General features: G+C 34.4%; 1 protein-coding gene across 1 annotated transcript; it reads right to left on the reverse strand.

The window, feature by feature from the left end:
- Positions 1-24,559: 24,559 nt before the first annotated feature.
- On the reverse strand, positions 24,560-37,837 carry LOC106668370 (leucine-rich repeat-containing protein 58). Its single transcript, XM_014397054.2, has 4 exons — positions 37,114-37,837; positions 33,336-33,552; positions 29,315-29,504; positions 24,560-25,438 (listed from the first exon to the last, which is right to left on the reverse strand). The coding sequence occupies exons 1-4, from the start codon at positions 37,608-37,610 to the stop codon at positions 25,272-25,274; spliced, it is 1,071 nt and encodes a 356-aa protein (XP_014252540.1). The 5' UTR covers positions 37,611-37,837; the 3' UTR covers positions 24,560-25,271.
- Between the last annotated feature and the right edge of the window lie 24,946 nt (positions 37,838-62,783).

The raw sequence follows: 62,783 nt of genomic DNA on the forward strand, positions 1-62,783 counted from the left end.
GCTAATGTAAAAAAGTTAAAAAAATACTGGAATGATTATACAGCATGATCTACCGTATAACGTTGGCAAAGGGAGAGTTAAACTTTTACTTCTACGAAAAGAAATCAATCGTAGAAATGAACAATATATAATCATAATTAATATTAAATGAAATTTCATAAAAAATATATATAATATAAAAGTCAATAATGTAAATGTATCTAAATTGTAGTGGTTCGTGTAGAAAATGAATGAATAAATTCACTAGTTTTCGTGGTCCACTTGACCAATTAATATCTTTCAATTAATTAAGGTTTTTTTAGTTGAGATAAAAAGTCAGTGTCATGAGCGAGATTCGAACCCACGACCCTCGGCTAGATACGCCGCTGCTCTACCACCTGAGCTATCATGACTTCGATCCACTCGGGCACTAACTTCCCAACTCAACCCCATCAAATCCCGCTCGTGACACTGACTTTTTTATCTCAACTAAAAAAACCTTAATTAATGAAATGAATAAATAAATTTTAAAAAAACCAACGTGTTCTTAACTTTTTTTTAATAGTTTAAAACTGTTTAAATATAAAATATACGATTAAATCATATTAAACACCATAAGATTAATGCCCAAAATTAGCATAGTTTTTAGTAAAACAACAAATTATAATTATCTTCACAGTACCTCATCCTTTTTTTTAATTAATCTAAATTTAGTAAATGTTTATTTTATAAAATGGGTTGGTCTATTGTGAGTCCGTTGTGCCCTGGATTTAAGCTATTTAAGCTTATCTCTCCTTTAGATCCTCCTGGGTCAGGGTTCTCTTAAGACCTTTTCACAAAGCCTAGATAGTCACTAATTGGTATTTCTAAGCAGTAGATTATGTTGGATAACAATCGGCCAGGTTGGGTCTTCACAATCAGAGATTGAATCGTGAATTGAAATATGTGAAACACATTTTGTTAAATTCAAGAAAAGAAAAAATTAACCTTGATAGCAAATCGGGACCCACACTTTCTGTTTAGATTATGAAACACCCCACAGCTCCAATGGAACGTGTTCTCAAGCTGCTACATTTACCCACATATTTTTATTAAAAAGAGGCAGCAATTGAGGAACTGACTATCTGTTCGGTCAGTGGAAAGAAAACATCAAACAAATGCTGGACATACCAACTTATATTACTAGTTCCGACTCATCAGAAGAAATACAAGACTGAAACAATATTTATCATCAAAATTGAAAAGAGACCACATAGGACAAAAACCGGCCTAACTAATTACAAAAACGAGTTTTGAACGTTTCTTTGATTATATTGTTTTGTCAATGGCAAGAATGCTGCGTTTTAGCCAGGTAAAATAATGGCTGTCTATCTGTTAGACTACCTTCAAATTAGTCCATTTTATTTTAGATGTCTTCTCAACTAATGCACCAACCTTTTTTAAATTAAATTCTCGAAAATTCCAATTAATTAAGATTTTTAGTTGAGATAAAAAGTCAATGGTACGAGCGGGATTCGAACCCACGATCTTCGGCTAGATACGCCGCTGCTCTACCACTTCAGCTATCGTGACTTCGATCTCCTCGGACACCAACTTCCCATCTCAACCCCACCCTTTGAATTTTACATCCTTTTTGCCATTTTTCAACTTTTTTTTATCTCAACTAAAAACCTGAATTAATTGTAATATATTAATTGGTCAAGCGGACCACGAAATTAGTGAATTTAGTTAATTAAAATGAAGTATACTTCACTAAAGCTCTCCGTGGCCATTTCATTTGTCGCCGAGAAGCCAATCCGATTTCACGACATTTGAAAAATGGCAAAAAGGTGGGGTTGAGATGGGAAGTTAATGTGTCCAAGTGGATCGAGGTCACGATAGCTCAAGTGGTAGAGCAGGGGCGTATCTAGCCGAAGATCGTGGGTTCGAATCCCGCTCTTGCCATTGACTTTTATCTCAACTAAAAACCTTAATTAATTGTAATATATTAATTGATCAAGCGGATCACGAAATTAGTGAATTTTCGAAAATATTGAACTATAGGAAAACCAAAACTGTTTTTCATATATAGTTAGGAAAAACATAACATTTTAAACAATAAAAAAGGGCGATGTTTTAAATGAATTGTTCATAACTGAAATTGCCAAAGCAGACGGCAACATTTATCTAGTCTTAGGAAAGGGTTTCAACCCTCTCCAATGTTTTACCACCCCATTTACTCCGTTTTATTGTATAGCATAAAGAGATCGTTTAAAGGAAACAATACTATACCTAGAAAACACGACGAAAGTATTTTATCGTCAAACAAAACGCTTATAAACTTTTTTTAATGTTTAGTTGTAAAAAAAATGGATAAATTGGAAAATAATGTGAGTGTTAATGGAGTCGGCCAATGAAGCGTAAAGAGTAAAACCAGCTTTTATAGCTGAGATGAAAACTTATGTCCACACAATTTGTTCTATAATAGCCTGTTTTATGGCGCTAATAAACATCTTAATTGGCCTCAACTGCGCTCTTGGCCAACTCGGCATTTTTACTTTGATTCAAACAAGATGAGTCAGTTTTATAAAGGATGGAACAAGATCGAATAAACAAAACTGACTCGGGCAAGCAATTCTTTCCATTCTAAACAATAATACAGCATCTTTAATTATTGTGAAATCAACTACTTACTCTTTTAATTTATTAATGTCAAGTATTCGAGTACTCGATAATCTCCATCACCCTGTACCCTTTACTAACTTAATTGAGGGTCACCGGTAATCAATATTCTCACCAATATCCACACATACACGCCAATAAATATATTCACTTTGAACACGCGCTAGGGCCACATATCATTATCAAGAATCGGAAGATGGGATTCTCGTTTCCATCCTCGACTTCTTATATCAGGTGGCATTGCTACGCGCTCCCTGTAAGGAGCCACGATGCAATCAAAAATTAGGTGGGACATATCGAGCAAATTTTCTCTGCATGCCGGAAATATTCGCCGGTTTTGGCCCAAAAGTACGTGTACGCAAGACATATTCTTAATCGACACGATAATGACCCTTGTTCTATGAATCAGGTCCCCCGAGGGGCATCTATCGACACTTCTCTTTATAGTAATAGCTTTTTTTCCTATCCAGTCCGACGATGGTTTTATTACATGTTTACCGTCAGAGGACAGGATCGAGGTGGTTAAATCCGGATGATGATAGGCCCGGCCTTCTCCGTCCCGCACGCCTGTACTTTACTCTCCAGACCTGTGTCCTGGTACCCAAACAACAATCTTCGTTTTGCGGAGACGCTTCAGTTCATGGTATTTATCCAACGATATGATCATGAACAGCAGTAACCGCGCTAAGGGATTCGGTGCGCATTAAGCATGCAGAGCCACCATCGTCTCGAAGAACTTCAAACGCATGCAAGTTCATTACCGTCAAGACTTATGTGTCCTGGTACACAAACTTCAACCTCCGTTTTTCGGAGACGCTTCAGTTCATGGTATTTATCCAACGATATGATCATGAACAGCATTAACCGCGCTAAGGGAGTCGGTGCGCATTAAGCGTGCAGAGCCACCATCGTCTCGAATAACTTCAAACGCATGCAAGTTCATTACCGTCAAGACTATGTGTCCTGGTACCCAAACATCAATCTCCGTTTTTCGGAGACGCTTCAGTTCATGGTATTTATTCAACGATATGATCATGAACAGCATTAACCGAGCTAAGGGAATCGGTGCGCATTAAGCAAGCAGAACCACCATAGTCTTGAAGAACCCCAAACGCATGCCGAATCGCATACATTTCCGCCATGAAAATAACTCTGTAAAGGTATGGTCGAGTAAAGGACATGGCCAAAAAGGCGAGATATTCCAGGACGAGTACGGCCAAGAGGACCAAGGGCGGATTCGGCCGGTTGCCCTACTCGAGTACCATTCCCAGTATCATCCCTTCCTTCAATAAGGCTTCGCCTAGCATATGCAAATTATAAAATAATATGATACAAAATCATGTTTAATCGTTCTTATTTGATCCAATTTCGAAAAAATATAATTATTTTATTGACAATAACGTTATAATAATGTTATAAAAGCTTTGGTTATAATTAAAATTTAAAGCTTGATGTTTTATCTATTGATATTGTTCTCCGAGCTATATAATTTATAGGCCTTTAAAAAGTAATTCCGATTAAACGTTTCTTAAATCTTACTAAACGAGGAAAGTTGCTGTTTATTGTAAGAAATGTTGTTGGTTAGTTGGTATGAATGTTTATAATAATATAAATTTTTTCAATTCAAAAGTTTTCAAACTTGGTAATGAATTTAGAACAAGGTAAATTGACATAGAACCTTAGGCCTAATGTTGTTTAATTTTATAAATATAACATGGCTGAAGAATTCTGCAATAATAAAAGCCTGTAGATCTTTACAAATAATTGTCTTTAGTCTTAAACCAATACTGTCTTTCTTTGGAACGTTCGACCATGAATTAGCCTTTGTAAATTAATAAAAAGCCCCCCCCGGATTTGCAGATTAAACGGTTTAAATTCGAGGAAAGATAATCAAACCGAGCCTTCCTATATGAGAACTCTGCCCCCTTTTGTTTCAGAAATTTAATCAATTCTAAACTGAATTTGCATTTAAATAATTTCTATCACTATCAACGTAAGCCCTAATTACATAGGTGGCGTCATTAATGATATTTTAATTAAATCCGAATTTCAACCCTTGCCGTTCACCGAGTACGTGAGATGAAATAATTGGATAAGCGAGCTGCCCATACTGAAATAACTGGATATTTTAATAACCGACAAATTAAAATGCAATGAATTTAGATATTTCATATGTACAAGTTTTCTTAACAAGTATCTAATCTGATCATGATATATCATAAATTTTATTTAAGTTTAAATTAAACAGAAGATTTAAATTTCCATTTACACTAAATTGCTAAAAATGGAACAATTATAAAATGATATGTTACTTTTGATCGTCGTTAATTTACTTATGAAAATGTGCAAAAATATTATTGTAGCCGAAGGTCGTGGGTTCGAATGTGACACTGACTTTTTTATTTCAACCAAAACTTTAACTAAATGAAAATTATTGTATAGATTGAACGAATATTATTGAATCAATTTTTTGTTATTCTTGGTCAATCAACAATCATTGCCGTAACATCGCATCTCATTTTTTTTTGTTTCAGAGCGGAGCTGATTGGCCATATATTTTTCTGAGCGCCGAGTAATGGGTTTGCGACCAAATAGCTCCAGAACCCCAAACACCCCAGCCGGTCAGCGGGCATGCCGATCCTTCTCCCAACTTATTTGGATTAGGCCTGTAAGGTGAAGTAACATTTCACGAAGTCAGAAAGCTTATCCCAGAGTGTGATAGTGTGTCATGCCGTCCACACTCTGTAACGCCTGAGGCTCATGTTAGCCAGAGAGACCATGGACGCCCCCAACGGGCTAGGAACGCCAAGACCTTCAAGGCATGCCCATTACCGCAACCACTCCTCAATAGCCCTTATTCATTTTGCTTTAAGTAAAGAATTGTTAATTTATTTCTTTATGTTCATTTTTTGTTTATTTAAAATTAAGTTTAATACTTTTTTTTATTTGGATGTCGTGAGATGCGGTCTGGTGTGACGTAGCTTTCAGAAAAACATTTTCTTTATCGTGCCAACGTTTCGATCTTTATTGAGTCATCTTCAGGGCTAAAAGTTTTTGTTTTCCGTCTAGATGTGTCAGTCTTGTCTGTCGTGTTGAGAGTGCCTTTTTTTATATTCTTCGTTTTTCTCGTGTAGAAATGTGTGGTGTTTAGTGACCGTAACTTGATGATTATTTGGAGGTCGTGAGATGCGGTCTGGTGTGATGTAGGTTTCAGAAAAACATTTTTTTTATCGTGCCAACGTTTCTATCTTTATTGAGATCATCTTCAGGGCTAAAAGTTTTTGTTTTCCGTGTAGATATGTCATTCTTGACTGTCGTGTGGAGAGTGCCAATGAGATATTACTGTTTTATGTTTATATACATTGAATTTTGCAGGGGTGGGGAAGGATTTTGGGATAGAAAGACATTTTTATATGAGCCGGCTTCTTTGAGGTAAAAGGAGCCGACAATGGGAAAAAATGGGTAATGGTTCGGCCAGATTATCCTTTCAGGAATATATAGACGGGGATAAATAGGAAAAGGAAAGCCGAATTGTTGAAGAATTAGACTATGCAGAAATGTTCGGTGTGTGGAATGTGATGATTATATTATATGTTATATAGCAGGTTTTGTGTGAACTATTTTTTTACGTTTTTACCCAGTGTCGGCAAATACTTTGAGTGAGTAAAAATACTTTGATTGAATATTTAAAATATTTTTTTGCATTGTATAAATTCACCTTTTTCCACATCTTACATGTATTTGTATAATTTAAACAAACTTTATAAATCCCAGACTCTGAAGATGATCTCAATAAAGATCGAAACGTTGGCAGGATGAAGAAAATGTTTTTCAAAAACCTACGTCACACCACACCGCATCTCACGTTTTCCGAATAATCATTCATTTAATGTTTAATTACGCACTAAAAAACCCTGATTAATATCCATCATAACATGGATTTGGATTGAGAAATGTGGTTTGACTTTTTCTAACCCATTCAATCTTAAAAATCCCAATCATCTTCGACCTTGACAAATCACATTTCAAAAATTTATATTCTAAATTATCAGATAATACCTCACTAAATTGTCATTCACAACATTACCACGTCGGTGAATGAAGAGACGATATTAGTCGTTCGTAAGCATTTCTCATAAATACTAAGAGCTCTTTTCTAACATTGGCAACAATGGCAGGCTTAATAGAACAATTAATTACTTTTTGTTTATAATAAGATAAATCTAATCAGGAGAGGCCGACTTATAACACAAAGTTACTAGGGGATTTCTAATTATTTCAAACTTAATATGCAGAAAGCACGCCTATTTTTAAAATCTCAATAAGCAGACATAATACAGGCATCCTTCGATCGTTTGTTTTAAGTGGCCATTTAAAAAAATAAGTTTATATTTATTTTGTGAAAGGCGTGGCGTTCATAATCGCCAATTGTCATACTGGGCAGATAAAGCTTTTCTCCGGCTGTCATCCTCCAAAAACAGATCTCATTTCAAAAATGAGAGAAGGCCATTAAAAAACTCCCAGGGCGAAAAGAGCGCAGCGGGTTTAAAAGCAATTACTCGTCAAACCAATCAAAGGTTATATGACTTGTCATAAACCGAAAAATACATACAAATCCAATTTGGCCTAAGTCCTTGAACCGGTTATTCCGTCTTTACAAAAAGGTATTGGCAGTTGAATTGAAATTTTGTCTATGATGCGCGTAGGGAAAACTACAAAAAGCATGGCTAAAAAAACCGTCTTCACCACCTGACCATATTGCATGCAGAATTGTTACTACGCGCGGGATCCAATTGTTTCACAATGAAATAGTTGAAATGGGGGCCGTTCAAATTTTGCAGTATAAAGTTTATAATTTTGCTTACGTCCTAAAATTTTAACATCGAGTTTATTGACATTTCCAATTTACAACCTTAAAGAAAAAAAGATTCTAAGTTTAAAAGTTTAACAGAAAGTCAGTTCTCTGAAACATTTAATTAACGTTCTACGTACAAATTTGATTTTTTTTTTTATTTAGAATATTACGATTTCAGAAACTTAGACATCTGGACGTTCGTACTCATTACTTTTTGGTTGTGTACGGTTTATGAAAAGGGTAATTCAAGATAAATTTATATTTTTATCTTTCTATACTGCGGATTGTCAAGGGGAAAATATTTCAAATAATAAAAACTGAAAATGTCTGAAAAAGTATCTCTCTCACCGATGAAAATTATTAGCAATGACTTTTACCGTTGTTTTTGTTCTTTAATATCTTCATGGGTAACCTCTTATTTATTGTTACAATACTAGAGCTTAGCCTATTTCCCTCTTCTTAGTTATACGTTTATCCATTTTCTAATCCATAATTAACAGGTGTAATCCATGCAGCATTTTATTTGATGCAATTCAAATTTAACTTTTAATGTTCTGCACACCATAATCCTTTATGCTGATTTTTCGTGATTGGAAGCTAGTTTTCGTATAATTCGCAACGATCGGTAGTTCAAATGACACTTTAATAAGACATCTTGGGGGCGTCGGTGGCCGCAACGGTTTAGGCTTGGCACGGCGCTCATTACTATAAGGTAAAGGACCTGGGTTCGAATACAGCGGCACTGCATTCGAACCCGACATGCTTACAAATGGGCTTTTTTTTCAAAAACACTGGCACCCTGAGGGTTTATATGACATCTGCTGTTGCGAACCCTCGTGAAAAAAATAAGACATCTTACCAAATTTTGTATCCGCAATAGTTCATGTTTTGTGGAAGACACGTGTCAAAACGGCAAAGCCAACTGATTTTGGAAAATAAGCTTAAATAAAATTACTAAGTAAAAAAATAGTAGTAGTATGTACTGGCAGAACCCACGCCGGCAATTAAGTAGATATTTTATTATAAGGATATATAAAGATAATATAAAGAAATGTACTCTGTCTTCTGCTTTTTGAAGGTTTAGACATACCGCCTGTCATATACGCCTGACATACTCCCTGGTGGTAACCTAACCCGATTAAATGAATGAATTAAAAAGGAGAATACATTACATTTCAATAATCAGCTGGAGGAGGTAACAGGTCTTCTTTAGGGATTAGTCTTAAGGCGCGTACTCACTGAGCAAATCTCGACCAACGAAAGACAACCAATATATCGTGCCAATCGTTGGTCGCCAATACATTGGCCATCCTTGGCTGATCAGACCAACTCTTAACAATCAAGTCAACTCTTTTGATGATACTGCCAGAAGACCGAACCTTCGTTGGTTCGGATACGCCTCCCGTGCACAATAAACAAATTACGGCCAACTAAACGGTTGGTTGTCATTCATTGGCCGTGATTTGCTTATTGTGTATGCGCCATTAGGCCTTGGACAATTTGCCACTATCTTTCAGCAGAGCATAGAAAAGAAATTTTATTTTGTGAGAACGACTACTATCGGCTTAATGGCGATTTAGTATGCAGACTCCCAGACCAAGAAACGAAGAGCTGGGGGCTATGAAAATAAACCAAAGACTAGAATTCATATGCCACAGTTTTACAAGCAGATACTGTTACTATTGATATCGCAGATACTGCGCCAAGGAGATCGAAAGGCTGGGTATTACCAAAAGAATAGCCATCTACAAGACCGTGGCCTTAAAGTCAGCTTTCTTATCGGAAGTAAATTCCAGAATTGCTTGGGATCGCATCAAGAACCTGTCAGGCATTGAGGTACAACAATGAAATTACCCTTGATGCCATACCAAGGAACACAGGTCATATGAGCCACGAGAAGGCTGATAGATTGGATTAGAAAGTTCGATGATGGATGCTCTCAACCCTTTTCCGGCATACCAAATTGTCAAAAACGCAGATGATCAAACAAGGGTTAAAAATAAGTACTTGATTCTATAGGAATGTAGCTCAGGACTATAGCAAGAAAAGTTCATCAAAGAACCATCGCAGGAACTAAAGATACTAACCCTAGAACTTGTTAGTTCTAAAATTAGAAGAAACTGTCAAGACATTGCCGGAGCAGCAAAAACAAACCCGTGCAAATATTGCCAGGGAAAAGAAGAAACAGCGGAATATGTCTTCCGTTAATGCAATGGCGTATGCTGACTGAGATTCCTACTCTTGAGAGAGGAAAAGCGAATGCTTGAAATATGCACACAGGTGCCCTAAAAAGTTTTTGGATCTGATACAAAACCTTGAGCTTAACGTAGAGCTCTGGATAAAAGTGGAGGTTGCGCAATGGACCATTAATAGTCGCGCTAAGTCTTAAAGAGGGCGACTTGTTTTAATCTTAAAACAAACTTAAGCCTAAACTAGATGTCTCAATAACGGACCTAGTAATGGACAATTCCAGAATATTTTTGCATTATACGGTGCGAAAAATAGTAGTGAAATGGAAATATTTGTGATAAAACGTACCATCCAAAAGGAACGGTTGTCCAAAAGCATAATTGCACTCATTGACGAAAAAAGCATAATAGGGTTTGTTGACGTATAATTTTAAAATATATATTCCCACTTTGGCCTTTTGCTAAAATTTAACCAAAATTTAACCCTATTGATTTAGTCCTCTACACAACTACTCTCAACTTTCTTTTTTTCTACCATAGATTTTGAAGTAAATTATTTTGTTCCCTCGAAATAAAACTATGCTGTCAAGAAAGAATGCAGGAAATTTTGTTTTAAAATACAAAAAGAACCAAATACTCAGAACCCATGGGAAAATACACCAGTATCTTCCAAGCTGAGATTCATGTAATCGAAAGATGTACCCAGCTCAACCTAAGTAAAGGGTACAAAAACAAGAATATAGCTATCATGTCTGATAGCCAAGCATCCATCAAAGCACTAAGCTCAAATATCATTAGTTCAAGGATGGTGCTGAACTGCAAAACCAAACTAAATATATTAGATACGCAGAATACAGGCAGCCTCTGCTGGGTCCCAAGACACATGGGAATAGAAGGCAACGAGAAAGCAGACACCCTTGCAAGGAAAGGGGCTGCCTACACTGCTGATAGGACCTGAACCCTTCTACGGCATAGGAATCCACACTATTAACGAATATCTCAGACAGAAGGATAAAAATAAAATGAGGGAACTTTGGAATTCACTCATTGAACATAAACAATCCAAGAATCTTCTAACCAATTTTGGTAGGAAAGAAATTATTAAAGAAATTAGAATGTGTCAAGGGAAGCAAGAACAGACTGCGAATCCTAATAGGATTCCTAACAGGACACTGCAATTTAAATGGACACTTAAGGAAAATTGGAACAATTTAAGATGGCACATGCAGATTCTGCAAGGAGATAGAAGAGACATCAACACATTTACTAACAAACTGCGGAGCCACACTACCCACAGAAGTAAATGTTTTGGGATGTATAATGTGACGATAGAAGAACTTCAACCACTGAAACCGGGCCTAAGCTCTCGCAGCTTTAGTGTGGTGGAAAGGTCTAGAAAATAAAGGGAATAGTTAGAAATTAAGGTCATTTCAAAGACTAGGTTGTTTGATGATGACAAGAGCATTTTCAACTACACCCACCCTAGCACTTGAAATCATAACCAAAACCACACCACTTTACATTGAGGTGAAGGTCAGAGCACTAATCAGCTGCTACAGACTAATCATAGTGGAGATAGTGGAGAGCAGCTGGAATCATAAGTGCAATAACATAGGTCACTCGAAAATCTCTCAACTATTGAGTAAGGTTAACGGTCAATTATTAAGCGTAAGTGATAAAAAGATTAAAACCCCTTAGGGGAAAAAGCACTTTCAGTTAGTCACCCCTTGTGATTATAATTATAGTCTGGATGATGACAATCGTAACATAGACTGCTACACAGATGGATCACTTATCAAAGGTAGAGGGAGTGGTGCAGGAATTAGGAATCAGTATCTCCTCCCCTCTTGGCAATAACACCTCCGTTTTTCAGGCGGAAATCTGGGCCATTAATGTGTGTTGTAGAACACTGATGGAAAATAAAATTATTGGAAAAGATATTAAAATCTTTTCTGACAGTCAGCCTAGTCTTAGGGCATTACAAAAAGATTTGTCAACCTTACGACTGATGGAGGAAACTATAGATCTTATCAATAGGATCTCTTTCATGTTTGAGAACAAGGTAACCCTTATTTGGATACCTGCACATAAAGGACACCAGGGCAATGAAAAGGCGGATGGCCTGGCCAAAGAAGGTTCTAATACTGCGTTTGTCGGGCCACAACCGTTATTACCCCACTCTCTGAGCACAGCGAAAGAAAGTATCAATAACTGGGGCATGAAACAATTCCTTAGGAAGTGGAATTTATCCCCCGGACACAGGCAATCGAAAGAGTTTGTTAAGGCGATCAAACCAGCTGAATCGAAATGGCTATTCTCTATCTCAAGGAAGGGAATTAGGAGGCTGATAGGTATTCTGATGGGCCACTGCCCACTGAGAAGACACCTCTTCGTAATGGGTATGCTACCAGATCCCTCTTGCCGCTTCTGCGAAATAAAAGAAGAAACGGCAAAGCTCTACCTCGCAGAATATGATAGGTATGCTAGGTCTAGATTTGAAATCTTTGAAGGAGAGGATATCACCAAATCACTCCCCGAGATAAAATGGTCCAAAATCTTGGGGTTTGTGAACAAGTCCAAGAGGTTTATGCAGGACACGTGAGCCAACCATGTCCCGGACCTTTTAGGAATGGGGTACAAGTCTACCCAGGCATTTAACCCCTCGGGTCTTGGTCGCCCACCCTGCATAATATACTATATATATATATACTATACCCTGAAATTACATCTACATCTACTGTCTCAATTTACTTATAACCTTATAATCCCTCTGCCTATAGTTTTCATAATCACTTTGTAATAAAATTAAAACTGCTGATTTACGATAAACAGAGGTAGCCCAAAGTCTGGGGTTAGAACGTAGGAAAAGTCAGGTTTTGGTATTAGTACTGTGTATCTAAATATTTTAGGTATTTGTAATTTTAATATGCCACAGGTAGCAGGACAATGATTGGTTTCTTCTACTTTATCAACTTTATTCACAAATCTATCCTATTTGGTGTGAAATAAACAGAAAAGGAGTAAAAATTACGTTTATCCTCACTCTACTTATACCCCATATGTTGTTATCAAATTCAAATTAAATTTGAAAGCTTGATAAAGGTGTAGACTATTTTTCATTTAATTTGCAAGTTCAAAATGTAAGTGTGTCCGTCGTAGGGGTGAGACAAATAAACAAGAAACAAATACAAGGTCTACTCTTTTTTTTAATCATCTTTAAACAAATGTAAATGTTAACTAATTATATTAAAATTAATAAATTTGAATATTAGTTGAGCTAGAACTACCAGTAAGGTCCCAAACTGGCGGAATCGTTGAATAACAAATCCTGTAATAACTTTCTCTTTGACCGTCCAAGATGCTGAAATGTTTATGGCACTATTAGCAAATTAGAGTAGCTTGTAATCTTCAACTATTGCTGGAGAATTATTGTTTATTTGTTTAGCCCAACAGTCGTACCAGCATGTTGTCTAAAAATACTCCAAGTCAATAATTTATTTTGTACTTGAGCTTAAAAAACCAACATTTAATAAGCCCTTTTTGATATACGTACGAGGAGGGTTTCTTATTTTTCATTCTACTCGTCTTTTCCCTCATAAGATTTCAAGTCTAAAAAAATAATACATCTTGCAAACCCAGTTTGGCTCTGTTTATATAAACACACATTTCTGAGATGTTGAATCGATCGAGCTTTCCCCGAGTTGGCATTATTAAACTGCGACAGGTGCTGTTCGCCTTCATTTAACATGAATAAACATATATAACGTGGGTATTAAGGGTTTCATGACGGCCTCGTTTGATTAAAGCCCTTTACACGAAACAATATCCAGTTTGCAATATTCGAGTTGATAATAAGATTTTTTTAACATTCTTATACAGTTTGTATACCTTCTTTATTAGTTATCACACAAAAAATATTGTGTGAGTTCACTTGAGGTCAGGTTCTGTAACAAAATAAAATGGTATTAAAAATTTAAAAATGTTACTTTGTAAGTACAAATACAGGGGGCGTCGATGGCCGCAACGGTTTAGGCGCTCATCACTGTAAGGTAAAGGTCCCGGGTTCGAACCCGACATACTTACAAATAGTCTTTTTTTCAAAAACACCGGCACCCCGAGGGTTGATATAACCTCTGTTGTTGCGAACCCTCGTTTAAAAAATTTAAAAAAATATAAAAAAAGACTATGTTCGAGCATTATGGAAAATGGAATTTCATCAAGGCCAAATAGGACATTTTTGTACATTAGTCAACGAAATGTGACGTTTTGATTTGTTATGTAAATGGTAAACAAGTTAAGAAGTTAGTTAAAACAAATCTTGTATTTGATGCCAATAAAGTTGATTTATTTACTATAACCGGCTTGTTTAATTGAGTATAAATACAGGGTTCCAGTTCCTTCTGGCGAAACTCAGGAAATCGATTCTACTCTTCGTTTGGAGCAAAAAATGCTCAGGAGAAAATTTTCGGAAAGTTCTCTATTTTGAAGATATTCGTCAATTTAGGTTTTTTCAACTTTTCACTACTTTACTACCTAAAAACGCTTACAACTTCCAAAATGTACTCTCATCGTACATCCAAATAGGTTTGAGTAGGTATGTCGAAAGTTTTGATTTTAATGAAGGTTTTTAGTTGAGATAGACAAAGTCAGCGTCACGAGCGGGATTCGAACCCACGACCTTCCGCTAGATACGCCGTTGCTCTACCACTTGAGCTATCGTGACCTCGTGACTTTTTATCTCAACTAAAAACCTTAATTATTTAAAAGATATTAATTGGTCAAGCGGACCACGAAAACTAGTGAGTTTTGATTTTAATTGGTAATTTTGATTGTCGGTTGAGTAGGTAATAAAGCATTTTAAATCGTTGGTTGAGTGTCTGTTTTTTTAATCGTGTGTGTGGATTCTATCAAATGTTAGTCCTCAATAGTTAACTTTGTGGGATTGAGAAACAGGTTCATTGTATGTATATGCTAAGACAAGTCTCACCAGGTAGTGTGAAGGTGATATGTTGTGATTTTGAGGAGTTAAACTTTATTTTCCAAAGATTTCTCCATTTTTCAATTGTTAATATGTGGTTTTGTAACATAAGTGAAGCGTGTAGAAGAGGGATGACTTGTTAATATAGTGGTAATTCTGCATTCTCATTTGTGGACATATCAGAAGTAAGAATTGTATACAACGGCAGAGCGAGTGGCACTCTCAAATAAATGCATAAAAATGGTATATTTGATGCCTTTGGAGCTGTTTTATTTACTATAATCAGCCTTGAGGAAGACAAAAGGATCAAATAATCGAGTTCAAATATCATATGCAAATAATAGGTAAACCGATGCAACGAATAATAATAATAAGGAATAAGGTTTATAGTGGGCGTTGGTGGCCGCAACGGTAGGCGTTGACACGGCGCTCATCACTGTAAGGTGAAGGCCCCGGGTTCGAATCCAGCGCACCTGCATTCGAACCCGACATACTTACAAATGGACTTTTTTTCAAACACCGGCACCCTGAGAGTTTATATGACCTCTGCTGTTGCGAACCCTCGTAAAAAAAATAATAATCATCATAAAAAAAATAAGGTTTATAAAACCTTTCTTTGGCCTTATGTAAAAGTTCTTACTATGTAGTCGACGAAAAATTCTATTCCGTCTTGAGTTGTCAAGATAAAAAATGTGAAGGTGACCTTTATTATATATTTATTTATATATGAAGGCAAACCTCTGTGAAAACGGCGTTGCGCTATATTAAACTGCCCGACCAAACGGTCATGTTGGTTAAAGCAAAGGAGAAATTTTAAGTTTGGGACTTCCTTCCTTCAAGAAGAGTCAAACAAAAACCGCGCTTCTCACTCACATATTACCTACGCTAAACGTAAAATCATTACATCATGAATAACCTTTCGGACTGTGATTTTTTATTTTGAGAATGGCAGCATGCGCCCTTCTCCGAAGATTTTGTTTTTATCTCGCAAAATTACTTGATTTTTTCTTCTGCAGCTCTGAAACACATCCATGGAAAGAATAAAAGGTTTGTTTACTATAGATTGCTTTGTGGAGGTCAAACGAGTCATTTGACTTTCCGTGGGGGCATGTATTCAACAAGATCATAAGCTATTTGCAAATAAAGCTTCGATATATAGAACAATATATTACTGATGTGAACGTTCCCCATCTCTTTCTACCGGATTCATTATAAGGCACAGATTACTATTTTAGCCTGATAATAAAATGTATAATTATTTTGAACCTAAAATATTTTATAAAGGATAATTATCTCGATTTAACTGATATCAGCCGTCAATAAAGGTCAAAGCCAAAGCCCGCGCAGGTGCCCCTTATGCAGAAAAAGGTTGCTCGATGTGTCCCACATAATAGAGGCGTGTCATGCCTTGGCTCCATACAGAGAGCGTGTAGGCATGCCGCCGGACTTAAGAAGAGTTCTCGAACACGGTAGCGAGTTTCAGAGTCCCCTGTTCCGCTTTTTAGGGGAAATTGGGGTTTTGTACTGTATATAATATGTCTTATGTGTTGTGTCTATATGTTTTGTCTGAGTGCATGTATTTATTAGCGTGAATGGCGAGGGGTGAGGGTGAAATATAACGTTATCATCACCCCTCTCACGATGAAAGCGAGTGAGTGTGTATTCGGGGTCGATGGCGGAATATTTATAAAAGTACTCCATCGACCCCAATCTAGATTAGTTTGAGTATTCCGTTTGGTCGGTGGAGTACTTGATATTCCTCCACCGACCAAACGGAATGAGTGTACTGTATGGATGTATTTATGTGTATGAATGTATTTATTTGTATGAATGTAGTGTTTGAAAGGGTAAATAGAATATAGACATAGTTGGGGGCTGAAATGACCTAGATGTCGGAAGCCCCAGTCAAAAAATAAATAAATAAATAAATAAATAAAAAAATAATGAAAATAAAAAATAAAGGTCAAAACATAAAGGCTAAATGTACACTGACAGGCAAAAAATTCCACCAACTTGTAATATAGCTTAATTTGTATATATTTTGATATATTAATCAAAGTTTCACATTTTTTTACGTTTAATAAATGAGTCTTTTTCTAAGAAATTAAAAAAATGTAAATTGCTAAAGAAAATGAAAAATAAAAAAATAAAATTTGAAAAAGACCGACAGGTAAAATTTATTTTAATTTTCTTTTAGATTTTAAATTAACATTTCAATATCCCGTATTTCCTCCTCTAGCCTTAACTATATCACGAAGACGTCTCGGGATGCCTACCAGTCTGGAAATGTCCCTTTGCTGGAGGTTAGTCCATTCTTCACGAAGAAACTTTTCAAGATGTGGAGTGTATCAGGAAGTGATGGACGTGTTCTATTGAGGCTTTTGAGACCTCGTCGTCTTTTGAGGTTATCCCGTAAATGTTCGATGGGGGTTCAAGTCTGGAGAACGGGCTGGCCAGGCTAAGACCCCGGTGTTATGCTTCTGAAGGTACGTTTGTACTATGCGAACGACATGTGGACGGACATTATCGTGCGTTAGAGTAGAATTGTCGCTGATTTAATCGAAGATAGGCAACGCATGATGTTCCAAAATTTCATCCACATAGCGAGTGGCCGTCAAAGATCCTCCAAGAACAACAACCAACTCTGTACGACTCTCCATTGAAATTCCCGCCACACCATCATTGAGCTACGTTGAAAAAGCCGGCTTTGGGAAAAATTACAAGCTTGGTACCTTCTCCACATTCTTTCACGCACATCTGGAGATCACAGAGCAATTCTTCACTCATCTGTAAAAATTACAGAAGGCCAATCGTCCAAAGATCAAAGGCTGTGTTCTCGAGCAAATGGGAGCCGTGCAACTCCGTGTGTTCTGGTCAATTCTGGTCCTCTTAAGGGGCGAAAAGCCATCAGTCCACACTGTCATCTTCTTCGCGCAGTGCGTTCAGATGTTTGGAAATCTCGAGCTGATGAATCGCTTGAACGACAGTAAGGTGCCGGATTTGCAAATTCTCAGTCAAAAAACTGTCATCCTGCGGTTCTGTTACCCTAGGGCGTCCAGAACCGGGGCTCCGATAGGACCCAGTTTCTCGGTAAAGTCTAACGGCGTATCGCACAGTTTCGTAGGGAACTCCGATGGCAGTAGCTGCATACTTGATGCAACGTCCATCATCGTTGAGTGCCAAACCATGCGCAACATCTTCAGCACTGAGTGGCATTTTTAAGTTTAAAGATTGAAATTAAGAAAACAAAGATGAAAACTAAACATTTTACGATTAATTAAGGTTTTTAGTTGAGATGAAAGAAACCAATGGCACGAGAGGGATTCGAACCCACGACCTTCGGCTAGATACGCCGCTGCTCTACTTCCTGAGAGAAAAGAAAACTCATAAGGTGGGGTTGAGATGGGGAGTTGATGTCCGAGTGGATCGAGAGGTAGAGCAGCGGCGTATCTAGCCGAAGGTCGTGGGTTCGAATCCATCTCGTGCCATTGGCTTTTTTTCATCTCAACTAAAAACCTTAATTAATTGTAAAGTATTAATTGGTCAAGCGGACCACGAAATTAGTGAATTTAAGGAACTAAACATTTTATTGCTTCAGAATTCAAATAATTCTGAATTCAATAAACATTTTCAATTCCGTAAAAAGTAAACATTGAAAAATTCTTTATCCTTGTTTTGGATTAAGGATTAAGTATGTTTACGTCTAATTGATATTCCCAATTTAAAACTTAGCATAAACAAATATTTATTGATAAAAACAATAAGACAAATTAAGGGTAGAATTTTCTTTTATCGAGAAAATGAACAAAAAATCAATTGGGCGGAATTTTTGCCTGACAGTGTATAATTGTATCCCTGTAAGAATTGCTTGTCATTTACTATGATCAGCATTGTCAAATAGATATGTGCAACGTTAAAGAATTAATATGAAAAGGATAATCTGGCCGAACCATTACCAACGTTTTTTTCCCATTGTCGGCTCCTTTCGCCTCAAAGAAGCCGCCTCCTCATATAAAAATGTCTTTCTACCCGACTTCCTTCCCCACCCCTTCAAAATCCAACGTAAATAAACACAAAACAGCAAAATCTCACTGGCACTCTCAACACGACACGCAAGAATGGCACGAATACGCAGAAAACAAACACTGAGTGAGTAGAAATACTTTGAATATAAAAAAATATATTTTGCATTGTATAAATTCACTTTCTTCCACATCCTACATGGATTTGTTAAATTTAAACAATGTTTGCAAATCCCAGGCCCTGAAGATGATCTCAATAAAGATCGAAACGTTGGCACGATAAAGAAAATGTTTTTCTGAAACCTACGTTACACCAGATTGCATCTCACGATTTCCGAATAATCATTGACTAACGGAGACTAATCACCACACATTAATTTTTATATAAACGTTAGGATTTTGTAGTATTAGTATACAAGTAAAGTTTAGTATAAACTGTTTTGAGGAGGATGTGAGGAACAACTTAATTATCTGGAAAGTTTAAAACCATGAGCAACCATTATTGTTATAAAATGGGAGTCGAGAGAGGTAAAAAAATCTTGAATTTCGTAAGGGAAGAAAGAATAATTTGACTTAAAAAATGGTTTGATCAAAGGATCATCTTAATTTGGGTGAATGCTTTATAGCCAAATGTATAATTTCTACTAAGTTGTCCTTTAGTTGTCATGAAAGGAAAATGACACCGGAAATGAAATAAAAATTGTATTAATTACTTTTAAAGGTGAACTTCTGTAAAAGAAAATATGATAAGAGCAATGATAATCTGTTTATTGTATATTTATGAGGACCAATGGTCAAATTCATGCAGTGACAAATTCTTGAAGTCAACAAAATTCGACTCCTTAAGTTTTCATGAAGAAAAAGAAATCCGGAAGTCAGATGAAACCATTATTAACCACATCTACGACCAACACAGTCAGAAATCGTGAAATTGATTATTGAAAAGATGCCTTATTTATTATAAATTTTTGATTTGAGGGGGACGTGTGGATCAAATTTATTGCCAAGAGCAACTATTTTTGTACCGTAGTCAACGAAATGGGAGTCAAGAGCAAAAACATTTGAAAACATCTTGAATTTAATAATGTAAATATAATTTTTTTATCGTAAAATGCTTGGGGGTCGAAGGATCAACATAAATGGGTGGACGATTTATGCTTTTAACTTGCCAAGTGTAAAACGTTTTATCACGAAGTCAACGAAATGCTAGTACTTGAGTTGTCATGAAGGAAATGACACAAGAAATTAAATATAAAACTGTTTAACGAGATAAGCATCAAATTAATCGTGTAGAAATTGATTGTCAAATGCAAACATATGCGTAGTCAATGAAATACTATCTTATTTGCGGTAAAATCTTTATTAATCACATCTCATGGCAAAAATCAATTTATCGGGTTGTCCGGAAAATAATGCAGGATTTTAAGTTTTCATTAAAAAAAATCTATATAAAATATTCTGTTTACGTTTACAGGATTACTCATTTGTATGNCCCAAAATCCTGCATTATTTTCCGGACAACCCAATATAAAATCATTAATTTGATCAGGAAAAAGATTATTAGTTTAATATAAATTGCTTTTGAAATTGTCATGGAGAAATCGATATTTTCGCAATAAATGGTGATTACATAAAAATATTTTTTATAATAAGACAAATAGATGATAATTAAGTTACAAGCTTTATGGTTAAAATTAGCTAAGAGTTAATGCTTGTGTACATTTTGATTTTTTTTTGTTCTTTTATTATTATTATGATTTATCAATTAATTAAGGTTTTTAGTTGACATAAAAAAGTCAGTGTCACGAGTGGGATTCGAACCCACGACTTTCGGCTAAATATGCCGCTGCTCTACCGAAGTCACGATAGCTCAGGTGGTTGAATAGCGGCGTATCTAGCCGAAGGTCGTGGGTTCGAATCCCACTCGTGACACTGACTTTTTTATGTCAACTAAAACCTTAATTAATTGAAAGATATTAATTGGTCTTGCGGAATACGAAAACTAGTGAATTATTAAGATTATTTTTCTTTCTTTTTTTACATTCGGCTTGATTGGATGGAAGCCTAAACGCCATTTTGCTTCTAAGCTGACATGGGACATTTTAAGTTGACATCTTTATAAATTAGAGAACCTTTAGTGCGAAAACGATTCGTTCCTAGCCCAGGTTTAAAATAAATCTTTACAATGGGGTCAAAAAAGGTTAAAGGTCCGTCAGGATTTTTAGCTAAACGAAAATATCGATTATTAGAGAGGATCCCCGGTATTATTTTCCCGGCGAAAATTGGGTCAAGTGTATGTAATAATCTTGATTGTTTCACAGTTACAACTTTCACCAATGGAATAACATGTCTTTTATGGGGAGCGAAGTATTCGCCCAAGCATCAGTCTATGTCATACCCTCTTACGTTTGTAATTCATTACAGAAAGTTTTTTAATCGTAGCCGGACCGCGGAATGACATTAAAGCCGGTAATTAATTAAATTTATTTTTTCCGCTTTTCGAACTACGCTTGGTAAAAGTCCAAAAGCCCGCTCACACCACAACTTAGTTACCGTTTTAACCCTACCAGTCATCCCTGGAGACTAAAGCGGCCTTATCCGCGCAAAAAACGTGGGGGATCGGTGCTAAAAATTTTAAAACTTTCCTTCTATTAACCTGCAGAACCTTGTCCGTCCAGTTTTACTTAAGAACATTTTCCCCACGAGAAAATTAGACATATTCAAATTGTTACTGAGTCCATCTAAAAGCAATGCCAGTTTTAATTCATAAAATGGTTGGGAACAATTTAAGCCATGTGCTCGCAGGCCCTGTCGAGATAAGTTGTATGAAATAATCAGTTATGTAATGTAAAATGAATATATTTTCTTTACTTTATCAATAGGGAAAAATCAGGGAAGAACGAACAAAGGCTGGATGGATTCTACCATGCTAAGATGCAACCAAAATCACACACTGTCTAGGTGCCTAGCTCTGACCTCGCTCAGTGTCTCACTGACGAGGCCGGGCCTATATTTAAATATGTGTGCTTTGAGAGTGAACTGTGCCCCCGATACGGTCATCTGGCGGAATGATAATAATAAATGAGAGGTTGGGAACTCTTTATGCAATTCACGCAGTCTGTTAAATGCGGAATACTATCCTGGGTTGGTGCGGTTCTTCATTTAGGATTCTTTCAGCCAACAAGGGTTTAAGTACTTGAGTTTCTGTTAAAGGAAAATTAACATCTAAGATATGCCTGAAATGCTTGTAAGTATAGGTATGATAACTGGTTAAGGAATTTAATTGTTGAATAAAAAAATAATAATACTTTGAAGTAACCTTTTTTTTTTTGTAAGAACAACTCAGGTAGAATGCTGTAGACCAGGGGTGCTCAAACGGTCGATCGCGATCGACCAGTCGANACTTATACGTGTGTTTTGACTTTTTTTTAAACAAATTATTTCCAGGCCAGGACTGGGTGAACCTAAGCCTACAGACAAAAGATTTATCAGGCTCTGGCAGTTAAAAGAAATGGTGAGTCACTGCAATATTTGATATTATAGTACATTGGTGCCTTGCCACCATTTCAAAGGATCCAAAGCAATAATCGTGGTTTTGATCAAAAATTTGTTCCACCTCATTAATTCTTGACAGCTTAGCCTGAATTTTGTAAACTTTCATACTTACATCTACTTACACACTACTAATAATAATTCTGTTATCAGATCAAAAATTTTTATATGAACCAGTTGAGATGTTATGTGATAACTAATAATTTTAGTTTGGTTTCAAATAAAAATAGCAACAAATATGGTAAAAATTAAAATAGTGTATTTACTCCTTCTACAAAAAACCACCTAAAAATATTTATATAATTTGATTCCTTGGGTACTCAAATAAAATTGATTAACTTTTCTTTTTGTGATGAGAAACAATTAAATTTATTAAATTCACTAGTTTTCGTGGTCCACTTGACCAATATCTTTAAATTAATTAAGGTTTTTAGTTGAGATAAAAAAGTCAATGGCACGAGCGGGATTCGAACCCACGATCTTCGGCTAGATACGCCGCTGCGCTACCACTTGAGCTATCGTGACCTCGATCCACTCAGACACTAACTTCTCATCTCAACCCCACCTTTTTAATTTTCCCTCCTTTTTGCCATTTTTCAAATGTCGTGTAATCAATTCGATTCTCGGCGACAAATGAAATGGCCACATAAACCTAACCCAAACCTTGACTAAAATAATGTACCTATATTGTGCAGAAAGCTAATATCTATATATGCTACGGTACACCCTACCTAGGTAGGTAGGGTGTATCGTGTATGTACGACAACCCTGCACACACACTTGCAGCCTCTCAGAGTCGATCGTAAGTAGTCTAAAAATATTGAGGTAGATCGCCAGCAGTCCAAGTTTGAGCACCCCTGCTGTAGACACTTAGGCATTTTTTGTCCTATCATGTTGTGACTTACTTGACAAAATAAAGTGTATTCTATTTTACTACTATTTTAAAATTATTCAGAAATCGTGAGATGCGGTCTGGTGTGATGTAGGTTTCAGAAAAACATTTTCTTTATCATGCCAACGTTTTGATCTTTATTGAGATCATCTTCAGGGTCTGGGATTTACAAACATTGTTTACATTTAACAAATACATTTAGGATGTGGAAAAGTGAATTTATACAATGCAAAATATATTTTTTATATTCAATCAAAGTATTTCTACTCACACAAAGTGTGTCTTCTGTGTAATTATGCCATTCTTGCGCGTCGTGTCGAGTGCCAGTGAGATTTTGCTATTTTGTGTTTATATACGTTGGATTTTGAAGGGGTGGGGAAGGAAGTCGGTATATTCACTAATTTCGTGGTCCGCTTGACCAATTAATACATTACAATTAATTAAGGTTTTTAGTTGAGATGAAAAAAAGTTAATGGCACGGGAGGGATTCGAACCCACGATCTTCGGCTAGATACGCCGCTGCACTACCACTTGAGCTATCGTTACCTCGATCCACTCGGACATCAACTTTTTTTCATCTCAACTAAAAACTATACTTCACTAAAGCTCTCCGTGGCCATTTCTTTTGTTGTCAAGAATCCAACCTGATTACACAACATTTGAAAAATGACAAAAAGGAGGGAAAATTCAAAATGTCCGGTTGAGATGGGAAGTTGGTGTCTGAGTGGATCGAGGTCACGACAGCTCAAGTGGTAGAGAGCGGCGTATCAAGCCGAAGATCGTGGGTTCGAATCCCGCTCATGCCAATGACTTTTTATCTCAACTAAAAACCTTAATTAATTGTAATATATTAACTGGTCAAGCAGACCACAAAATTAGTGAATTTAAGTACAGAACATAGATACAATAACCTTCAAAGGGTGCTGATTACACACACCTTACATTACGTCTAGGTCAGTGTGGATTATCAAGTATCTACAGATCTATCGAACCAATTAGGTTAACTTAAGATAGTGAATGCATGATTTTTACTGAACGTGAATGTATTTATTGGCGGGAATGAAGGAAGGCATCAAGGTGAAAATCGCCTTGCCAGGTTCTGAATCATTGTTGTATGGGTACGGATCGAGAACTCTCGAGTCCTGCCAAACTCTGGTTAGATAATCTTTGAAATAGCATGAATATATATTAATCGACTTGTGACATTTTAATCAGGTGTGAAAAGGTTAAAATCAAAGATAGAGGTTATTTACAAACTGCGAGATACGACTAAACATGAGAAACCGGCAAATTAGCCAACCAGAAAAGACAATAATTTCAATATTAAATTTCATTTTTCTGATTAACAAATCTTAATACATTATTCTTCCTGCAAAAATAAAAACAAAGTATATAAATCCAAGCAAAGGTAAATGAAATGACAAACAAAGATAATTTCAATTACATTTATTCAGTTGTTACATGGTTTTTTATCTTAAAAAAAATAGTGTGAAGGTAACTAAGCAAAACTAAGGAATATTTTAATTAATCGATGGTAAAATAACTAAATGGCAAAACAATAAATTAAAAGTTAAAAAAACAAAAAGAGTAAAGTATTAATAATGTCCAGTCAATAAATTATTCTTTTAAGATTTGAAAATTCATTTTTCCACAGTTCAACTATCACAGAATTGATAAATTATTTACAATTATATTTTAACTTGTATTTAAAAACCTGCTTAGTACATCAAGCATTAATTTATATCACAATAATCCCCTCTTTTGAAAAGACAGATACTCACCACCTAGAACAATTGGCACAGATTGCATAGAATTCGGCAATAAAAAATTGATATAACTCTTTTTTGATTATAACTTTTGATATAAATATATTGATATAAATTTTCATATAATTTAATTATACATACTTATAAAACTGTATCTATATAATATTTTGTGATTGTTTCACAGAACACAATTTAAAACAGTAAGCCTACCTAGGCTATACATTGGGCATATTTATTTATAAAAAAAATAGAAATGACCAATGACGTAGCCTAAAAATGTGACTAATGATAATATAATCGTTCTCGTGTTAAAGTCCTTAAACAGATTTTCGATAGTCATCCTTAGATAAAGTTAGTAAATACCATGAGAGAAAGTGTTATCCAAGAAGAACCTTACGCATCATACCATGGTCGGGAGAGCTGAAGAGAGCTGAGTCATCGTTTACACACTTGGCAGAGCAAAGGTACTGTAATAGCGGCACTCTGTATTTGCCACAGAAGTCAACAAACTTGATATGTTCCACTCTGTTATCAAAGAAAACGCCTGTAACACGAATAAATAAAATAATATTCAATAAAATCATGTTATATATTAGCCTGAAAAAAAGAAGATAATCCACAAATTAGAACAAGAAAATCTGTCAGCCTGGGTTTTATATCAGGATTAAGTGAATCTGGGTAAAAATAATTACAAATGAACTTGACAATATGTGACTCGGGTTTTTTCCCTATTTATCTGGGAGATAATGAAATGCTGAATAATCTTAATTATCATGATAATTATTCAAAGGGGTGTAAAACGTCTAGATTACAATAGAAAATTTAAGTTGTTATGAAAATAAGGAAAATTGTTTAATTAGTAGTCAAATTGAATCTGTTTATCCAAAGAATTTATACATCACGATGTTGCAGACAAAACTGCTATTACACAATTATACAAAAACCTCGCTGATTTGTTATAAATTTTATTAAAATTGGTACAGGCTAAGACTTGACTTAAGGGTTGGAGCCTATTGTTTTCCCTACCGAGATAAAAAAAAAAAGCTGAATAATCATAATTACGTCATGATAATTATTCAAAGGAGTGTAAAATGTCTGAATTACAACAGAAAATTTGCATTGTTATGCAAATAAGGAAAAGTGTCACCGTTTAATGAGTAGTCAAATTGAATCTGTTTATAAAAAGAGTTTGTTCAGAAATAAGAAAGATGTTGCAGGCAAATCTGCTATTAGATAATTATGTAGATTACATAATTAATTGTAATAATAGCTATAGTTTTTGAAACGTGTAAAATTTCATCTTAGCTAAAGGGCGTAGTAGTGATAAACATTGTGGAGAGTTAAAATTCCAGTACATGTTTGACAGTTGTTAGTAGAAAGAATATCTAATATCCAATTTTTGAGTTGGATTGATTGAACATGTCAATGTTTTCATTTTTTATTATCAATTTTTTTATTAACTCAATATAAATAAATATGCAGCCATATAACAATATGAGTTATATACAACCTGCACAAAATTTAGTAATATAATAGCTATAAATTCACTAATTTCGTGGTCCGCTTGACCAATTAATATATTACAATTAATTAAGGTTTTTAGTTGAGATAAAAAAGTCAATGGCACGAGCGGGATTCGAACCCACGATCTTCGGCTAGATACGCCGCTGCGCTACCACTTGAGCTATCGTGACCTCGATCCACTCAGACACTAACTTCTCATCTCAACCCCACCTTTTGAATTTTCCCTCCTTTTTGCCATTTTTCAAATGTCGTGTAATCAATTCGATTCTCGGCGACAAATGAAATGGCCACAGAGAGCTTTAGTGAAGGTATACTTCATTTTAAACATTCAATTCACTAATTTCGTGGTCCGCTTGATCAATCGATATCTTACAATTAATTAATGTTTTAAGTTCAGATAAAAAAGTCAATGGCACGAGCGGGATTATTTGAGGAGTTTTCAATTGATATTACATCGCATATTTGGGGAGTTTATTGCATTTGAGGGTTTTTTTAGTGCGTACAATATACATATTTGAGGATTTTAGTCCTTATTGTATGGCATATTTCAATGCTTTTTAGTGCATATTATATGGCATATTTGAGAAGTTTTTGGTTCTTTTTATATGACATAATTGAGGGATTTTTATTGCATATTTGAGGAGTTTTTTAGTGCATATTATATGGCATATTTGGAGGGTTTTTTTAATGAATATATTATTGTTTATGTGAGGAGTTTTCAATTCATATTACAACATGGCATATTTGGGGAATTTATTGCATTTGAGGTTTTTTTTTAAGTGCATATTATATGGCATATTTGAGCAGTTTTTGGTGCTTTTTATATGGCTCCCCTCAATTATTTTTATTGCATATTTGATGAGTGTTTTAGTGCATATTATATGGCATATTTGAGCAGTTTTTGGTGCTTTTTATATGGCATCCCTCAATTATTTTTATTGCATATTTGATGAGTTTTTAGTGCATATTATATGGCATATTTGAGAAGTTTTTGGTGCTTTTTTATATGGCATCCCTCAATTATTTTATTGCATATTTGATGAGTGTTTTAGTGCATATTATATAGCATATTTGAGCAGTTTTTGGTGCTTTTTATATGGCACCCCTTAATTATTTTTATTGCATATTACATTGCATATTTGATGACTTTTTTAGTGCATACTATATGGCATATTTGGAGGGGTTTTTTAATGAATATATTATTGCTTATTTGAGGAGTTTTTTAGTGCATATTATATGGCATATTTGAGGAGTTTATAGTGTATTTGAGGGTTTTTTTGAATGCAACAATTAACATAACAATTAATACAATATACATACTGGAGGTTTTTAGTCCAAATTACATGGCATTTTTGAGGAGTTTTTACTGCATACAATATGCACATTTGAGGGAGTTTTAGTGCACATTTTAGGGGTTTTTAGTACATATAATACGCATATTTATGGTTTTTTGGTGAATACTATATGGCACAGTTTAGGTTTTTTATTGTGTATAAATCCGGGCTCCAGTTATAAAGCTCTTTTAGAGACGAAAGAAATTGTACTGTAAAAAATTGAACATCTAAACACAGAAAACATTTATTTCAAAATGTAGTATGATCCCTCTTCTACAAGTCTGGTCCTCTTAGGGCGACCCATCAACCACTGTTGCTCTTGATAAAATAATAAAAATTGTGGGTGACCATGTTGATTCACTTTTTGTAAAGGATGGTTCTTACTCACAAATTGTTTAATTTTTTGTTACTCTTACAATTCATGTATGTATGAAAGGCATGTTTATAACTCTTTCGACCTGATGAGTGTTTAATGCTTGAAATCCGGATCAATGTAAACAAAACATCTGTGAGTAGGAGATGTATCCTCACCCATTTTCAACATTTCTATAAAATCCTTCCATCGGAGTATTACAACAAATAAATTGGAAATTTTCCACTAGGAGTAGGGCCCAAGAAAAATGTATCTACAAATTATTCAGATATCGTGAGATGTGGTCTGGTGTGATGTAGGTTTCAGAAAAACATTTTCTTTATCATGCCAACGTTTCGATCTTTTATTGAGATCATCTTCAGGGCCACGGATTTACAAACAATGTTTACATTTAACAAATACATTTAGGATGTGGAAAAGTGAATTTATACAATGCAAAATATATTTTATATTCAAACAAAGTATTTCTACTCACTCAAAGTGTTTGAATATAAAATATATTTTGCATTGTATAAATTCACTTTTCCACATCCTAAATGGAATTGTTAAATGTAAACATTGTTTGGAAATCCCAGGCCCTGAAGATGATCTCAATAAAAGATCGAAAGTTGGCACGATAAAGAAAATGTTTTTCTGAAACCACATCACACCAGACCGCATCTCACGATATCTGAATAATTATCGATTAACGGTCACTAATCTCCACACACACATGTATCTACAAAATTGTTATAAAGAGCTTTATACCAAAAGCATGAACAAAAAAATTTATTAAATTGTTAGTTCATAAATATAATAAACAACAAAGCATTTTAAAGAGATTTGAGTTGTCATGAATCATAATTTAAATTAAAAAATTTAAAAAGAAAACAGGTTTATATCTTCAAAACAATAAGTTCAGCAACCCTGTTTGAGAGGTTTTAAAAATAGAAACAAAAAGAAAACAATAATAAAAAAAAAATTATTAGATGCAACTGCGCCATCACTTATAAAACGAGATGGCCTTGTCCTTTATAATCCGAAGGAAAATGTGTCTGAGTAAAGCTGACCTTGTGAGGAGCAGTCAAAACAAGTTGGAAATGTAATGTACATGAATGCAATTAATGAGGGTAAACAAGGAAAGCATTGTCGCTTGCAAAAAGAAAGAAAAAATATAAAGAATTAAAATGTGAAAAACACGCTACTTTACCGTTGCACTTAGGGTTCAAACAGTGATGTGCTGTGTTCAAGTAGTCCCTGAGAGTCTTGGGCAGATCGTCGGCTACATACGGGATGTTCTGAACTTTAACAGCTCTCGCTGCGATTTCAAGCAGCGTACCAGGGTTGAGCGTCATGTCGTTGACAAATCTGATAACGAGTGGGTTGTCGCGAAGACTCAGCTGGAGGCAGAAAATGGAAAGAAAACGATGTTATAAAATTATAATAATCATAACAGATTTATAAATGTAATAAATTTATTATTTATTATTATTAAAAATTATTTAAGGGGATGAACCAACACGTTTACATAACAATTCTTAGTGCCCTGTGCCCAGAAACTTTGACCCGAAACATCATGCTAAGAAAACAGAGGAGTGGTTACTGTACAGCACCCTCCGCCAACCAAAAACACCCCCACAATTGCTGGATCAAATTTCTCTGGGAAGAAATGAAGAGAAGATTGAAAACTCATGGCACAAAAAATAAAATGTCACCTGACTGAAGCTGTCAAAGAAGAATCCCGATGTAACCAAAAACTTAATATACATATTTGATGAAAAACCAATTTTATGAAGGACTAAATAAAGGAAGCCCATCGATTATTCATTTCACATGTAAATTAATTTTGTCACAAGTTTTGCAATGTACGCAGATTTTTTGTTACATGTTTTGTTAATTATAACTTTAATGCTTTAATGTTATTATTTAGGCTTTAGGAACAAGGGAAAAAAAGTTTTGCATGTAAATTCGATACAAATTTATTGATTATACAAGCATTATTTTCCCCACACTTTTTGAATCAATTTAAACCTCAATATGATATACTGAAATTGTATGCAAACTTTTTTACTACTAGGCAAATACACTATTTTATTTCTATATATGATTAATTTGAATTTACAAATAGTCAAGTTAGAATCATTGAAATGTTGTCTTAACTTTCTGATATGCCTAAAAAGGGACATCACTAGGCCTAAATTTTTCATGAAATTTTAACTTATCTCATTTTTAGTCAATTTTATCAGTTTCTATTAAATATATAAATAATCAATTATACACAATATTTTTTCGAAATGAAAAATTTGTGTCACAGGCGGGATTCGAACCCACGACTTTCGTCTCAATACGCCGCTGCTCTAACCACTTGAGCTACCGTGACTTCGATCACCCATGCCACAAACTTCTCATTTCGACTACCTGATTTTATTCTAATTATAAGCAAATCGCGGCTTCATATAGAAACACTTTTTATTAACGATTATACTTTCATTTCAAAAAAAAATTGTGTATAATTAATTGAGTATTTATTTCATTTTGCCAAAATTCTAGTTTCATGGATACATATAGCAATCATTACTTGTCTGCATGTAGATAGAGTTATTGAAAATAATTAATAAAACTTCCAGAAAATAACTCGATTTAGACAAAAAGAAGAATTGCTACTCCTATTCATTTTTTGTTGGTTAATTGTCTTCAATTATTGATTGATTCGGACACATAAATTGTTTGTTCGATTGATTTTGTTCTTACGATTCTGAGTGAATAAGAAGAAAAATATTCAATATTGTATCAATATTCAATATATATATTCAATTTTGCCTTATAGATGAAGATTCTACCCCACTTGATCGTGGTCTGCTTGACCAATATCACTCAATTAATTAAGGTTTTTTATCTCAAGTAAAAACCTTAATTCATTGAATGATATTGGTCAAGCGGACCACAAAAAATAAGGATTTTAATTAATTAAAATGAAGTATACATCACTAAAGCTCTCTGTGGCCATTTCATTTGTCGCCGAGAATCAAACAGATTACGCGACATTTGAAAAATGGCAAAAAGGTGGGAAAATTCAAAAAGTGGGGTTGAGATGGGAAATTAGTGCCCGAGTGGATTGAAGTCACGATAGCTCAAGTGGCAGAGCAGCGGCGTATCTAGCCGAAGTTCGTAGGTTCGAATCCCGCTCGTGCCATTGACTTTTTTATCTCACCGAAAACCTTAATTAATTGTAATATATTAATTGGTCAAGCGGACCTCGAAATTAGTGAATTTAATGAATTAAAATGAAGTATACGTCACTAAAGCTCTCCGTGGCCATTTCATTTGTCGCCGAGAATCAAACAGATTACGCGACATTTGAAAAATGGCAAAAAGGTGGGAAAATTCAAAAAGGTGGGGTTGAGATGGGAAGTTAGTGCCCTAGCAGATCAAAGTCACGATAGCTCAAGTGGCAGAGCAGCGGCGTATCTAGCCGAAGGTCGTGGGTTCGAATCCCGCTCGTGACACTGAATTTTTTATCTCAACTAAAAACCTTAATTAATATTTTTTATGTTGATTTTGCTGACTGAAGATAGTCAGTTGAATTTTTTTTTCCTGAGTCGTAAGGCCCAATGCAATTTTCATCTGTGTCCAAGCTCTGCTAATGATCTTCTTGGAAGCTGGCCAGTTGCGTTTTGTTCGCATGAAGTGCAGCATCCTTTTCATACTTAAGCCTTTTTTTTTACAGGTTTAAAAATTCCAAAGGCTATATGGGATTTGAACCCTGTATGAAGTTGGACACTCTAAACTCCTGGCCAGTCTACTCCCATTCTAAGTGTTTCATATTTCATAATTTTATTGCTTTATTATTTAAAAACATTTCATAATCTGCATTAATTTATTCTTGAACTTTTAATTTTTACGTATAAATTTGTATGAAACCAACCTCATTTGTAAAGAATCAAATTTTCATACAAATAAAAGCAGCCATTCAATCAATTCATCTATCTATCTATTATCTATCAAAGTACAAAATATAATTATTTTTGTTAAATTAATAAATCAAGAATTTGAAAAAATTTCATATCTCTAGACTGATTAATGATCTTATCAAAGTTAATAAAACGTATTATCTCCATCCTTTGAAATCAAGGTTAATATAAATATTGTACAGCGTAAAAATTAAAAAAATAAATTTTGTTAATGTAATAAGTGCTGATCTTTTAAAAATGTTATCAATTAAAATGTAACAATTGGTTAACACAAATATTATTTGATTTTATTTACTTTTTTCAAATTGAGAAAAGTGAAACAAAAAGAGAAATTGAGATCTAGAGAAAAGATTAAAAATAAGGCCAATGACCTACCAGCTCGCATATCTGATTGGGAAAGGAGGTGATAATTAAAAAATACAAAATAAAAACTTGAAAACCTTTGAATATAACCTGTGAGAAATCTATGCGCATAATTTATTTTATTACCATGGCCGGTTGTTATCCATAAACAACTTTATTACAATGTTTACCCATCTGGGAACTAAAGCTATTTTCCATTTCTTGGAAATATTTGTTAGTCATTTAAAAACAGTTCTTTTTTTCTGTTAATTTTGTTCAAAAATCAATTTTCAAGTGTTCAAGTTCAAGGCGGAATGACAAATCAGTTTTGTCTCCCCGCTTCAAATAGGAAGTAGAAAGATAAATTACAAGGCCAGGTAATTACCGTATCCGTCTGGCAAAACTTTTCAAAAAATTTCACAGTTGTTTCACTTTGGGATGAAAAAATTTGACCTTTTTTTAAATTTTTTACCTATTAATAAAGTATAAATGCTTAAGTAAAATGAGGGGGAAATTAAAACAAAAAGAAAGCAAGGTCAATGTCTGATAACCGCTAACACGCAATCGTGTCATTTGAATACATATTAAAGTTTTGTTATATTTAATCTATGATAATGACCATGTTTTATGGTTTTATAAAGGAATTTGGAAGCATTATCTGCCTATTGCATCATTCAGTGGTCGATAAATATTAAAATGAAAATCTTTATGAGAGGTCTAAAAATGACTGCGCAAATAATTGGCTCAAGTAGAGCACTACATTTGATTGTTTAAAATTTCAAAATGTTATCAAAATCAATGATGCCATTTTCATTCAAAGGGTTTTCTTAAAACAAATTTAAAAACAAAATATTTGTAATGTAAAGATACTTTACTAGTCTTAATGATAAAATATATTTTGCTAGATGCTGAACATACCTCACTCAGATGTTTCAATGTGATTATTTCCGTAGGCAATGTGCGGAGAAGGTTGTTGTGCAACTGAAGGGATTTGAGCTTTTTCAGGCTCGCTATGGTTCGTGGCAGGCTTTCGAGCATGTTGTCATTAAGTATTAGAACTTCGAGGTTGTTGAGGTTACCTACGGTCTCAGGTACTTCGGATAATCTATTCCCTCCAAGGCAAAGAACCATCAATCTGAAATGGGAGAAATAAAGATTTACGATTCAGTTTTTTCAACTTACTAAAATTTCGATGTAGTTTTGTAATTTTTGATCACTTTGATTTGCCTATCCTTGCTGGTTTGGTCCTTAAGATGGATTTTAGCTTGTCACTCTTTTCAGATCGAAGATGACAAGAATGCAAAACATTCTGACAGACCAAACCAGTGAGAATAGACAGACCAAAATGATCAGAAATGGCTAAACTACAAGTTCATCACCCCACAGATTATATGTGGAAATCTAACAAGTTAAAATTTTGTTGTTTATCACTTTTTTTTTGGGGGGGGGGTGCATTTTTGTGATCTAATGAAGTTTTATATTGCAAGATTTCTTCATATGATCTTATCCTCTGTTCTGACATACCAAAGGATTGACAGACCATGATAATCAGTACAGTAAAATTAAAGAAATCTCGCAATAAAAAACTTAACAAAACGATAACAGCCAAAATGTTATATAATGGCCAAATTAAGTTTTATAGTTACAGTAGCAGTTGTAGTTTTAGTTTTACTACTATAAATTTGTGGTCACAGTAGGTCAACACTGAATGTTCCCACAATAAAATCTCAGCAATCCTAAATTTAAACCCAAGGTATTTACAAGAGAAATTTTTTTCAGAGAAAAAAAACTAAAACCCAAGGGCTGATACAAACTCTGCAGTTCTGAGCCTTCATGAAAAAATAATTTTAAAAAAATACTACTCACATATTATGATTAATAATAATTCACTAATTTCGTGGTCCGCTTGATCAATTAAATCATTAAAATTAATTAAGGTTTTTAGTTGAGATGAAAAAAAGTCAATGGCACGAGCGGGATTCGAACCCACGATCTTCGGCTAGATACGCCACTGCTCTACCACTTGAGCTATCGTGACCTCGATCCACTCGGACATCAACTTCCTATCTCAACCCCATTAATAATAATAATTATTATTATTATTAAATTAATCCCTATTTGTTTAGTGGTCATAATTGATCATATTATTACAATTAATTATTCTTTTTATCTAAGGTTTTTGGCTGATGAAAAAGTCAGTGACACGAGCGGGATTCGAACCCATGACCCTCAGCTAAATACGCCACTACTCTGCCACTTGAGCTATCGTGACTTCGATCCTCTCGGACAACAACTTTCCATCTCAACCTACAACCGTTCGAATTTTCCCTCTCTTTGCCATATTTTCAAATGGCAATTCAAATAATACTTCTTATTACTATAAGTTTTATTTACCATATGCATACAAATGTACAAAATTGATGAGAGGTTGTAGTCGACTATATACATTCTGTCATTAAGCTTACATCATTTATCAACTAAAAACGAGAGAGAAAAAAACTTTGGGAAAATTTGGAAGAAATAAAACATGAAATTATAATAGAATAGGCTTCATTCCCTTATGTTTATATTTTTTATAAATGAGCGAACTAATATTACAATTAATAATTTATGTACTCATGAGGGTTGTTCTCACATGAGTTCATAACATTTTCTGTCACTGAGTAAATGTATGTGGATACGCTAAGGATAAAGTGCATATAATGATCAATAGCAGTCCACCTGAAGAAATGCACCCACCCACCAGTCTTAGACATTTGTTCTGAGCAATTAGGAGTTTTTCATAATTGGTTTTATATTTATTCAACTAAACGGGGCAGTAAGTTAAAATGGGTCTTATATAGAGAAGGTAGATAAGCTTTTTAAATTAATTTAAGCCAGATTATTTATTTATTAACGGGAATAATTTGTCAAGTGCTCCAATGGTTTAGTCAAAGACAATTGATGTGGGTGGAAGTCAGCTTGGAGTCACTTCAAGCTTCGTTTTAGTGAATAACTACCAAGTTTAAACATTAAATATTTAAAACATTTTTTGTACGGCTTCGATAAATTATTGGTGATTTTGTCGATTCAAAATGAGAGCATGAAAAAAGTCCTGTCATCAGATTATTGTAAACATGTATCTCACAACTTTAAATTTCTGACATAATACAGATGTTGAATAATGTGAGGGCAAAAACTGAACCTTGTGGCACCCTGGCTGTATTTTGTGATTTATTACGTTTTGTACACAATTTTTTGTAATTTATTACATTTTCATGGTTTATTATGTTTTTGTGCTATTTTCAACTTTTAAAGCTTTTAATTTTTGCATTTTATTTCACTAATGCAAGGTGTTTTATTATTTTTATTTTTAATTAAAATTGTTTTGATATATACCAAAACTTATTTAGAACCAAATTGATAGTGGAACGGTATCTAGAATCTGTCTATTCTTTAACAGAAATGTGACAATTGACTATTATTCATTAGTTTTTTCTAGTTTATTTTTTTTAAGTCCCCCCCCCAACTATGCTTCTTTTGTTTCTGGGTCTGGTGGAATAATTTGTGAGGAAATTACAAACTAGATAGTACATAAATATCAATTAACCTATTACACATAACATTTTTTTTTATATGTTATTTAATGGTGCAATTTTTGTTAGTCATACAATTGCATAATTAAAAATACAGTGGGTCCAAAAATGAAATTGGTGTATGGTGTGGGATGTTTGCTGATGAGGTAGTCGGTAATAATGAAAAAATAACTGTGATTTTTTTTCCACCAAATTTGCCTCTTTTGTAACCAATGATCCAAAAAGTCAACCTACATTACAGATAAGCAGGAAGACACTGAAAATGTTGAATATTAAAAATTTATTTTTCTTAGCTGCAGCTTGCGAGGCGGTTTCGGCCTCTTTCAGACGGGGCGGTTAGTCAATTCAACTAGTTGAACCGACGGGTGTCAAGGAGTGTAACCAGGTAGCAAAATGTTTGTGAATCTCCCCAACTCCTTCACACACAGACAACTCGTCCGCCCAGGCAGGTGGCCGGCACATTCTCATACCCATTGGTTGACTCAACACAGAAGACACTGCTTTGCATTTGTCCTTCACACCAGTCACCTAGTTGAGTCAACTGAGTTCACTGTGGAAAGCGTTGCAATTGCAAGTTTCAATGTGGAGCAGTTCATTGAAGAAATTCATATTAGTCGCGCAATATGGGGCACGAGGTGCGAGGAGTATAGCGACAAAATTAAAAGAAAGAAAGTTTGGAGGTAAGTAGCACAACTGTATTTGAGAGAAAGCGCCCGTTTCCCAATTTTATACCAAACGATAAACCCACACTTTTCTGTACTGGGTTTCCTCCTATTTTGTTTCTCTTTTTGCAGAAGAGCAAGCACAAGAAATGCTCCTGCTTTTATGCGTTCTAATCGTACTGACCTCTAGTTTGGAAGAGAGGTTTTCCACAAGCTGCCTGGTGTGAAACCAGCAAAGAAAGTCTAGTTGAGATTCAACCGGGCAACTTGCTGAATAAACCAAACCGCCTCATCTGAAAGACTGTGGTACGGTCCCCTCTATAATCGGAATTTTTCAGTAATCTTAATAAATTGCTGCAGGGGGTGAGAGAGAGCACTGTATATCTTTAAAAGTGAAAGTATGCTGTCTTTTATGCTAAATATAAACTAACAATTAGTCTTGAAAAATAAAGTTCTTACCCAGAGATTCTTTCGATACTCTTGGGAATGTGTTCAATGGCGTTGCTTCCCATGTACAGCTGCTGCAGCGCTTCCAGCTCCAGGCACTGTTCCGGAAAGACGTTGAGGGCGTTGCCACCGAGATTGAGCTTCCTGAGGCTGCGAGACCAGCTGGCGAACGTCTTCGGCAGGTTTTCGTTGCTGATGGAATTGTTCCTGAGGTTGAGGGTGACGAGTGGAAACCTGGTGAAAAATTCCGGCAAGGAGGTCAGCCTGTTGTTGCTCACGTCGACGTGTCGGAGGTTGTGAAGGGAGGAAATGCAACTCGGCAAGAAAGAGAGCTGGTTGCACTTTATGAGCAGCTTGTGGACCCTGTGCATGTTTCTGCGTTCCTCTTCGAAAGCGAGCATCTTGTCTTCGAAAGCTTCCTGGCTAAGCCTGTGGTAGGACAAGTCGATCGTGTTGAAGGCTACCTCAGGCCCGGAAGAATCTGTGCTGTCCGAAGAATAGAGATCCATTTTCGACACCGTCTCAGACAAAACGAAGCAGTGGCCTGGGCACGATCTGCCAGTACTAAAACTAAATGTAATCGCCTCCCCACTCGAATCCCCACCAACCAGACAGAGTTTAAAGTTTAAACAGAACGCTTATCTTTTATCTTGCCACACCGTCTCGTCTAATACAACCGCATATTAGAAGAAAAAGAAAAAACTTCAAAAACCAGTTTATATCTTGTGCATGTAAATGTGTAACAACGGACAAATAAGTGGGAGTTCCATGCAACTCAACGTCGCCATGTGTAAAGTCCTTGACCATCAATTTTTCCCTTTTTTACCTTAAAGAGGAAAACGGAAAATTTTCAGTAAATTTTCAAGTAACTTGGCAAGGTAAATTACCTATGAAGCGAATACCATAGTAGCCAAGAGTAAAATTATATTTTTATCAATGTTTATGTAAAAGCCTTCAGTAGGCATGATGAACTTTTGGTTAAATTGAATAACTGTTAATCTGTTATTCTCCATGGAGGGTTGATAATGCATAAACACAGAGAACTATAGTTACTGTATACAAGCATAAAATTGCAATAAACATCTCTGCAGTCACGTATAAGATTATATTTTGATCAACGCTTATGTAATTTTACAGTAGGCATAATGATCATAAACATTTATCTTTTGGCTAAAGTGAATAGCTTTTATTTTCCACAGAGGATTGATAATGGATAAACTCGGAGAATACAGTAGTAGCCGAGCATAAAATTATGTTTTTATCAATATTCATGCAATCTTTACAATAGACATGATTGATATTGTTTAACGTCTTTGAAATAGGACACCATAGCTGCTAACTGTACACAAGCATAAAAACTATTTTTAATGTAATTTTATAGTAGGCATGATGTTAGATGAACAAAAAAAGGATTTAGATGTTTAGCTTTTTGGGGTTAACTGAATAGATGTTATTGACTGTACACAGTATCATAGTTGCAGCAACCAATCATAAAATTCTATTTGTATCAATGTTTTATGTAATTTTTACAATAGAAATTATTAAATGACTTAAAAAAAGCATTTAGGCAGTTATGTTTGGGCTAAATTGAATAAATGTTATTCCCGGCCAATGGATAAGGTTTAGCCTCTGTGAACTCAGGACACCATAGCTGCTAAATGTAGATAAGCATAAAAAGATTTTTAATGTAATTTTATAATAGGCATGATGTTACATGAACACAAGAAAGTATTTAGATGTTTAGCTTTTTGGTGTTAATTGAATAGATTTTATTGTTAATAGAGGGTTGATAATGGTTAAATAGAGTATCATAGGTGCTGCCGCCAAACTTAAAATTCTATAAAATTCACTAATTTCGTGGTCTGCTTGACCAATTAATATATTACAATTAATTAAAGTTTATAGTAGAGATACAAAAGTCAATGGCACGAGCGGGATTCGAACCCACGATCTTCGGCTAGATACGGCCACTCGGACACCAACTTTCCATCTCAACCCCACCTTTTGAATTTTCCCTCCTTTTTGCCATTTAAAATTCTATTTTTATCAATGTTTTATGTAATTTTTACAATAGATATGATTGTATAACTAAAAAAGAAAAAAAAAGCATTTAGACAGTTATGTTTGGACTAAATTGAATAAATGTTATTCCCGGCCAATGGTTGGTAATGATTAACCACAATGAACATGTAAGTATGTAACACCATAGATGCTTACTGTAGATAAGCATAAAGATAATTTTAATGTAATTATACAGTATGCTTGATGTTGGATAAACAAAAAGAAGTAATTAAACATTTAGTATTTTTCCGGTTAATTTAATAGATGTTATTTTTAACAAAGGGTTGATAATCATTATGCACAATACCATAGTTGCTGCAGTCAAGCATAAAATTCTATTTTTATCAATATGCATGCCATTTTTACAATAGACATTATCGGATGGCTAAAAAAAGGCATTTAGACAGGTATGTTTGGGCAAAATTGAATAAATGTTATTCCCGGGCAATGGTTGATAATGGTTAATCACGTGAACATGTAACACCATTCTAACTGTTGATAAGCATAAAAATCGTTTTCGTGTAATTTTACAGTAGGCATGATGGATGAACACAAAAAAGTATTTAGATATTTAGCTTTTTCTGGTTAATTTAATAGATGTTATTGTTAATACAAGGTTGATAATGACTGTACACAGTATCATAGCTGCTGCAACCAATGGATGACAAAAATAAGTAATTAGACATTTAGTATTTTTACAGAATCATAGTTGCAGCCAAGCATAAAATTCTATTTTTATCAATATTTATCTAATTTTAGAACTGATGAGCATAAAAAGCAACTCGACAGTAATTTTTAGGCTAAATTGGATAGATATTATTCCAGCCAATGGTTGATAATAGTTAACCACAGTGAACATGAAACATCATAGTTGCTAATTGTAGATAAGAATAAAGTTTTACAGCATGATGAACAAAAACATTTATCTTTTGGCAACAGTATCATAGTTGCCTCAGCGAAGCAAAAAAACCTTTTTATTAATATCTTTGTAATTGTAAACTAACAACAGTATTAGACAGTTATGTTTTGGAAAAATTGAATAGATATTATTCTCAGCAAATGGTTGATAATAGTTACCCAAAGTGAACACGAAACACCATAATTGCTAACTGTAGATTAACATAAAATTTGACAGTATGTATGATACTAGTTGAACAAAAAATTATAGAAATTATAAAGGTTGGGTGAGCGTGTTGTTTAGCAACATACTTTAAAACATAGTTCTTACTCACAGCTTGTTTTTTCAATGAAGTTTCAACTAACTAGTTGAAAACAACAAACTGTGAATAAGAACCTTTTAAATAAGTTCAAAAAAACTATTTAGACATTTAGCTTTTTGGTTAATTAATAGTTACTTTTCTTAAAAAGGTTCGTAATGGTTATACGCAGTGAACATCTTCAGATGCAACAACAACGCTGCAGTCAAGCATAAGATTATATTTTTATCAATGTTTATGTAATTTTACAGTCGGCTTGATAAACAAAAACATTTATCTTTTTCTACGGTATATAGTTGCCTCTGCCAAGCAGAAAATTTTATTCTTATCAATATTTATGAAATTTTTCAGTAGGCATGATGAACAAAAAAAGCATTTAGACAGTTATGTTTGGGCTAAATTAAAGGGATGTCATTCCTGAACCAGAATTATTTCATTTTATTTATTTATGTAAACCCTAGCCCCTTTTTGATTTCTCTTTATTTAAATTCCTTCTTGGGTTTACAAAGATCTTTAAAATTGTTATTAAACAATTAAACAACGAATTTGACTATCGCACTGTTCTTTTAAAACTGTTGATAAACACTAAACTTCATATTTGCTACATAGAGTCACAAATAAAATTTTGCAATGTTTACATAGTATGGAATTTGTTGCGACACAATGTAGACATGTGCCAAGTCCTTGATCTTTCATTTTTTTTTTCAATTGTTGCCACAAAGAGGAAAATTGGAAAAACATTTCAATAAAACGTCGACTAGTTGGCCAACTGTTTTGCACTAATAGACAAGGGTATTGGAGGTCAATAAAATAAACACTGTCGTTGCTAACTTTAGCCAAGTATAAAATAAAAAAATTGTGATGTTTACATGACGTGTGGTTAACTTGAAATTAATTAGAAATTTCTCCAGATGCAGAACCTGTTTTTACCAATCATTTTGGTCCTCCTAACCTCACTGGGTCACCTGACAAATTATGACTAAGTAATGACAAAATTACAATAAAATAATTGTGAAATTCTTCTTGAGATTTGTAGAGTGCCTATTTCTGTTTTGTTTCAGTTCATTTTGATAAACTTATCTTTGCATTAACACCTCAGCATCTAACATACCAAAACACTTCTATTTTTATTTTGTTTTGTTTATTTATTTTTGAAAATATGATGAGTATGTTAAGCTTTTCCTTTTTCAGAACATTTTTTACACCTAATTTATTAAATTTATTAGTTCGTTTGTAAAGACACCACAAATTTTCGAGGCTATGTAATTTATGTAAACAAATAAACATAGGTAGATGAAGATAATTATAGACTACCAAACTACAAGTGCATTAGATCAATAAAATATTTCACATTATTAGATTTGACTGGAAAGTTGTAATTGTATAAACATGTAATTAATTTTGCAGCTGAACTGTATATTTCAAGACCTACAACAATATACCTGTGCTTATTTATTTCCAAACCAAATATAAACCAATTCAAAAAAATAAAAATAACAAAACTGGTTATAAAACGGTTTTTTGTTTACTTAAATTTCTCCTTCAGCTAAAAATAGCTAAATAACTGGCACAGAACCAGGTTTAGTGCAGGTGACTGGATGTTGTTGATTATCAAGTCATAAAAACAAAATGTTGTGACATAACTGCTTAGTCATGATTTTTCAGACTTAAAGTTCAGGAGAATTGTTGTTATAAAACCAGTTTAAATGTTGGTTTTATCCACCTGAAGGAAATATTTTATTTTGTATCTGAGCGTATTCAAATGAGCCAATAAAACTCACACACATACACAGAATTGTATTGCGTTTTAGAACTTTTTTTGGATTTATACCAACCAATTATACTGCTGCTAAATACAGATTTTAGAAAGTGACATTTTAAATTCTATATCATTATATTCTCCTTTCACACCTTTCCCTTAAACTTCTTTAATATAGTGTATTTATGAACAAATCTGTATGAATCGTGAATAAGTGTGTAAGTTGAATTTTGAGTAAAATGGAATTAGTATGCTGAAATTAGTATCATTTTTTAATTTAGTCCTCAACCTCTACCAAAGTTTTTTTTTGGCATGCCTTCATTGCCTTTGAAGCTTTAGTTAGATTCCTCTAAGTGTGGTAGTTTGAGGTAAATTTTTGATCACGGAACAATCCTTACCTGTTACTTTTCTGTTTAGAATTGAAGCCTTTCTCAGTGAAGGGTTATTTTGGAGGAATTTACTCCTAGTTTCTCTTCAGATGAACAGTTCTGCGCTGCAATTACGATTTTTGTGACCTACAGAATCATTACGGTAGGTGTCACCCCATGGTTGCAGTCTTAAGGCTCCCATTGCTGTTTCCCTTGTAACATAAATATGAAGGGGTGGAAAATTGAGAATTGCTTGGGAGCAATTTGTATTGAGTACTGGGGTACAGCTGTGGATTAGTGGCATTTATTTATTATATACAGCAGATAAGTTATTATTAAACTTGTCCCTGATTACTATGATTAATCAGCCTAAGATTGCACTTGTTAACATCTCTTTGAACCTAGTTTTGGATGTGGTTAGTCAGATATTCTTTCCATGTATTATTACTACTTCATGTACTATTTTGGTTCATTACATTTGCAAATTTTTTGTCACTCTTACCCATTTATTGAAAAGCAGTTTTATTAAAAGTCAAGCAAACAGTAGATTATTTTATCTTCTTTTCAAGATAATATTTTTCAGGGAGTAAAGTGTAAAAAAAATATATAAAAAAATAAAAAACAAAAACTGAACATGCGTCGGAGGCATGGTAAAATAATTGAATCTTGAATTATAATAAGTTTTAGGTTTTTAAAAAATATTTTGAATAATGACAACCAAGTGATAAAACTACAAACAATTCAATCAAATGTTTGTGTACAAAAATAAATAAATAATTGATCAGACAAATAAAAAAGTTAAACTCTCTCTGTCTTTCTGTCTGTCTGTCTGTCTGTCTCTCTCTCTCTCTCTCTCTCTCTCTCTCTCTCTCTCTCTCTCTCTCTCTCTCTCTCTCTTTCTCATATAACAATCTATCTACTTTATTTAATGTTTATCTCCTCACTCTCTCCTCTCCTATCTCTATCACAATCTTTCTATCTATATATCTATCTACCTACTTGCCATCTTTATATTTCATGTTTTTTGTCAGTGATCCACCACCCTCTCTAACTCTAATCTTTCTCTCTCTCTCTCTCTCTTTTTTCTCCTCTCCCTTTCTTTCTAATTTTTCTTCTTACTTTCTTTCTCTCATACAAACTTTTTCCTTCTCTGTCTTCGATGTTATTTGTTAGTGTTTTAATCGAACCTACTTTTTACTCACACATTGAGAGCGTCGGAGTAAATTAATTGATAAAGATTGTCTATTGAGTAAACAAACATTGTTAATTTAGATATTATATTAATTATTTTCAAGTTTTTAATCAGCACTCCAAAGTATAAACAAATATGGTTGTTTTTAATTAAAAAAAGTCAACATTTTTTAACAGCCCATTCATGATTCGAAAGAATTTGAAATTTGCGCAGTAAAATGTTAAAAGTTTGTGTTTTGGAAATGTGACAAGATTCAAGTGGTTGCTCAATGGAGATTGCACAATAGACCAAATTTGGTAGCGGTGAGTAAGGTAGTAAAGAGGCCAACTGTTTTTAGCCTTAACCTTAATTCAAAGGTTGTAAAAAGTAGAGATTTGCTGGTTGTTAATTTAATATTTGTTGTATTAAATAGCAACAGTCGAGTAAAACTGTCTTTACAGAAAAAAACAAAAACAAAAACTGGTTTTAACCAGACAAGCAGATAATTTAGAGTTTCATGAAAATTCAGGTCCGCTCATCCTCGTTACTTAGGTCTGCCTTGACAAACGTCTGCAGTGTTCTGTTTGTGGGTCATTATGATAATTATATTTGTTTATGAATGGTTTTGTCTGCATTTCCTTTTATTTGTGATTTCTGTGGTATGGCTCAGATTTTTTTTATTTTTATTTTTTTGTTATAAACTTTCAACTAACAAAATTCTTCAACTGACATTGCATTAATTATCAGTAGACAGTGGATTCTAAAAAAATTGTAGGTATTAAACTATGTTCAGATAAACTGGAACAGGGCTTCGCAAACTTTTTAGCTGTCAGAACCCTATCACAGAACAAAATCTAGGGCGGTCCCCTCGTATTCAAGAATTTAAATTTAGAAACTTTAGTATATGTAGTAAATTAAAGTTTGTAAATTAGCCAGTCAATTCCTAATTAGGTAATGGAAGGGAATATCACTATGAAAACAAATATTAGATTGACATACTTAACTTTATTAACAAAATCCGGAATACAAAAATCAAATTGGACAGAACAGAATCAATTATGTAAAACTCGAGCCAAATTCAAAAGTAATCTGAACTTTAATGATTAATGACTTAATGGAAAGAGTGAGGTTGTTTTAGCCTGCACAATTTGTATATGTTTGTTTTCATTTTTGATAGCTGGAGACGGATGTCGGGTTTAGCATCCATCCAGCTTCGGTATTTTGTTATGGTGGCTGTAGATAGAAAATTCGGATTCGCTAGTAATGTTTTGGTAAGTAACGAGTGTTGAACTTTTTTGTCATCTAGACGTAGCTAAAAATAGGGGTATCAGACTTGAAAGTAGATTCCAAGGTGGAATCTGAAGTAATGCCTATCAAATATTTGTATTCACTTGAAGTTATACTGTTTGGGTTTGAAATTGAAAACGGTTGGTTCAGCAGCATTTATTTCGAGGTGTTGCAAAGAAGAGCCAAAGGACATCTCTCAAATCGAAGTTGTTCACATATTTCATCAATCATCATTTAAAATATCATTTACACAGGAAAACACACCACCTCTTTCTTCTCAGCAGATTCAACCCAAAACTGGGCTTTTCTTTTGAAGGTGTGGACTTGTCATTAGCATAGAAAGTTGAGATACTCTTCCCTTGCAAAGAAAGACTCATTCATTTTAATGAAATTATCCAATAAATACGATTTTATTTTTTCTCATCATTGAAAACGTCGCCTAATTTGACATTATGGTCCTTCAGAGATAAGACTTCAGAACATAATTCCTTGCTTTTCCACGAGACACTCACCCCCACCTCACTTCTGTACGATGAATCAGGGAATGATGAATGCGTCCCATATCTTAATCATCATAGTATTGTGAAAAGTTCACTAGTTTTCGAGGTCCGCTTGACCAATTAATATCTTTCAATTAATTAAGGTTCTTAGTTGAGATAAAAAAGTCAGTTTCACGAGCGGGATTCAAACCCTCGATCTTCGGCTAGGTACACTCCTGCTCTACCACTTGAGCTATCATGACCTCAATCCAATCGGATACCAACTTCCCATGTCAACCCCACCTTTTGAATTTTCCCTCCTTGACTTGGGGTTGAGATGGGAAGTTAGTGTCCAAGAGGATCGAGGTCACTATAGTTCAAGTGGTAGAGTAGCGGCGTATCTAGCTGAAGGTCGTGGGTTCGAATCCCGCTCGTGACACTGACATTTTTATCTCAATTTCAATGGCCGCGACATGATATAATTAATGATTAGAACAGGCCCATCCAAAACTTTCTTAAAAGAGGTTGGCATTTATTTCCTAGCTAAAGCATGTCTGTAGAAAACACAATGACTGCTGCTGTAAAATAAAAAACTTTCGTTTTCACTACTCATTGTTATTAGTTTTTTAATTTTGTTTATTTTTGTAATTGTTAATTTATCTCGAAGTTCGCCTCTGAACCCCTAGTCAGGGTCGCCGGATCACAGTTTGAGAAGCCCTGCTCTAGAAGATAGACTGAAACTAATAGCCTGTAGCCGAAGGGGCATTACTATAAAAACAAGGTAGTTAAAAAATTTAACTGTCTTAAAATATAGACTTAAAATTTAAGATATCCAACACGTGTTGAAACGGTTTGAGGTGCGTAAAAATAAAAGGGAAAACTGCACACACTCTTTGCCGCAAATCCACAACGAATCGTACAGCTTTGAAATGGATTACGAATCAAAGGATTTTCACGTCGCTTTGATCTTCACCTCGCATTGAAATTACTGTTTTAGCACACTTCTAAAATCATCTCAATTTAATCCTTCTTGTGGGGGGTTTGAATTCGGGCCTGCCCTGCTTCAAGGGTATTAGCGCGAAACTTTTTTTTCAACGTGGTCACCCCAAGAGCCGAGTCATCACCTCGGCGGTCGGAGTAGAAAACAAAAACTTCCTTGGATTTTTTCCAGGCGGGCCGAGGCCAAATGGCAGCCAAGTAGCATTTGAATAGAAATACAATCGAATACTAATCCAATTTAAATTTTCAACGTTCGTACATCGCGCCAATTGTATATAATGCCCCGTAATTTAGGAAGGTTGTTATCGGTGCTCAATTATCCGAAACGCCTTTAATGATTTATTATAACGTAAATTTAACCTTGTCGATTTATTGTTCTCATAAACTAGTTCCAAAACATCACATCGAATCGAAAGCAGTGCTTTATAATTTACTCGTGATGTAAATTCATTATTTTGTTCGGTATTTATTAGTTAAAATTCCAATACATGTTTGACAGTTGTTAGTAGAAAGAATAGCTAATATCCAATTTTTGATTTTAACGTGTCAATGTTTTCATTTTTTATTATCATTTTTTTATTAACTCAATATAAATATGCAGCCATATAACAATATGAGTTGTATACAACCTGCACAAAATTTAGTAATATAATAGCTATAAATTCACTAATTTCTTGGTCCGCTTGGCCAATTAATATATTACAATTAATTAAGGTTTTTAGTTGAGATTAAAAAGTCAATGGCACGAGCGGGATTCGAACACACGATCTTCGGCTTGATACGCCGCTGCTCTACCACTTGAGCTATCGTGACCTCGATCCACTCTGACACTAACTTCTCATCTCAACCCCACCTTTTTAATTTTCCCTCCTTTTTGCCATTTTTCAAATGTCGTGTAATCGGTTTGGATTCTCGGCGACAAATGAAATGGCCACGGAGAGCTTTAGTGAAGTATACTTCATTTTAATTCATTAAATTCCTGGTCCACTTGACCAATTAATATATTACAATCAATTAAGGTTTTTAGTTGAAATAAAAAAAGCCAATGGCACGAGCATCCAATCCGATACCGACATTTGAAAAATGGCAAAAAGGAGGGAAAATTCAAAAGGTGGGGTTGAGATGAGAAGTTAGTGTCCGAGTGGATCGAGGTCACGATAGCTCAGGTGGTAGAGCAGCGGGGTATCTAGCCGAAGATCGTGGGTTGAGAATCCCGCTCGTGCCATTGACTTTTTTATCTCAACTAAAAACCTTAATTAATTGTAATAATAGCTATAGTTTTTGAAACGTGTAAAATTTCATCTTAGCTAAAGGGCGTAGTAGTGATAAACATTGTGGAGACTACCGGGTTCCTCGCCTTCCTGCCGTTTCCAGTTATAATTTGTGGTACATATGGGTGTGAAGTACTCCAATCGAAGGCGGCCAGCTACTATCGGGAAGAACTCTTCAGCAATTTACCATTTAAGGGTCTTATCTCATTGTATGTTCTGCACTTTCTTTTGTATGTGCATCATGGGATAGCGGTAGTAGGTTGGGTCTAGGGTATTGTCTTTGGAGGCATCTGCCATTTTATTTCCACGGAAAACAGTGTGCGGACTTATCCACGAAAAAGGGATACAACGTTGAGGCGGGAATAAAATAAATATCCACCTTATATTTTCGATTAATGAAAGATGTGTTCTGTCATTTAAAAGAAAATTAATTGTTATCCGGCTTTCCGAAGTGGTGGGAATGATATGGACTACTTACATAACCTCTCCCGTTCTTAAGCGACCTCCTACTTTCTCGTGGAAGCCAATGTTATGTTTCCTTCGGGGGACCGAAGTAAAGGAGGCACCGCATTTCGTTACCGTATGAACAGTAGTGGGTGGACCTTGAGCTGGGGACTGGGTGCCGAAAGGGGAGGCTTGAAGCCAGTCAAGGTCAATAGCCTCCTCCCTGAAGGAATAATGAAGATCATCACGACCGGAGGATAAACAAGAATAACCCGTGGTATGAGTCTTGAAAACGTGAGCTTCATATTCACGGGCAACCCCTTCTCACGTCCTATGAGTAATCCTGAATAACCTGTTCTTGGTTTCAAGGGCAGTTTCCAGGCGCGAAATAATGGTGCAGTGGAGAGAGGTGGCAAATTCTCTAAAGCATAAGGTGTCTTGGTATACTGGCGGATGAAATTATTAATGGACGAACAGCGGGTGCGCGATCAATCTCACAGCACGGTCAGTGAACCAGATCCTGTCTGAAAGGAGGACGGAGCATGACCGACTAACTATGGGTGCATGCATGTTCCAAGCCTATAGCTTGCTATTAAGTTTGGATTGGTAGTGGTTCGTTGGTGATATTCCTAGAGGGTAGATAGGATTTGATGCCGTCATTCAGGTTTATCAGAAACCTTTACCGAACTTCTAGACTCCCCTAGGGATGGTTAGTATTCCACTTAAAACGAAAACCAGTGCCGGCCTGTTGTTAGGAAGTTCTAAGCTGGGAGAGCCCCTCTACTCGAGGGTGATGGAATGCCCCATTCTATATCGACAGTACATCGGAAGTTTCGGACAGATATCATTCGAGGTTTTCCCCCTTCGGCGCTGGCTAGGCGCAAAGATGCCGACCCGCCCGTCTGACGGAGCAAGTGGAAAAGAAAATCATTTTCATCCTGGGATTGGGACGTTTTTCTACTTGTGAACTTGCGATAAGAGCACCATTCACTCGTAAGCAGAATTGTGTTGCTGTGCTGTTGTTATAAATAAACGTCTCATAAGTCCAGGCGCCAGGTGCATCACTCAGAGGATGCGATCTCTACAGTGAACTCATGTCCGTGGCTATTTTAATGTTTTGACAAGAAATCGTGTTTTCGGCGATCCATTTTAGAGCCTCAAAGATAGCCAATAGCTCAGCTTTTAAGCAGTGGGTGTTTTTTTAATTTCAGGAGTGTATCAAGTAATGTTGTGCTGTCTTTTATATGTTTTATACTTAATATGATTTTTCACCTTTGTCTCTTAAGTGAGCTGTATATCTATTTAGCCAATGTACGAGAATGTAGTCCAATAGTCTGTTTTTGAGGTGTAGGTTAGTTTTTGTGTGCGTATTTTCTTTACTAGTGATAATTGTGTCTATGTTGCAGCCTCTGATTTCTGCTGTTTCTTATTGTTTGCAATTAATTGGCTAGTGGTATTTTTATTCGGAAAAGATCTAGGTTCTTGAAAAATAATTTAAATTCTGTTAAAAATAGTCCAATGTTGTATTATTGGCGATTTTATTTGTAATAAACTTTTCTGTTTATATTTTTTCACATTTAATATCCAATGACGTTTTGTTTATTGGTAATGTCTATTGACGTTACTGTAGGTTTACTTATTGGGTAATATAAATGTAGTCAATAAAAAAATTATAATCGGTATTTATCGACAGTTAATCGAAACTAAAGTAGCCCAGGTGTCTATTGGCAAAGTTCGTCGGTGTCACTGTCGGGCCAACTTTTCCTTAGTATCAACAAAATTTATAGCTACTTTTATTTGTTTTTGTTTTTTATACACTCTTATAATTTATACCCCCATTTAGATGGCAGCCGGAAGGAAATTCTCTTCGGACGTATAACGCCATCCCTAGGATTAATTGTGATCAGGTCTTATGACCAAATGCGAATCTCGCGAATTGGAAAAGTTCTCTTAATTAACAGCATTGATCAACTTTAACTAGGGAGGGTTCTGCAGGGGCAAGTTTGCCAATTGTCGGAAACTCTGTCTAGTTACGGCGTCTTATGCAGTTGGCGAAATATGAAAATGCTCCTGTCTACAATGGCCCATAACAACCATAAAACATAATGAACGTTATAAACATAATGCTAGAAGAAAAAAGAAAATTTTAACGTTTAAAGTCGAAAAGGATCATTTTAATTAGACTGAAATGTGAGCGCTGGGTTAATTTTCTTACTTTTATTACAAACTTTTCACAATTCATTACAGTTCGTAGTCTGATTGACCAATTAACATTTTTCAATTAATTAATATTTATGAAAGGTATTGGTTAAGATAAAAAAGTCAGCGTCACGAGCGGGATTCGAACCCACGACCTTCGGCTAAATACGCCGCTGCTCTACCACTTGAGCTATCGTGACTTCGATCCGCTCGGACACTAACTTCCCGTCTCAACCTCACCTCTCAACTTTTCATAATTAACAATCCTTCCCAAATCAATCTCAAAAATGCAATAAAAAATGTAACCAAACATAACTTTTAAAACAATATTATAAACGCGTTCTAAGACTTTTCTTCTATCTAGGAAGAATATAAAAAGAAACATTTTTGTATTTTTAATGCAAAAATGAAATTTAAAAAAATGCGAGACCTTATGACAAATTTATGGCTCAAGGATACACTTTAAAGATTCTAAATGAAAATACCTCCAGATTTTTATCACTGGAAAGCCTTTTGCAGTTTTAAAAGATTAACTTTCAAAATTACGGTAGTTTATAATGACATTGTCGAAAATAAATTATTACAGTTATTAATTTCCTGTTTTGATTTTCAGCGATTTTTCAAAATTCGAGCTTAAAAAAAAGGAATGAATTATATTAATTTTACTCACCATCAGTAAACCTCTGGTGAGAGGCTCTTTCATGAAAATCATTATATAAATTTCATTGATTTTTTTGTCATTTTTGTATCATGGTTGTCACTTACAGACCCACCAGTTTTCTCCAACAACCTTCCTAGTTTAAATTTTTTTCAGAATGGATTAACAAATATAATTGTCAACCCAGATTAAAATCCATAATTGTTATAATACTGGGTTTTTCCTCTCCCAAAATTGCCTTTAATGACCATAATTGAGATCCTTACTATTATAATATAATTCAGCTTTTATGTCGACTCTGTGTAATGCGAATAAATAATTGAGATGCCGGGTAATGAGGGTAAAGTCGTTAACCCAAGGAACTCAGGAGTATGAGTGACAGATCATCCTTTTGATTATATATTAATCACTTCGTAGTTATATATAAGTGAACTCTTCCCTCGTTACGATCCTTATGACGTTGTCTGCTTTAACTTTGTACATGTCTTATCAAAATTTCAATCGTTCCCCTGAGCATTTCGTAAAACCCAAAATCAAACCGAGAAGAGCCGAGCATGCGGATAATGCGCCGGGCTTAAAGCGTGCGGTGGTCATTTATCAATTATTGATCAAAGTAACATGCCTTAGAGGTGAACGTGAAACTGCGTAAAATCGTTTTAAATAAATGTAAACGACCTGTAATTAAAAAAAATCAATCATTAAATTTCTTACGAAACAATTTAATCAAACGTGAAGTATACATTTTTTTAATCTAAATTAAAAAAAAGGGACAACTTACATATGTACTTCATAAATGCTATTTTCCAAAGTAAATTTATTATACATTTATGTTCTCTTTAATTGATTATGGATTTTCATGAATATTTCAACTCATTTTGTGGTTTCTTTATGGCGTAATTAAAGAATGTTATATATATNCTCTTACACCACGGAGGGGAGGGGAGGGGAGAGGGAGAGGGAGAGGGAGAGAGAGAGGGTGAGAGAGAGAGAGTGATAGGGAGTGAGAGAGAGTGGGAGGGTGAGAGAGTGAGAGGGAGAGAGGGTTGGAGGGAGGGAGAGAAAAATGATTGGCGGTGATGATTCCACTTGTTGCTTAATGTCGAAATGTGCTAGTAAAAATAAATTTTGTTGAATCATAATGCTTTGAAAGGCTACCAACTAGTGCACTCGGTGGCGCATCAAGGTAAATGAACAAAAACCTGTTGTTCACACTTAGAAGAGGTAGAAGAGGTCCTTCCATGAGGTAGAAGAGGTGTACCAGTGCGCATAAACAGTAAGATAATCCTCCCATCTAACCAACAAACATTAGGCTCTACTTGGATAACAGACTTGGAACATACACTCAAAACAAAAAAGGCAAGAACTGAACCGAAGATACGGACATTCAGATGACTACTTGAACGTAAATTATCAGAGGGGTACACACGACAGCCGTATGCAAGAGAGTAATTAGACCGATTCGACTTACGGAGTCGAGCTATAAGGGGCTCAACCAAGCCACCCAACATCCTAAGAATCCATTCCGTTCGATCAAAAGTCCTCCGGCGAATCCTTAACGTTCCCTTCTACGTCAATAACAAAACCATCCACAAAGACCTAAACATCTCATTCGTGACGGACATGATATAAACCCGTTTCATTCCTTCCATTCTTAGCTCCCTCCCACATCAACCCAACAGCTCAAGCCCTTTCTTGGATGACCCTCCCTAACAATCCTCGACGTAGACTAAAAAGACATTGGCCTCGTGAACTCCTAACCCAACCCTAAACCTCAACTAGCAATCCTGCACACTGAGAATTCCGGCAATCGCTCCTCTCTCCAATCCATGTGGTCTGACAATTCCTGTCAGCTCTTTATTTTATTGTTCACCACCATCGCATTATTAAATGTATAAATTTTATACAAAAAGCAATAAAAAATGTAACCTAGAGGACATATTTCAAACCAAAGTTCCTTTGAGATAAAATATATAAGTTAAGTTATTACAAATAAAACTCAATAAATTATTAAAATTACAGGTTCATTTTTATTAAATACAGAAGTGATTATTATGATAGCGCATAATTTGTTACAAATTGCTAAGTGCTCGAGTTCGTTTCCTGAAGGGACGTTTTAGTATTATAAATGTTCCACATTTACGAAACGCAAGAGAAGTCTTGATGCAACCATTCATTTTGGGCTTTGAAATTAGATTCTTGTCTGATCGCTAAGCCTCTCATTAGAGGAGACATCATCAACCGATCATTTATCACCGGCGAAAACACAATGGTTGACAACAATGCGTATTATCAACTCCGACCCAACACCCCCGGCCCTCTTACACTCTTAAAAGTTCATTTTCCTTAACCCAGTTTTTGTAATTTAACAAATATTTCGTTGATTAAGTCCCTCGAGTGTGACTCGTAAATAGAATAAAAGGGCCAGGTTTAAGAGAGATTTCTGAAATATTTGATCAATAAAAATTACAATAGGCTATCAACAACGAAAACAGATCAGTCTTTATTAGTCAATTCAGAGGATAATTATGTAGATTATACTTTTATGGCTATCATTTCTTCCAGTAACGCGTATATCATTTCATCGTAACAAAAGTAATTTACGTATGTCAATTTTTATTACTTAAAAAAACAACAACACATAAATGATCATAAATAAACTAAGTATAACAATTGACCAGCAAATGCCCTGGAGTTAAAATTATCTCCATTTGGCATGGATTCATTGATAAATGACTTTTTCTCTTTCGATTTATTTATCACTGTCATACAATTTGTCATAAATATTTCAGTTTTTAGCCATTTTTAGAAGGATCCAAAAGGGTGTTAGCACCCAAATGAATCAACGCCTTGCGTTCGTTGCGACGGCAGGGCTATTGACTCTGAATTTAAACACAACAGATCGATAGAGTGTAATAGTTCCTAGATTTGATCGATCAGAATAAAGCTAGGCTAATGACAGCAAGTCAATTAGTTCTAGGTGGAAATTAAAAATGTCGACGTCTCGCCTAGCTGTATCGGTAATATCACGTCACTATACCAAATTTTCTAAAATAAAGGTAAGATAGAAAGCCTAACATTTAAAGTGTAAGAAAGAGAAAACATAGAGAATAATATAAGAAAAATGTTGAGAGAGAAAGCGCGAGGATAAGTGGGTGAGGGGTGAGTGAGTAAGTGAGTGAGAGAGATAGAGAGAAAAAGAGAGAGAGAGAGAGAGACAGAGAGAGAGAGAGAGAGAGAGGGAGAAAGAGAAAGAGAGAAAGAGAGAGAGAGAGAGAGAGAGAGAGAGAGAAAGAGAGAGAGAGAAAGAGAGAGGGAGAAAGAGAGAGAGAGGGAGAGAGAGAAAGAGAGAGATCTGTATGGAACAGATAGGCAGGGTGAAGCAGAGAAAAAATAGAAAATAAAAACAAAATTGAAGAAGATCAAACAAGATAGATATACAGATAGAAACAGAGATATAGAAAGGGAGGATAATGTTGAATAGACAGAAATATATATATANATATATATATATCAAAAGATAAACAATTAGATACGTAAACAAATAATTGATAAGTAGGTAAATAGATAAAGACATATATAGAGATAGAGGTTGAAAGTGAGAAAAAAGAAGCAAATAGACAATATAGCTAGATAGACGTGGAGATAAATAATGAGGAAGAGGAGAAAGAGAGTGCGTGAGAGAGAGAGAAAAAAAAGAGACTAAGAGTGAGATGGGGGAGAGAAAGAGTGAGTGAGGGAGTGAGATAGATAGATAAAGAGAGAGAAAGAGGGGGTAAAAAATTATAAAAAGTTTGAAAAAGATAGGTACAAAGAAAAAGGGAGAGTGATATAAATGTAAAAAAGGTAAAGGAAATAATCCAATTGGGAGTGAAAACGAAGATCAGAAAATCGAAAAAAAATTTGAAGATAGAGAACTTGTGGTGAAAAAGAGAGAGAGGGGGGGAAACTTGTTATAAAAAGTTTGAAAATGATAGGTACAGAGAAATAGGGAGAGTGATATAAGTGAAAAAAAGGTAAAGGGAATAATCCAATTCGGAGTGAAACCGAAGATCAGAAAATCGAAAAAAATGTGAACATAGAGAACTTGTGGAGAGAGAGAGAGAGAGAGAGAGAGAGAGAGAGAGAGAGAGAGAGAGATAGAGTGAGTGAGCGAATGAGTGAGAGGGCGAGAAAAACAATTAATAATCCATTACTAAAATCGGCGATATAATCAACCTACCTCAGTTCATTTCTAGTACGTACATCATTGTTAAAAAGTTAATATAAAACCTTGTTTGATATGTAAAGTTGAATACATTTTTTACCAAACTAGCTACAGCCAGGTAAATAAGAGTTTTTAAAAAATATCTTTATTTGTTACAAGTTCTTCTTTCTTTACAAGTTTTAGACGTAACCTTTTGCAGTGTTTGAAGTACTAGTTTTTAAAGGAGATGGGGGCCCCCAAAGTGGTTTTAAAGGGCAATAGGCTAATTGATTTGGAAGAGCTCCTTGTGAAGGGACGAGACGGGCCGGGGAAGGGGCTACCTGCCGAGTGTGTGTGCCGTGGCGGCACACGCCGCTCCCACCCCCAGGACTCACCCCGGGGGGGCTGAATGGAAATGCGTGGGGGCGGAAGGTGGTGGAGGATGCCGGTGAATCCGAGAGGCGGCAGTCTGGGCGCGATCTCTGCCCCATTCGCTTCTTCTGGAGGGCTATCGCCCGCCCCACGCCGCCCATTCGCGTACTAACACACTTGAGTAAGTACTACAAGAAAATGAATCAGAATATAATGACAATGAGATATTATGATTAAAGCGCTGGAAAAATGACAAAAACAATATTAAAAACAAACAAAAATACAACCCATGATGTTCAAATTGCGACATTTTTCAAAAATGTACATGCCATTAACTCATTACAAAAAATCATGTCTTAAAAAATAAACACGACAGCAAACTTTCTAATTAGAAAATGAATGTTCCGTATTTTTCAACTACATTTAAAATTTTTATTAAATACCAACCAATTTATAAAAAATTATAATTCAATATGTATTTTTTTAGTTTTTAAACATACATAAGCGTCAGAACTAGGAGAATCAATGAGTGAAGAAAGTCAACGAATTAGAATCATGAAAACATGAGTTAAGGCATGAATAATAAGTCACAAATTGCGTCGATTAAAATTATTTTCAAAAAATTTTGCAAATATTTGTGATTTTAAATAAAAATTAATAATAAAATTCGTCCGTTTATTTAAGAAGAATACTTTTTGACGGATATATTTGAAAGCAAATTTTTTTAATACACTAGCATATTAAATTTTTCCTTCTTATTTCCACTTTTGGACAGTTTTATTACGGTATAATTTTTTTAATTATTCAAATATTAAGTAGAACACACTCACTAATTATTACTCCATCATCACTGATATTTTTATATGTTTATCTATAACTCAGTCAAAAACTTTCATCTTATCAATAAACTTTAGTAGTTAATAACTATTATTATATTTATATAAATCTTATATCAATGTAATCACCAATTTATAATTTATTTTGTTAGAACAGTACAAAATTATATCGAAATGGTCAAAAATGATCTCATTAATAAAATAAAAAATAATATATAACGCTACTTATCAATCATGTGAAATATTATTTTAATAATTTTGCATTTGAAAAAGAAACGTTTAATAGCGTTTTTGTGCACAGTGAAAAAATATGTGGTTAAAAAAAGTTCTATCTAATATCATTAATTGCTGAAAACCTGAGTGAAATATAAAAAAATCAAATTGAATTCCAATCTGCTACTTGAACATAGTGTATAAACAGTTATAGATAAAAATTAATCAAAATGATGTAAAAAAATGAAAAGTACTGCGTAAATATGGTTACTACTAAACTTTTGAAAATATAAATAAATATTTTCACAATTAATATTATTAAGTTGTTTGTCTGCTCTTTGAGGTAGAAGAAAATTAACGGAAATAATTCAAAACAAATTGGATTTTTTTAAAGAGTTATGATAAAAACATCGAATTTTTATTTTCCCAATCATGGTTTCCATAATTGGATAGTTCTTTTTATTAGTTATTAGGGATAGGGGTTTGCTTGGGAAGTAAGTACAACTTAATAGAAGCCTTCAATATTATAATTTAGTATTAAAAATCAGGGATTATGCCAATTTTTAGGAAAAGAAAAATACACATATGCTTTGTGAAGCTTTCAGGGAATAATTTCTTAATCAGGACTTTGAATCTATTAATAATTCACAAGGTTAACAAATATGAAAATTTATTTGCACGTGAGCTAAAGATATATACCTTGAAAGCCTGTCGAATGAACTGACGAGAGACGTGGGATCACCGATTTTAATAAAACTTTTTTTGGTGATACTAGGCAATATTAGACACGTGTCCCAGGATTCCTGCCAATGAACACAATCTCTCATGAACACACAAGAGAAGAAACAGAATTATATTTTGTATTATTATTCAATGCAAACAAATTAATTTGTATACTTCTAATTTCCTTTTATAATTAACAGTTTTTTTCAATTAATAGAGAAAGTTGTTCATACGTCATACGTCATGGTTTTTTAAACTGACCGAAAAGAATTTCTTTTTTTAATTAAAAGAAATGCACGAATTACGTTCAAATCAGGGATAGTACAAATTGAAAGAAAAAATATGTCATTTATGTAGTTTTCTTAAAAAATTCAATTTTCTGCTTTTGTTGTGGATATATTTTAAAATTACTGAATATCATTTCATTCGTTTTTGTACCTAGGTAAAGAAAAAGTTTGTAATAAACGAGGGGAGATATCTGGAAAGGCTCAAAACGGAAAGGGCTTCCTGGAAAGTAGTTCAAAAAATTTGTTTTGGTAAAAAATTTAGGTTGATTTTTACCATCCTTTATTGCCCTTAAATACGTCATTTATGGTAAGCAATGAATAGAAATGATCGGGAAAAAATCGAAAAAACTGTTATTCATGAGTTGTCGTTAGTGCAAAACACGAATATTAATTTTCTTTCTTGTTAAAATTGTTTTTGACTATTTTGCTAAAATGTTTGCTCACAAATTATATATCCAGTATATTTGTTGCTATGACAGCTGTCAAATAAAATTTTGACCAAGTGACGCATGAAGAAAAAAGTTGATATTCTTTTCTTTCATAAAAATGCCCCTTTATAAATTTTTGGCAAAATCAAAATATTTTTTCCCCTCAAAATGTTTCCTTTCAAATACTCGAATTTTCGAGAAAAAAATCACAAAAATTTGAAACGACCCTATCGATCTACCTACAACTTTAAAACCTTATAAATTACAGGTAATGGCACACACTTGGCCTTCTTGAGTAAATTAGAAGAGAATAAAAAAAGCGTTTGGCTAGTGTTTTCTTTTTTAAATTTCTTCCCTATTTTTCTTACTTCTAATGAAATAATATCTAAACGCTGTAGAGTTTGCCCGAAAGAAAAAAATTAAATTAAATTAATGCTAGAAGTGAAACACGACATCAGTAAGATAAAATTTTCCCGGCGAAACCATTCCAAAAATATCTATTTTTTAATTGAATGAAAATTCGTTTGCAACAGTTTTAAAGAGTGCTTAAACTGATCCCGATTTTTTAAATACTATTTTTTTGTTGCTTATTTTACTTGAATCCACTTTTATTTATTTTTTTAATTTGATTTTTAGATAATTTGTGCATATTCCTTTTTATTTAAACCATACAATGAAAAGGAAAAACTATTATTTATAAAAGCCCAACAGATAAAAGTATAATAAATATTTGTTTAAATTAAATAATAACATAAAATATAATATAATACGAATAATCTGGATCTCGGTATGGTCTGGAAAAGAGAAAATTAAATTGTCTGCCAAGCTTCCGACCTATTTAAAGTCACCAACAGGATAAAAACAGCAGTTTTAGAGTAAGCATTTTTTAAGTAAAACTGAAACTACAAGTTTATATTGAACTTGAGCATAATGAAGCGTGTGTTTAAATATTCATTGGTCAAAATCTGGCCACTAATAATCCAAACATTAAGAAATTCTAAATAATAGTGTTCAGAATTATTTTCCTCTTAAATAAAAGTTCAAACGTCTTACTAATGGAGTCAGTAAATAAATTTTATGAATAATCAATATAATAGTTAAAAAAATAGGATAGCTAGAGAAAGAGAGAGAGAGAGAGAGAGAGAGAGAGAGAGAGAGAGAGAGACAAAGTGAGAGAGATGGAGGAGTGAGGTTTTGAATTATGAACATTGTTGTTTTTCAGGTGAAACAGGAAAAATATTGTGTTTTAAAATACGTGAAACTGTTTTGAAGTTAATAAGTTAATGAAAATCGTTATATTCAACACGTTTTGAAAAGGTTTATTTCCAAACTTAAAATTATTTTACAACATTGCTCACTAAAGTAGGAAAATCCAACAATACATTTTTACCTTTCTCATTTTTTACCTACAAATAACAATTTATAATTTTTAATAATAACTTTTGAAATTTTATGGGATAATTTTTTTATAATAAACTGTATTATCAATCAATTTATGCACCATCTTTTTATAGCATTATTATTTTAGATGCTTGTTTTAATGGGGTAGCGAGCGTTTTTAGAAACAAATAATGCAGAAAAGATTAAATTAAACTCCAACCTTTTTCCCCCAGAATGAATCCCTAAGATACCGAGGAGTAGAAGCGCTTTAAATATATTTTTTATTTATCAAGTGTTATGGTGTAACTTGAGTTGATGAACTTATAACTAGCCATCTTTACGCCGTTTAACGACTCTAGTCTTTTATACAGTGTTCGTCTATTCGTGTTACAAATTTTGCCCACAGATTCTACATTCAAAATGGTACCAAAATGTTCTAATTGACTATGGTACGAATCTCAGCAGTTTCGGAGTTATTCCACTTTTTCTGATTTTTTAAGACTTCACGAAAAAACTTAAAATAAACAATGATAAATAAACTGAAAGGTTTTGGACAAATCCGTTGAGACCATTGAAAACTACGTTAAATTTCCAATAAAGTGTGATTAATACTAACCTTGTAAACCTTCGTGAAGTAAGTTTTTTAGTAGCGAGAACTTTGAAAAATATATTTTTTTTTAAGCTGAAAAACTTACTATGGTGATTCTTAGCTCCTATTTTCCAACCTAGAGACCAGCAAATTTCAGAAAACGTACTCCATTTAATACCCCTGTTAGAGGTGTAATTTCTTTTTAAATTAATTTTTCAAACATGAAGTAATTGATAGAGGAAAGGAAAACACCGTGGCTGATGGAATGGTAAGGTTGAAAATTAAAAAAAAACTTAAGGAAATTTTGAATAAATTTATTAAACGTTTTTTAATTTGGGATCGAAACCGAAATAGTGCAAGTGTTTACTTATGCACCAACATGACTGCAACCGTGATTAAAGGATATTCTAGTATTATCCACCGAAATAAAAAAGATTTAAGATTCAAAACTTTTTAGTTATCTATTTGATATGTTGTTAACACTATGGCTACTTTTTCTAATTGAGAATACGCTGATATACATCTTACGTACGGGCTTTGCGGATTCAATGCAACGGCAGCGCGTCGAAAATACATTGCGGAGGGTGGAGAGCAATCAAAATTAAAAAACGTTTAATAAATTCATTCAATTTTTTTTAAAGTTTTTTATTTTTATTATTATTAATTTTTCCACCTTGCCAATCCTTCAACCACAGTTTTTTCTTTTCATTTATAAATTTCTTCATATTTGAACAAAGTAATTAAAAAAGCAAATGCACCATTAAAAAGGGTATTAAATGGAGTACGTTTTCTGAAATGTGCTGATCTCTAGGTTTGGAAATAGTAGTTTAGATCACCATAGTAAGTTTTCAACTTTGAAAGAAAAATTATTTTTCAAAGTTCTGGCTACTAAATCCTCATTTCACCAACGTTGAAAGTTGAGTATTAATCATATCTTATTGAAAATGTAACGTAGTTTGCAATGATCTCAACGGATTTGTCCAAACCCTTTTAGTTTTGGAGGTATCATTGTTGATTTGAAGCGAAGACATGAAATCTTAAAAAATCAGAAAAAGTGAAATAACTCCGAAACTGTTGAGATTCGGACCATTGTTAATTAGGATTTTTTGGTTCCTTTTTGAATGTAGAATCTACTGGCAAAGTTTGTAACACGAGTAGCAGAACACCCTGTATACAATCTGAGTCAAAAACTACTTTCTCGTCTAAAATAGCATCTATTCCTTACTGGCTGATTGAGTAACTATTTTATGGCACAAATTGGGTGGCGAATCAATCTATTTCAAAAACGTTCCTTATTCATTTCGTAGAGCAACAAAATGTAAACAACCGTAACGAGCGATGTTGTTATCAACCATTCAGAAGCGGAGAATAAATGTTTTTTTTTAAATAAAAAAATATGTGTAAAATTTTGTCCCAACATAGTTTACTGCCAAGTCATAACGATTCACTATATTGAATGACATGTAACTTCGATTTCGCAATAAGATGATGATGGTAACGAGGAAGTGGGGATTTTTGTTCACCAAGCACTGCAGCCTTGCGGCTTAATGACAATAAATTTATAATTTCTTAGTTACACCATAATTTTTTCTTGTTATTAAAATAGATGCTCGGTGATGGCAGGCAATCATACCCATATGAACGACCGTTTCTGTTGAAATAATTTCAACATCAATCATATTGTATAACACACTAGAATGGACGAAAATATCGCCAGATGGTTGGGTCAATGTTTTATAAAGGATCAAATAACGGTCAATGTACTATTATAAAAACACTCATAACAGATCATTACTAATTTCATTTCGAAATATCATTAAAAATTAAAATCAATGGTACTGCAAATAGAACCGGGCAACAAAACGATACTCTTAAAATACTTTACTCAAAATGTCAATAAAATATAATCAATGCAAAAAAGTAATCAAAAATCTATCTCTTCCTGCCTTTTCCGCCAGCTCTCAAAGCGTGCACATCTCCTATCGCCCTGTCATCTCCCCTAAGTGTTGCACAATAGTAATTAACCACCGTGTAAGATCGCCGTTTCTTAAAGTCTCATAGCCACGCGAACCTTCACGGATCCCCCTCCAAATCGCCATACGATCTTCAACTCCGTGTGCATCCCAGGTCCCAAACCTATCATCGTCATTTTCCCTTAATTACTCATCTACCTTTATCCATCTACCATCATATCATAATCCCACGAACGAATCATCCATCCATCATTATCCCGGGAAGACTCCATCATCTCACTGACATCGCCGCCTGGATTGCATCATCTCATTGCCATCGCTACTTGGATTTCATCATCCTTGGTCATCATTATCGACGCTGCTGGAACCAGGCCGGTGCACTGGCCTAGTCATCGCCCAACAACGCTGCATATCGCTTATACCAGGGGTGCTCAAACTTGAACTGCTGGCGATCTACCTCAATATTTTTAGACTACTTACGATCGACTCTGAAAGGCTGCAAGTGTGTGTGATGCAGGGTTGTCGTACATACACGATACACCCTACCTACCTAGGTAGGGTGTACCGTAGCATATATAGATATTAGCTTTCTGCACAATATAGGTACATTATTTTAGTCAAGGTTTGGGTTAGGTTTAGTTAGGTTCTTCTCTACAATATCAATGAAAAAACTCATAGTTATTCAAAATTGCGAGTTTATTGGTTGTTACAAAACAAAAGAGTTACATATGGTGTTAAACTTAACTAAGGAGTGGCTTTGGATGTTGAAGCGTGGCACTGCATGT

This window comes from Cimex lectularius, unplaced genomic scaffold (assembly GCF_000648675.2).
Source record: "Cimex lectularius strain Harlan isolate CLEC.00 unplaced genomic scaffold, Clec_2.1 scaffold11, whole genome shotgun sequence".
NCBI classification, from domain to species: domain Eukaryota; kingdom Metazoa; phylum Arthropoda; class Insecta; order Hemiptera; family Cimicidae; genus Cimex; species Cimex lectularius.

Excerpts from the sequence above, each read along its gene's own strand:
- LOC106668370 (XM_014397054.2), bottom strand. The coding sequence starts at position 37,610 with ATGGATCTCTATTCTTCGGACAGCACAGATTCTTCCGGGCCTGAGGTA. Across the intron at positions 33,553-37,113 it reads AGTATCGAAAGAATCTCTGG|ATTGATGGTTCTTTGCCTTG; the intron begins GTAAGAACTTTA and ends CTCCCATTTCAG. Across the intron at positions 25,439-29,314 it reads TTTGAACCCTAAGTGCAACG|GCGTTTTCTTTGATAACAGA; the intron begins GTAAAGTAGCGT and ends TTCGTGTTACAG.